The sequence below is a fragment of the Sceloporus occidentalis genome, unplaced genomic scaffold, assembly GCF_023333645.1.
Source record: "Sceloporus occidentalis isolate IW3139 unplaced genomic scaffold, rSceOcc1.0.p SCAF_233, whole genome shotgun sequence".
NCBI lineage: Eukaryota > Metazoa > Chordata > Lepidosauria > Squamata > Phrynosomatidae > Sceloporus > Sceloporus occidentalis.
This window is the reverse complement of record NW_028317213.1, coordinates 1,140,578-1,212,666: the sequence shown is the minus strand read 5'-3', so window position 1 is coordinate 1,212,666 and position 72,089 is coordinate 1,140,578. Positions and strand designations below refer to the sequence as shown.

The 72,089-nt window shown below is 40.9% G+C and overlaps 4 protein-coding genes and 2 pseudogenes across 4 annotated transcripts; 1 reads left to right on the top strand and 5 right to left on the bottom strand.

Moving 5' to 3' along the window:
- The first annotated feature begins 18,525 nt into the window (after positions 1–18,525).
- LOC149276611 (SH3 domain-binding protein 4-B) lies at positions 18,526–25,658 on the top strand. The gene is made up of 4 exons (XM_089503445.1): positions 18,526–18,643; positions 20,323–22,679; positions 24,246–24,434; positions 25,434–25,658. The coding sequence occupies exons 1-4, from the start codon at positions 18,526–18,528 to the stop codon at positions 25,656–25,658; spliced, it is 2,889 nt and encodes a 962-aa protein (XP_089359571.1).
- Positions 25,659–31,103: 5,445 nt separating this feature from the next.
- LOC149276610 (UDP-glucuronosyltransferase 1A1-like) lies at positions 31,104–37,385 on the bottom strand. Its single transcript, XM_089503463.1, has 5 exons — positions 36,540–37,385; positions 33,537–33,668; positions 32,979–33,066; positions 31,774–31,993; positions 31,104–31,407 (listed from the first exon to the last, which is right to left on the bottom strand). The coding sequence occupies exons 1-5, from the start codon at positions 37,383–37,385 to the stop codon at positions 31,104–31,106; spliced, it is 1,590 nt and encodes a 529-aa protein (XP_089359589.1).
- Positions 37,386–44,984: 7,599 nt separating this feature from the next.
- On the bottom strand, positions 44,985–45,851 carry LOC149276609 (UDP-glucuronosyltransferase 1A1-like). The gene has a single exon (XM_089503462.1). It carries the CDS (start codon positions 45,849–45,851, stop codon positions 44,985–44,987), a length of 867 nt encoding a protein of 288 aa, XP_089359588.1.
- Positions 45,852–47,794: 1,943 nt separating this feature from the next.
- On the bottom strand, positions 47,795–48,718 carry LOC149276608 (UDP-glucuronosyltransferase 1A1 pseudogene; annotated as a pseudogene).
- Positions 48,719–52,486: 3,768 nt separating this feature from the next.
- On the bottom strand, positions 52,487–56,197 carry LOC149276607 (UDP-glucuronosyltransferase 1A6-like). The gene is made up of 2 exons (XM_089503461.1): positions 55,346–56,197; positions 52,487–52,543 (listed from the first exon to the last, which is right to left on the bottom strand). Exons 1-2 carry the CDS (start codon positions 56,195–56,197, stop codon positions 52,487–52,489), a joined length of 909 nt encoding a protein of 302 aa, XP_089359587.1.
- Positions 56,198–62,829: 6,632 nt separating this feature from the next.
- Positions 62,830–63,693, bottom strand: LOC149276606 (UDP-glucuronosyltransferase 1A1 pseudogene; annotated as a pseudogene).
- Between the last annotated feature and the right edge of the window lie 8,396 nt (positions 63,694–72,089).

The window sequence follows — 72,089 nt, the reverse complement described above, 5'->3', positions numbered from 1 at the left end:
CTTTAACAATAAATAAATTAATTAATATGGGCTGCTCAGGCTTAAATGCCCGGGCCTATTTTTTGTCCCAGTCCGGGCCTGCATACACTCATGTCTGTGTGTAATACTTGCAAAGTGGTTAATAAAAATGATTGGACCCTCCACCCTGCAAATGCACTTTAATGCATATGAGGCATCAACATAGCTAGGACCTCTCAGGGTTTCGTCTGGAGACCCCGGGTGAGGCGCTGCTTCTCCAGGTCTCCGGGTCACTAAGGGGAAACTCCAGGTCGCAGAACCTCCTACCTGCATCCTACAAGGTAGGAGCTTCAGGTAGAAGGAGCTACAAAGTTCCCAGGTATGAACATCAATACATCCGGATGTAAGGGGTTTTTGTATGAAAATGAGTACAGTTATCCTTTGGAATCCTCTCATCCTAATAATTTTTCACAAGTCCCCTGCTCCAGCACAAGGCTAATGCAAGATTTCAGTTGTTCAATTAGATAATTCTAATTATGCATCTTATATGCATCTAGTTCTCCCCAGTCCAACTCTGAGCAAAAGCTTCGACATAATGCTACCTATGGCTTTATCAACATGTAACACCAGGAGGCTTTCCTATTTCATGCACCACATGGACCGCATTTCTTTCCACAGATCACCTCTTTTTTCCTCATATGGTACTGAAGCACTGGGATGTAGGAGTTCTAAAGACAGATTATAAATTATATGTGTTGGATGTGTGTTTTTATGCTGAGTTTAAACCAGATCTGGTAGTTTAAATGTGCTATTTTTCATAGAAGCAAATGAAAACTATATAAAGCAGATAATTGTTTGTTTTCTACTTGGTTGTCATCTTTGATTTGTTCTATTTTGCAATACACAAGGAAAAAATGTCTGTTATCTGCCATCAAATTATATGCTTCTGTGTTTCCTTGGGGAACAAGAGCCAATGTGTGAGCGTCCTTATCTATGTACAGAGACATTTCTTCAAGCCCAGATCCTTCCCACTATACTTAGTTTTGGAACTTTCCTGGGATGGGAAAATGCGCTGCTTACTAAGTGTTTAAGTCTTTACTTGTTGGGATATTATTTTTACACACAGCTTGAAAAGATCTATAACATGTAAGAAAGGTCTAACTGGAAGGTCAAGGGCTGGTTGAAGTAGAGCTAACACAAAACAAAACCACAACTATATAAACAGAATGATTTGTGGAAAAAAAATCCTTATTTACATGGTTAATAAAATCACAAAGAACAGTTACCAGCTCCACCTGTATATACAATGGCATCTGTGGGCATCTCTCCCTGGGTCTCTCTTGCCTGCTCAGCCAGAACAAAATTGACACCAGCTCGACAGTAATTCTTGAAATTCCAAAGATGTCTTCTGATGCCCTTAGGCTCTTACAAAATATTTTTTTCCTTGATTTAAAATACATTGCGGTATACAGTAATATAAGTTAGCATTGACAAAAACCTGGGTTTTATCTCTTTTTTCCAACAACCCCCTTTACCACTGATTTTTATGGCAATGCTAATGAAGTCTATTCTTCCATGGACTTTCTTTAGTCAGTGTCCATCTGGGTGGCTAAGAGTAATGCCAGGCAAAAAGGAAAACAGCTCAATATTTTAGATTTTTTTTAAATCTAATACTACTAATTAAAAAAGGTTATGGTTTTCCATTTTAGCATTTTCTAATTTCTTTCTTCTCCCCTTTTCTTTATTATGAATTTCTCTCCTAATATGGTATTTTCTGCCTTTGTATTACAAAAGCTTAACCAGTGCTCGGCACAGCGTGTCCATGTCCTGTAGTATTGTACCCGATAATTGAAAAGGTTTTACTAAGTAAACAATGGGCACAATGACCTGTTACTAAGTGTGTGTATGAGCATATTTATCCATAGATCTCTATGTCGATTATCTGCTAATCTATTTATTTGCTCATCGAGAACCACTTTTGTTTCTATTTATGTAACTGCGTCCCCTTTTCTTTGTTTCTTTCGTACACTCTGGGACAGACACCAGAAGTCTATGTGCCCATGTCTGGTGCCAAGGAAGCTGGAAGCCCAAGGTGCCTTCTTCGAGCACCCAGAGCAGTTTCCACGCGGCTTTATTTTCACTTCCCTGGCCCTTTTCTCACCATATAGCACTTTTTTCACTTTACCTCACAATTGCATTTTTGTAAATAGTTTTTACATTTTTTTTTTAAGTACTGTAAAACGTGATGCAGGCCAAACAGATTCACAGATTTCGAACAGTGGAAATGCACCAGTGGAGATGGATCCTGGCTTTCTTGGTGGGAGAGACGGTTGATGCCTTGTGGCTCTCTTCTCTTCCTGAAGGTTACAGTGGTCCTCTTCATTGCGCTATGAGTAGAACCAAGAAGATCCCTCCTTTCAGCTAATGTCTGGGAGGGAAGGAAGAGGAGGCTTGGGGTTCTACTTTCCTTTGCGGCTCTTAAAATTTGAGCAGGAGCACCCTCACACATTCTTCCCAGCACATGCACCTCGGAAAAAAGGAAGGTATAGATACAAATGTGGAAATGTTTTTTCCTGTGTGGTGAGATTAGGAGGAATGTAGTCTTACAATGCAGAAAATAGGCATGCTGTGGGTAACAGATGAGATGTGGATCACGGAAGAAAAGTATTAAAAAGAGGAGAAAATTAAGAGAATATAACAGAAGAAATAGGAAAGGGGAGTTAGGGAGCTGTGGGTATCATAAGGAAAGACTAAAGAAAATAAGGAAGAGGTGCTTATGGAAAAGGGAGAAGAGGATGAAAAGGTAGACTTTATGGTCATCTCATCTCTATAGGCCTAAAATGCAATAAAAAGTGTTTTTGATATATGTAGGAAGCAGGCCTGTGATACGAATCTAAGTAAGGACATTTGATACAGCTAAGAAAGTAAGAAATTAGAGGCCACATTGATGGGGTCAACAGGGTCAGACCAAGGGTAAACCCCCCAAAACATGGATATGACTGAGAATGATTATAAGACCAGAACCAGAAGGGAACATACAGAAGAATATACAGACGGAGATGTATGAGTAAGCAAGATTAAGCATAAGTAGATGGGGAATGCAAAAGAAAGTTAAACTTGCTGTGGAGAAGGTGTGTATGAGAAAAAATCCACCCAGCCAAAACATTTTCACTTTCCATTGTATTCATGCCTGGGTTAGAGAAATAATTCCTGGCCGCTGTCCTATGCTACGCTCCTCCTTTGAACACATACCTAGTGCCTTGCTGTAATTAGCCAAATACGAGGGGAAACCTGTTTATCTATTTGCATGTGTATCTTTCTGGCTATCTCGTATGCTTTCCGGCTAGTAATTTTTTTTACAAATTATCTATCCCTTGAACTTTAGAGAGGGTATTCTGGAGCTACCTTCTGGAACTTATGTATTTTTAAAAAATAAAGTAAAAAATACATATTAAATACTATTAAAATACTTACTAGGTATGTTAATATACATCTATTGCTAATGAGGCTAATTGGAGCATTGGACTGTTCTTGGACAGACTACACAGCCTAATTGGCTCGTTCCTGCCATCGCTATCTATGCATCTAGATGGAGGGTGACCGTGTCTCCTGGAATTGTAGGAACTGTCCCATGCCCTGGGCTATCACGTGGTAGACGAAGACAATCACGAAGATCTTCGTGGTGTGTGTCTTCGTCTTCGCCTACGTTTTACCGCCGCTGTCTTCTCTTCGGCATGTCTTCGGAACGAACACGAAAACGCACTCTTCATGTTCGTTTTCATGTTCGCCCGAAGACGAATGCACAAGTCTAAGTGAAACCTAAGCTCCATCCCCACACAGTCCTACTCAAACCTAAATCTAACAGAAATCAAGATACAGAAGCTTCAACTGGGACGATAATTTGTCCAAATCTGTATGAAGGATATTCCAGTATCCCAATGAGCACCCCGAACAATGTATTTTGTAAGAGACCACAAATCCAGTGCTGGTGCTGACTGGTGGTGGGTTCAGCCAACTCATCTCCGGCAGAGCATTTAGCCAAGGAGGGAGGGGGCAAATGTGTTTAGAGGGGGACACTACAGAAATTTAAAGTGACCTACCAGCTACAGTATCACATGCATTAAAGTGCATATGATGGCTGGAGTGTCCCTTTAACAAACTTTTCTGGAGCGTCAGTCTCCATGTGTGTACAGAACAAAAAAAGGTCTGCCATCCCATTACAGCTGTTATTTCCCATATACGGAGCCTCTTAAAATATCCCCAGATATGTATTGCATTATGTAGAGAAAAATAGAAAAAAAGCTATCTGTAATTTTGCTCTTCTCCTTAATGCTCCCTGTTTCTTAAAACTGTGTTTAAAAGTTTATTGAAATAGTACCGTTACAGACAGAGCCCTGACATTCCTCCAAAGCCCTCCCCTATGTATAACAGTATTATATCACAGCAGTCTGACCACCTATAGCCATACCCACTTGTCATTTCATGCTTATGCATGTGACACAGCGAAGCTTTACATTACATAGTAATAGCCGCGTTGGCCAGTGATGGGCAGAGAGTATTACTGAGTGAGATGTTTTGTGGGATGGGAGTGATTTGTGTGATACGTGTGATAGGTGTGATGAGAGCAATATGTGTGATAGGTGTGATTGGAGAGAGGCATCTGAGCAGTGAAGACAGACAGGATTAAGAGCCCCCGCTTAAATGTTTTCAACAAGAAATTACAGCAAAACGGTATGTTATTTTAACAAAGGAATAAGTTTATCTAAGATGCATCCCATTGTACAGGGGCGTCCAACCTGCGGCCCTCCAGCTACATCTCCCATCCTCCTCAGCCAGCCCCTTAGCTGAAAGAGCATTATGGGAGATGTAGTCCTGCAGCAACTGGAGGGCCGCAGGTTGGACGACCCTGCTATAGTACTACATAATAATAAGAAAGTTGGGGAAAAAACGTCTAAGTGGAACAGCACCTTTAAGGCCACACAATCTCAGACGTGAAAGGAAATAATTAGCAGTTTAGTTTGCATGAATGGCAGTGTGTAGTGCGTCAACAACCCTTAGGCCTGCTCTGTTCATATGAATCTATTTTTGATATGACATGTTGCAAACTACGTACTAATGAATGTGCAACTTCCTTAACATATTAAACATTAAAAAGGGGTTGGCGTAATTGCAACATTTCCCATTATTCAAAGTGTAAATTGGAGGAACACATAACCAGGACCTGAGATCATGAATCATACGTAGTGATACAGCTGCACAGCACACAAATACAGTAATTAACCCTGAGAGGGTCTAGACTCTGTAGCAGCCTTGTGTTCTAGGTTTAGTGCTGCTAAAAAAAAAGAGTGTAGTGTAAGTGTATGAGTAATGGTGCTAGAATGGCTAGTGGTCAAAGCAACGCTTCTCCGGGTCTCAGCGCTCAATCTCTGGGTTGGAGGAGCGGTGTTTAGACACGCCCACTAACGGCCCCATTCCCCTCCCACCTCCATACTAATTTAAGTTGTGTGAAGCTTGGCTCGCCCAAGTACGTGGCTAGCCCCACTCCCTCAAGTGGTTAATCCCACCCCTCATGAAGCCACTCCCCTGAAGAGCGAGAGCTCCAGATACCTGGAGCCTAGAAGTTCCCAGCTATGCTAGTAATGGAAGTTCCAATGAGACAATAACTTTCTAAGTGAGCTGACTCAGACTCCTGCCCTACTGTGAGTGTCTTCTCGGGAAAGTCTACATTTTAGCAGACCAGACCTGCTGTTTCGTCTTCTCCTATGCTCTGTCAGGTGATCTTATGAGTAAGCGTCAGCTGGGGCGTGAAATGCGTTAAGCCTTTCTCACAGTTCATTCTTATGCACTGGCACTAATATAAAGAATGCTTTTCTGCATCTTATTTGCGTGCGTGAGATTTTCATGTTTCTGTGCTTGAGCGACTCAAATCAGCTAAAATATGAGACTCTTCCTGACTAAGGATTCATAGAAACAGAATTTGACGGCAGATAAGAACCAGTTTTCCTGATCATTAGCCTATAATAGTCTACATCTAGACAATGGATTCACCCCACTGCATTCACGCTTCCCTGAGTGGAACAATTTGATTTTCTTTTCTTGGACCCTGAGGTTTTTGCTCCTTTGTTGTCTACTATATTCTGACATGAGGAACAAAAATTGTGATCTGGTGCTCCAAAAGTGGTAGGGCCATCGTGGATATCAGGTCCCCAATCTTTGTCTTCTGAGGCTGCACTTCCATAAGGGGATATGCGGCCTCTTCATTCCCTCCTACATCGAAGTCTAGGGAGGACCAGATCTCCTAGAATCCCCTCAACAGGGGACCTTCTGAAGTCTTTAAGGGGGAGGGGTGGCCAGAAGGCACAAACCCCCACACTGATACCATTACTGAGCCTTCAGGGACCCAGTTTCACTGTAGCTTTCACTTGTCACTTGTGACCCAATGGTGTTTAACTCCGAACAATCCAAGCGAAGGTTCTCAGTGAGCAGTGAAGGTGCCATCTACTGGCCCCAGTGGGACAGTCTATGTCAGACTGGCCCTATTTGAAGAATTTTGACCTGACCCAGGAGGAGGGGGTCTATGCCCCTCTGGGCCCGATCACCCCTGTTAACCGTGTGGGTGGCAACACAATGTCTCACCGCTTTCTACCCAAGCTACCGATAACATTGAGACACTTGGCAAACAATTATTATATATAATAACTATACAATATACGATATGACATGATGTTCAGTAGAATAACGTGGCTGCTGGGGATTGGTGTAATGCCATTGTCTAGAGCCAATACCACAGCATGTAGAGCATTAGACCTGGTCACTGCCTTTGCCTCTATAATTAATACATGTTCAGGGCACATTTACCGGGCGGAGGGTATCTGGGGGCAGAGGTCTCAATCAGTGGACAGTCTCCAGGGGCATCTATCCAGCCTAGTGTTGAGTTAAGCCACAATATTAGATCAGCTTCATTCACACGTTCGCTACTAAGTGTTCGGTTCGTCTAAGAATTAATTAGCGTTCTGCTTCTGAACAATCACACACCGGCGGTGATTATAGAAGGCGAGTCTGTGGCACGATGGCAAAAGTGGGGCAATCGGAAGAGTCCATTATTTACAGAGGTGATTGCATTACTATTTCCTAAGACTTTGCACCAGAATTGTTCTTTCTTTATAATCTTTTGTCCCATTTTACAATGGTGCAGGTACACCCAAAAACTAATGGGGGGGGGGGCACGGTTCTGTGTTTGGGATTAGATGGGATTAGTCCTTCTTCCACCCATTATATTCATCACTTGCATTCCTAGATTATTTATTTGATGTGTATATATTTATGTTTCACTCTAAAACTGATTATGTTGAATAACCATCTTTATCCACGACCAGATTATGTCTTGTTTACATGTACACAGCCATGTATTTACTAATCTATGAACGTAGAAGGCATTGTCACGCTACCAATTGCTCATTTCATCTGAGGCAGAGACGTCTGAGGTCTTCCAGGTTTAGGTAAGGTTACATGTTTTTTTGCTATGTTGGCCCAATACAAGATATAAACTCCAGGTAAAGGCAGCACTTTCTCTTAAATTTCTCTTAAATTCTCTAATTAAGCCCTTTTCTTATCAATTCCTCATTGTTATAAACTATAGTTCCGGGATGACAGCCTCTATATACCGTATTTTATTGGGGGTGTATGTAGTGTCCGATCAGAAGAGTCCAGAAAGGGTTAATAAGGACCTCTTCCCATCAGTGTGAGACTTCCCCTCCTCAGAGCCCACCCCCCGGGGACGGATCCTGACTCCACTCCTCCTCTCAAAGCGGACAGAGCTGTACATTCTGGATTAGTGGAAACAAGTGGAGGTAGCGGGGATGGAGCGGTGCTGACGGGGAGCTCGGAGCATGCTGTTACTGCGAGGTAAGTAGCCATCGTGGCAACCTAGCAAGGTGTCCTCCGTAGAGAGAGTTAAAGAGCTGAGTTTGCCGTGGCTTGGGCGGTGCGGAGTAACTGCAAAGCCCGGCGCGGCAGCGAAGTGGTTAAACCGACAATGTATGGCGCTGCTTAGTATATGTATGGCCATATGTTTCCGAGAGCTGCCTGCGCGGCCGTGGATCGTGGAAATCCTGCGTGGGTTTCGCCTCTGTGGCAGAGACACTTTGTGCTGTGGCTGGCATTTGTGTGTTAGTGGTCAGTGTTGGTGGCATGTGCCCCTTGGTGTGTGTGGGGGGGTTAATGCCCCGATCCCTTTAGCTGCAGTTGAGAAAGTGTTTTGTCTGAGCTGATCTTATGTTGTATGCACAACACTTTGTGTCACGTTAACCCCATGTGTGCTCCTTGCTGTACCCCCCCCATCTGGATGCTGGGCTCTTCCCTCCCTCCTTGTGTCCTCGGGGAGGGTCCGGAAAGCTCATGTCATCGGAATGTTCTTCTGATTCTTCTCTTATTCGGACACCTTGGGGGCAGAATGCTGATCTTACACGGGAATGTAACCCTGTATCTATTAACCCTGCGCGTACCGGCGGACCCCAGCTCATCATAGACAATCACTTTATTGTATCCCATGCAGGGTTTACCTTCTGGAGACTGGCTACAAATTAACATACAATGCCAACTAGTCTGCCTTCTTGATAAAAGGCAAATTGTATTCTCGATGTATCACCCCCCACCCATCATATTGCCAAATATTACCATCCCAAAAAGTTCATGCCTGATGTGTTTGATTATTCCTGCTGGGGTTTTCTACTAAATAATACACTTTAACTTAAACTGCCCCTCCTCAGTAATGTGCTTTTTAATGCACCTTTTTCCTCCCCAGACACTGACAGAATGCATTTATCTACACTTGGCTTCCACTGGCCTTGAGCAGCATGGGGGTGTATTGTATTTGGTGGGATCTGCTAGTTGGAACTTTGTTCCATGATCTCCTTTTTTAATTTGTAGTTCTCTGTTTAATGGCTGTCCGGTTTCTGGCCCCCAGGACACATCCTAACGACCTATCAAATCCACACCATTTTCCTTGGGCTTAGTTGCCTTTGGCTTCTACTTGTAATGGCTTTTGTTAGATTTTCGCGTAATCCACTTTTTCTTTTAATAAGCATGTAATTAGGAAGCTGTACAATTCACTTTTACAAGATAGTAAAAAAAAAAAAAAAAAAAAAAAGCTGTGGTTAAAACTTTTTTTATATTTATTGTGATTGTTTTCAAAGCCTGCCGGGCCCGTCGGTTTCCTATGTAACCTGTGGAGCTGTTTAAATGAGGGGCTATTTCTTTTTTTCCCATGGGTGGGTTTTATTTGCCCCTTTTTGTTACACGGATATATTTGGCCATCTTGTGTTTTGTTTGCCCCCTCGTTAAGTGAAGAAAGGGGGACAGCCGCCTCGTATCCTTAGCAATGTGTCTGTATGGCCCAGGCTCGCCGTACAGGGCTTACTCTTAACCCCAGCCTGCCAGAGAAGCTTAACTGTTTGAATGCTGGTCTTCGGGATATTAGTATGTCACGAAACTTAATTCCACCCAGTAACACATCCCCTTAATACAATAAACCTGCCTTTGGGTTTCATTGCTCCTTCTCTGCACAACCTTCTTAGCAGGCGTCACATATTTACTCATAACCGGACAGGTTTCTATGATGTCTTTGTGTGGTGGGTATAAGATTTGGTATGGAAGCCTGTCGGTTCCATAATTCCTCTAATTCCCTTGAAATCAGATTGCATTGTGTATTGCTCTTGTCTGTATGCAGCTCTCAAAGCCTATAATTTGACGGTCCATTTAATATGAATCTATGATTATAATTTTTTTGTATGTTTATGGTGTTTTGGACGGTGTCATGTATGGTGATGGTTAAGAAACCCGTGACCTGTAGTTTTTCCGTGCCGGGCTTGCGGTACCCTTGTGGGATGCATTTGGTTTACACACATACAGTATAACAGTAGTAATCGAATACACTAGTCATAACACTATGAATGTTTCCGCACCACCTCGCTCTTAATGGGTTTTGTCTCGTTAAGTAAACATCTTTTGCCACGTCTCAGAGGGATACGTGGGAGCTGAAACACCTGCGGGTGTACGCTTGCTGGGTGCAGATGTGCCGAACAGCATGCCGTGTCCCTCCAAGGTGTTCATTTTTACATTTTCTCTTTTGTTAAATCTCTCTACAGCTCTTTTTCCGGTCGGGGGTTTTTATTGAAGCTTCTGTATTAAACATGTTTTCATAAAACTGAAACGTCCGTTGCAAACAAACTAAAAAGTAGATCTTAAAGGAACAGTCTACTAGCCATCCTTGTTTTGGACCAGACTGTTCCTAGTGTTGAAATATTGATGATTCCACGGTGGGGACGCTGAATGTTCAGCACCGTGTTTCTATGTGAGACGATGGATATGGACCTTTCACAGACATGCGGTGGTCTGGGATGGGCAAAGTGTCCGTACAAGGACATCGGTGTCCATTGCACGGTTTTTGATGGTCCATAGAACATCGTTAAATTGTCCACCATAAACAACATTGGTGCGGGCCCTGTGGCCAGCTTTACTCCTCCATCCGCTATCTTGGATGAATTGGTAGCTTGTGATCATGAGCTCTCCCGTGCAGCACTACTCACTGAAACGTGTCAGCGGGCGCTTGTTTCTCGAGGAACCGTTGCTTGGGTCTTGCTCAGGTTGTGACCCGTGAAGCTCCTTTAGATGTTGTAAGGCTTTGCTGTACACAGATATGTTTCTTGACAAATTCTTGATGCTAATGGGTTTTTTTTTTACCCGTCTTGCTAGAAGTATTTGTTTGCCGCCCCCCTAGATGGTGTACAAATACCTGGAGGTTACTCTGTCTTCTATCTGGTCTCCAAGGTTATCCAACTCCCTCACTGCTCTGGCATTTCCTCTCTCCTTGCTGCCCCCATTCCCTCCCTCCCCGGACATCTACGTGCATGTATAAGCAGGACGCGATCAGATAGGAGGCAACGTAATTGTACATGGGGGCAGTGATATATAATATACTTATTTATCAGACCTAGTATGTTTTCCAGAATCCACACGTTCGGGGTTAATATATTAGAGCAATATGTGGGGATAGTTAAGAGCCTGGCCTGCAACATTATGAATTTATATAGAAAGTTAGTTCAAGTGACCGAATTGCATACATGACCGCCAGCCTCGCCTCTATGTATGAATCCAATAATTTGAGGGAACGGTGACAGATTTAATACGTCATAAGTCCTGGCCGATTGGTATCCCGAGGAGGGAAAGGATCGGCGTTCTGCTTTCTCTTTTGATGAAGGGATTAAGGCCAAATTCTCTTCCATCCAGACCTTCCATCCGCTTACTGCTTCCGAAACACATTAACTGTTGCTGTGCCTGCTCAGTGCCCCTTTGCTTCGCTACGCAAGTGAAGCTATTTATTTCATATTGAGTTTCTCCTCATCGCTTCTACAACCGTGTCTGTCTCTTGTCTCGTTTCTGATGTACTTGGCTTTGTAACTGTGCTCTTAGGGGGATTTATGCACTAAAACCAAGAGCTTCAGTAATATGTGAGGTTTAAGAGTGGCATTAAACTTTATATTTTTTTTACTTTAACGTAAGTGTTGCATATATTAAAAGACCAGTTTGTTAACCTGCTGACTGTAACGTTTGCTCCTGCCAGAAGACCAGGCACAAGACTGCGTTGGTAGGTACGGAAACTGGCTTTTTCTTTTTCTTTATAAATCTGTTAATTTATAAAGAATTGTTAAAAAGGAACCAATTTTGCAAACAACATTTTTGGTTTTAATATATAAAAAGGTGAACTTTCTGCACTATGTATTGTGGAGGTCAAAACTGTTGAGCTTCACCTGCATGAAGAACATGTTTCTTTGGTTCAAAGCTGCATACACGGGAGCTCTCTGGACTTGACCCGGAGCCCCTGGGTGAAGCTCTGCTAGGGTCTCTAGGTCAGTTTCTTCTTTCTCTGTTCAGAAGAGGGAGAGCTCCGGGTAGCCTGCTGAGCAGGCACTAATGCACCATCGATCCTAAAAGCGAGGATCTCCTTTGGTGGGGAGCAGACTGAAACTAGGACAGTTAGGATAAATCGAAAGCAACAGCCATTGGGGTTACCTGTTCCATTGGAACGCTAGCGTCCTGGTCTTTCACATATTTATACACTTGGAAAATAAAATGCACATAAAATGAACATGTCATGGGAGCCCCAAAAATGAAGAAACTGACCCTTAGACTCTGGGTAAAGAGGGCCCTCCTCACAATCTTAACCCCCTTCATTACCCTATAAACGTACAGGTACGCCCTCAAAAGATGTGGCAAGATTACCGATGGGACGTGCTAGCCGGAATGCAATAATGCATTACCTTCTGGTAACCGTCATTGATGCCCACCAGAAGGTCGCTGGAGGACAGGATAGACCCAGCAAGTCCATTGAGCCTTGCTTTCTGATCAGTGCAGGGAAGTTCAGAGGAAAGAGAATGAACGTTTCACCCTCTTCCCACAAAGGGAAAAAGTAAAAAAAAAAAAAAAAAAATTGTTTTCAGTGAAATCTAAATAAATAAATAAATAAATAATAATAATGGTGAGCTCTATGATGTCGTTTTAAGGGGATCTCTATCCATTTTGCACTGATAACCGTGCAAAAACAATATCTCCAACATCCCATTGCCCTATCACTACATGTAAAAAATATAACTCCCCATTCTTTACCCCCTAAGCCAGCAGTATTAAAAATACTACATTTTAAGGATCAATGTGTTTAATTAAAATAGCTTTTTATTTTTACATACTAGTGCAATTATTTTGTGGATGTATGATGTGGATTATGTGTGGGTATATCAAACGTTGAAAAGAGGAGTCTCTATTAAATCCATTTATGGTAAAAATGTACAGTAAGTATGGCACTAAAAAGTCTTGGTAACAAAGGGGTTAAGCTCCGCCAAATTCCTTGATGTTTACTTTTTGGGTGGTTGTTTCGGGCGCCCCGGTATTATGGCCGGTGCATTTGGTGCGTGCTCATGTACACAATTCCTTCTCATCTACAGTGCTGAACCCCAAAATAACCCATTACTGCCCTTGGCTAACTAGTCTGCTGGGCTAGCTAACATGCCGGTGCATTGAATGGGCTAGTGGCCCAGACCATCAAATAAAAAGCTAATGTGAACCACAGGTTGATTGACATTCTGTAACTGCCCATTACCCTGATTATAGTAACTGGATCTCGAGATTCTCTGAAAAGATCTATTGAGTAAGGGATATCGCCATGGAGAGCCTGTGTGGGGATCTAATGAGGGAGAGAAAGATAAAACACCAAAAATGTGTTTGTTATTTTGAGTAACCCTGGGCTCCACAGCAACTATTTAACCCTTTCTTGTACAGGCATGAAGCGTAAGCAAAAAGGGGTTCAATCCTTTTATGAGTGATTCGGAGGGGATCTGTCTGGGCATGTTTTGTGTCTCGATGTACTTGGTAACCACACTGTGCAGCCGGCCAGATCCTATGTGCCATCGGATTTGCAGGGGGTCAAGCTTTCTGGGAGGGGGAATGTGAGCGGTTACAGAGACCGCAGCTGCTCCTCTATTAATAGGCCCTGATGAAATGTGACGAGCATCAGGGTCTGACTGTGTGTGCAGGTCATGAGATTATATATATATATATATATATATATATATATATATATATTATATACTGTGTGTGTATATATTGTATGTGTATAATATATATAGGCCAGGTCATGTCTATTACCCCCCCCCCCCACTCAGTCCTTTTCCAAACACCTGCCGTTCCTGATTATGGGATCAGGGCGACTCCACTTGCCACCTGCTTAGGATTTAGGGACTTCCAGGTACACATTAACCCTGGCAGTGCCAGCAAAACTTAGAGCACTGATTTTTTTTATTTTTTTTTAAATAGTTCTGTTCGCTAAGGAAGAAACGCATAAACCAGACATACTAATGTAACGGTTTTGTGTTTACGACTTAAATATGTTTACCTAACATGGGTAACGTTTATATTATGACTATATCTACTGAAAGGTTTTGACCTCTGATAAGATATTTTTGCTTTTTTATTGATGGGAATTATAGTCTTTAGCAAATAGTGAAAGGTTATAATTATCTGATAAAGAGTTATTCGGGAGCCAAGAGGATAGAAGCCAGGGCTGAGTAGCAGCACTTGGAGTGCATTTAGGTTGCAGTTGGAATACAACTCCCATCACTTTCACCCATCCTCAATCCACTCATATAAGGTAATATTATGTATTTTATACAGCGCCATCATACACCATAGTGGTGTACAGCGGGTAATAACGGCTACTAGAGTCAGAGGTGTGGGTCATTGAGGCTTTGGCTAGACCTTATAGATTCTTGTAGTGCGAGGTGTGGTGAGGTTTGCCAGGGGGCTTTTACAAAAAATACTGCATCCTAAAAACTTACATGGTATATTAACAAAGGGCTACAAACTGGAACAACCAGCAGAGTAATTGCACCACTTATATCGCTTATAATGTCTAATCTTTATTGCCCATGCTATAAAGTTAATTAACTTTCTAAACCATCCATTGCAGAATAGGGTTTTATCTTCATTGTTCTGGACGGTGCCCACCCCAAACTACGTAGTTTTAAATGTGATATCTGACAACTGCGCCACATGAGGCATTTTTAAGTTGAGGTTCAAATTTCTGGCAACTAAACAGTTAACACTAGGGGGTGCTTGTTGAGGGTCTTTGTGTTTGAGACAAATGGGGCCAGTTTCTATTATCGGTGAAAATGTGTCCCTGGATACAGAATAGCAATTCTCCCCTAGCCTGCCATGGCAGGAAGTGAGCCTCGGGGTGCGGGGTCACGGCTCCCACTCAGGGTACGAAGGAACGTTCTGCTTTGCGGGGAATGGTGGGTTAACTCTCCAGGTCCCATAAGTAGAGCGGCTCGCAATGGCTCTGCGAGGTGTCATTTCTGCATGGCGTTGATGGGGTTTCCTTGGAGACCCCCCTGGCTGGGAGGAGACTTTAGACTTCACATCCACCCTGTCTACCCATACTAATGAGTATTTATAGCTCGGAGCTATTGTGTGCTTGTAAACCGGAAAGGAGCTGCTCCCGCACGGTTACAAAGGGAACAGCATTGAGTGATGGAGAGCTGGGGGGTGGAAAAACCGAGCAGCCTTGAGAGGTTAGCACTGGGTGTTGGGCCATGGAGCAGCCTGTTGTGTTATAAATACACGCGGCGAGCGCAGGCTATTGCTTGGAAATGCTCCCTTGGTGAATTGTGCCCACGTCACGTGTGTGCACGCAGAGCCTGCAGAAAGATGTCACGCGTGACCTAGTGGTGCTCCATTACAGTGACACCCGATTAGCATACAGAGTAGATCCACACCTGACTCTGCGGCTCTTTCGCCATCACTTGTGTCCCTCCTCCGTATTTCCATATTTTCCCATTCTTGCTTATTCCGGATCCACTTGTCGCACGTAATTGACATTTTTTTTCCCTTTTATTTAGTAGTCCATTGACCTCTCTTGGAAGCCGCTTCTCCAGAATGATCGGGTGTCGCGTTACCGCCTTAGTTTATGTTGCGTCTGGTCTGATTGTACCTTTAAATAAGTCTGTTTAATTATAAATGGTATGATTCATCTATTATAGTAAGGTACCGCTGACACGGGGAAGAATAAAATATATTTAGTTATTTGAGGGTTACTCCTAAATGATATGTCTGTATACTGGGGATGACGATGCTTCTGGGTAGACTTTGTATTGTTCTTGTTTGTGACCAGGTTCTGCTGTTTACTTTTTTGTTCTTGTGTTTTATTTTTTGTGACCCCAGTTCTGAAATTTGCATTTGGTTTGTTTAAACGAACGAGTAGACTTAAATAGAGTTTGTCTACATTATAGTAATGTACTGTGCATTCAGTACGCTGAGCGTCTCGGTTCATGGTTTCCTCGCCGGGTTTTCCATAAGTGCATGGCATGAATTGAGGGGAATTATATTGAAGGAAGGTTTTATAAAATAACCTGAAATGAAACGGTGGTCTCATAAAACAAATCCTTTCTGGGTTGTTTTTTTTTTTTTTTTTTTTTTTTTGACAAATCCATTCACTTTTGGGGTTTATTTACTAAAGTGGATGTGATTTATCTTCTTGAAGGTCCAACCCCAGTGAGCTTCTGTTGAAGGAAGTACTTGGCCAATCCTCGTATGATCATACTTGGGCACTTTCTGGGTTTCACCTGGAGACTTCGGGAGAAGTGCCGCTTATCCACATCTCCGGGTCGCGAGAACATCATTGACATGCCCACTTTAAACAGCGGGCTGTCTGCTGGACTTCCTGGCCAAATTCCTGCGAGGGGGGCGTGTCTCCAGGAGCCGTATAAAATCTGTTAGCCTTGTAATGTTACAAAACTTTACATTTTGGGGTCACGTGGCTTGATGGGGAATCCCTGCATATATAGTGATATCCCCAATGCCAGTGGGCACGGGTGTTTTGGCAGGTTCTACGGGCACGGCAGGAGTCGGAGGACCCACAACCCTCCGTTTCTACGTTTTCAGTCTTCAGACCAAGAATCACATTGCAGGGAGTCTCTAAATTAGCAGTCAGCGTTTTGGCACCGGTTGGATCTCAGGAAGTCCGTCGCGTTCGCACATTCCAATCCCGCTTCTCATTCTGTATTGGGCTGGAGCCGGATTCACTCTATAAAGGCAACACCTTTTTTTATGGGCATGAAGGGGTGTATTCACTAAACATGGGGTTTATAGGGGAGTTGTGGATGTTATCTTGCCAACTTCACTATGCATCCAACCCCAATGAGCCTATCCTGCAAGAATGACTTGGTTGGCCCTGTATCATGCATAGTTAAAGATATAATCCAGCCACCATATGCACTTTATTAATGCATAATAGCGGAGTGTTACTTTTAAATTAACATTCCTTTTTTATGCAAATGCATAATTCCTCTAAATCCCCCTACGCGTTGACAGTCTTTCCCTGCCCCCCCCCCCATTTATTTACATTGCAGGAGACGTGTTTGGCTGAATGTGTTTGAGTTTCGCAGGGTGTAACGAGACCCCCCCCTTACGAGCATGCGCAGAACATGCTCTCATTTTGTTCACTATGGAATCTGGAGAAAGCGGTATATAATATAGCAAAATTTCTTGTTTTTTAAACAAAGTCCAGTCCTGTGTTATGTCATCTTTATGGTCGCCTAATCACATTACTGCCATCCATTATTTAATACAATTCCCAACATGCTCAGCCAGCCAGGAGATATGCTAAAGTAGCTTGAATAACAAAGGTTTACTGGCTGTGGTATAATCGTAATTTACCACACTGTACAATGTGAAGAAAATGTAAGTGACATGTATAGGGAGAATTAAAAAGCTTGAAAGTAATGATATAGCTTTTTTTTTTTAAATTATTAATCTCCCTTACTCCCCGGGATTGTAGAAGGGTTGGGCTATGATGTCTGGGCACTTATGTACTTAAAGATTTTATCACTTTTTCCAGATTTGCGTAAGCATCTGAGAGTCAGATGACAGGCTATGTCTTTAGATTCAAGGAGATTCTAGAATGAATGGCCCGTTCTTCATATTATTTTTTTATTTTTTTTTTACATTTTATTAACTTCGAGTTACTGAATGATCCAAATAACTGTTTGATTCACTCTTTTATTTTTAAGTTTAGAAGCCATTGAGCTATTAGAATTGCAGCCTCCGCAGCCCTAATCCCATTTATATATATATAATATGTATATACCGATTCTTTTTCATTTGTTCTCTCCTTCTCCATGGTGTCACTTTTTCACTATTCCGTGCAAGCCTATAGCATACACCGGTGACTCGTAAGCCTCTGCCAGTCAGTATTAATTTTCTATTGGGCAACAGATGGTGTTTCTTAAGCTGTGTGTATTTAGGTGTTTTCTAATTTCATGCGATTCCCTCCCCAATACTAATCTATCTTGAACACAGGGTCTACCAGCCGCCACATTACATGTTATGCTCGGCTCATCTGTTAGCAGTGCTGATACTCGTAGATTGCTAGTTCCTCTGTCTAGACTACTGGCCTGTGATGCGCCCTCTGCTGTTTTTGCAGGCACATTCATTCTGCTTTGGCATGTTGCATTGTGTGCGTGAATGAGTTAAACAGCTTGCTTTTTCAAGACCCTATAAAGATAACATAAGATCTCTCTAAGTAACATGTTTTTCATGAACGGAGTGAGAGATTCTGCTTTGGGCAATCAATATTCATAGTAAATATGGAGCAAGTTACCCCACGGTACACGATGGCTCTCTATAGCGAGATGGAATGTTACGTTCTTTCCCAGCCCGTGTTCGTGTATACAAGGGGTGCTACAGACATTTTTAATGTGCTGCATGTTAATCGTTATGTGTATCAGTATTTTTCCCCTCTACCCCAGTAATGTAACTTTTCAGCCAACAGGTCAGTCCCTGAACTTTTTAAATACTGGTTTACTTGATATATGGTGTGTGCTGTACTTATGTTTTCCTATCTTTCTGGTCTCTGCAGCTGCTGGGCATCTCTGGAGTGCTGACTATAGAAGTGGATTCCGTTAGCAGAAAGGGCGGTTCGGGGCATGCTTCTCTAAGGCGAGGACTTGAGACTATACAATGGCTGCTCAGAAGATCAGGTCTGCCAATGCCAATGGTCTTCCTCGCTGCAAATCAGAGGGTACCTTAATCGACTTTAGTAGTGGAGTTCCTGATCCCAACTTAAATGATGTCAAAGGTGAGCGTGGTATAACCTAAATTACTTAATAAAGTGCAGATACATTTATAGATCAGGAACAATTACTGAGTGATGAGTTGGAAACCATTCTGTTGATCTCTGTGGTGTGTGCTATGATCATCCTTGGACTGTAGCTCATCTAAGTGGTGGTGATCAATGTGCTTGTTTTGTAAGCATTCAGCACACAGAGATAGCACATGGGTCTAGTGATATGGACATGCTTCCCAAGGGCATTGGTAAATCCACAGAAACCTCCTTTCGTATAGAAGTACAGTTTTGATATGACTCCTGTTTGCCATTTAAGCGTTAACTAGGTATATTCTAGGCATATTTAGGCTTTATGTCCTAAATGGGAGCTGGGAGGAGAGTTGTGGTTTTAATTCCTTCAATTCATTATGCAGGGAATAGAAAATGTGTCTGTAAGAAAGGCTGAGCTGGCCCCACATAGTTAAACTAAACACATAGATAACTCCCATGGGGAAACAAGTACTTTTCTTTGAGCATTAAATACAGCGCTATATACTATAATGTAGGTTGCAATGTGCTTGTTTGCTTTTTATTCCAATAAGCTTCCTTTTATCTGCAGACATTGAGACTGCCATTGTTTACAGCCATGTGATATTTTGGGTGACTTTCATGCTCAAACTCCACATTGAGCTGATTCTTCTAGGCAATGCTAAGGAACTATTTAGCCAACGAAATCTGTTCCTCTATAGACTTTCATTAGCCTGGGTATTTATGGTTGAGCCATTCTGTTTTTTTACCACAGGGGTCTGTGATACCTCGAACATATACAAATTGCTAACATGAAAACCTTATGTTATGTAAAAATCTGAACTGTTTTCAAGTACAATATTTAAAAAACAAAATTCTAATATGATTGTAGTAATACATTTTGGTGGGAATTTCCTTTTTAAATTGGTATAATAACTTAAAAGAAGTTTCAATGGTTTTTACGCGGCCATCCAGGCTATTCCGGGGTTAGCCCTTCATAATGTAAGGCAACGTCAGTGACGTAAAACCTCCTCTTTAGGGAACAAGCTCCTTTGTGTGGCTTTGTGCATCGCCTATGTGGAACTGTACATTGACACTTGATAAACGTTCAGGCTTCGTTGTCACCTTCATGTGTAATTGGCAGCTAAGGTGGTGTCTCAGACTTAGGCTTTTTAGTCTCTGTTTGGCATATACATACTCCTTAGATTACAGTAAACATGTTTGGTTGTCATGAACATAATTTGCTGTTACACAGCAAAAGTATAAATATAATTTATTTTTATTTATATATTTTTGAACATTTCTTTTTTGCAAAAATATCACCTCCTAAAATGGTTCATTATGTAAACCAATAACACATTAAGAAGCAGTACACGAGGTGAAGAACCCTGCTTTTGTGAGTTTACAGTCTATAGTGGATATAATAACTTGATCGATAGTTGGCATAATCAGAGGAGTGCAATAGCCAGTGGGATATAATGCTTTAGATATGACTTATTTTGTTCCTGTTAGGTTGTATTTGTAAGGGTTTCCCTTAGAAACCAATTAATGTTTCTGGAGATTGTTCTAAGTGCAGTACTCTGCACCACAATTGCTCAGGTGTTCTCTCGATATATGTGACCAAATTAATTTGCATCTTCATATTTTCTGTTATTGACTTTTTTTTTTTCCCTCCTACCTTTTAGTTTTATCTCCAAGCTCTCTGCTCATCAACGACCCTGCATCTCTAGAGAATGTAAAAGAGGTTGTGGCAATTAAGGATTATTGTCCCAACAACTTCACTACCTTGAAATTTTCAAAGGGTGAACATCTATATGTGCTGGATACTTCTGGGGGAGACTGGTGGTATGCCCACAACACTACGGAGATGGGTTATATTCCTTCTGCCTATGTTCAGCCCCTCAATTATCGTGACTCCTGCCTCAGTGATAGTGGCATGATAGATGGGTTGTTGGAGAGTGTGGATGAAGGTGTGAAGGAGCTTGACCTTCTTGGAGACTGGAATGATTTTCTTAACCAAAACTCTATCAAGACGCACAACAATAATCCTTTCATGCGACCCTCTGTTTCCAATCCCTTTCTTAATGGACCGCTTAGCTCTTCGCAGAATGTGACTCCAGATACAAAAAGTTCAGTCGATTTACTGCTTTTTGATCCACTTACGACTTCCAATGTCACCTCTACAGAAACCAGTACAGATATACTCCTAGATCTACATCCACATACTGGACACAATCAAAATGTTGGAGAACCCACACCTGCCAGGAGAGAGAACCCATTCTTCCGGAGCAAGCGTTCCTACAGCCTCTCCGAGCTGTCCGTCCTCCAGGCGAAATCTGATAGTCCAGCCACGGGCAGTTTCTTTGCTGGTCTAAAATCACCAGCCCCTGAGCAATTCCAGAGCAGAGAAGACTTTAGAACTGCATGGCTCAATCACCGCAAACTGGCCCGGTCCTGCCATGATCTGGACATGCTGGGCCAGAATCCTGGATGGGGTCAGACACAGCCTGTGGAGACCAGTATTGTCTGCAGGCTGGACAGCTCAGGGGGTGCCGTGCAGCTACCGGACACTAATATAAGTATACTTGTACCTGAAGGTCATGTAGCCGGTACAGAGACACAACAGATTTCCCTTAAAGCCCTGCTGGACCCCCCACTTGAACTAAACAATGACAAATGTACCACTGTCAGTCCTGTTCTGGAAGTAAAGCTGAGCAACATGGAGGTGCAGACCTCACTCACCTTGGAAGTAAAAGTGTCTGTCGAGTTGCACAGCAGTATTGCTTCAATGAGTTCAGTAAAAATAAACTGCTTAAGGAGCGATGCAAAGGAAGGACCCTACACACTGATGCCACAGACCTACATTTATGGGGACACTGTGCAAGTGAAGCTGGACAACCTGGAGCCTGTTATGTATTTAGTAATGGTAGCGCAAGGACAACACATTGTTCCTCCTTCCACTGTGTGGGAGTATATTAGTAAGAAGGTTACTGTGGGACTATATGGCCCTAAACATATGCATCCTTTATTCAAAGCTGTGGTAGCCATATTTGGCCATGACTGCGCCCCCAAAACTCTTTTAGTTAGTGAGGTAGCTCAACAGATCAACTCTGCACCAGTGACTCTGCACCTGTGGGGGAAACAGCAGTTTGTTCTTCCCAGGCCTCAGGATATCAAAATGTGCCTCTTCTCCAACATGACGAACTACAGAGTAGAAGCTGGAGACCAGGGTAAAATGGTTCGTGGATTCCAACTTAAATTGGGTAAGGTCAGCCGGCTCATCTTTCCTATCAGCTGCCAAGATCCTGCACAGCTATCTGACTTTACTTTACGAGTGCAAGTGAGGGATGAGCTAGGCAACATACTGTCCCAGTACTGTGTGCAGACCCCTCAGCCACCTCCAAAAGCTGGTGTTAAGTCCACAGGGCCAAGACGATTTCTAAAGAAAAAGGAGGTTGGTAGGATAGTCCTTTCTCCACTAGCAGTAACATACAAGTACCCTACCTTCCAGGACAGGCCAATATCCAATATGAAATATGGAAAGCTCTTGAAAACTGTTATACGACAAAGCAAGAACCAGTACTTGCTGGAGTACAAGAAAGGGGATGTTGTGGGTATTCTAAGTGAGGAGAAGATCCGGCTGAAAGGACAGCTGTGGACCAAAGAGTGGTACATTGGCTATTATCAGGGTAAAGTGGGCCTAATTCATGCAAAGAATGTGCTTGTTGTAGGAAAAGTAAAGCCAAACTACTTCTCTGGTCCTGAGTTGACAACAAGTTCCCTGATGGAACAGATTCTACGTCCATGTAAATTCTTAACCTATATCTATGCCTCGGTGAGAACCCATCTTATGGAGAACATTGGAAGCTGGCGTGCTTTTGCAGATGCTCTGGGTTATGGGAACCTTCCTCTGTCCTACTTCTGCAGAGTGGAGGTAGAAAGCGAGCCTGAGAGAGTTGCATCTGTGCTAGAGAAGCTAAAAGAGGAGTGCAACAACAATGAAGGCAAAGAAAGGAAATCATTCCAGAAAGAGCTTATTGCGGTAAGATGACTCCATTTTGTGCTTGTAGTGCGGGTTGTTTGGCTGCTTGGTTCGTGGGTACTTGGGTTTTCATGGGGTATGATAGACATGATTGGGAGATGCCAGTGCTATTTTATTGGTGTTGCAAAATGCTTGGATAGTGTATAATATTCTGCTACTGGCACTAGGCATAGAGAAGCCTCGCTAATTTAGGAGGAATCCTGAAACTGACTCTGTCACAGATTATTTTATGATGCATGCAGTGTTGGGTGGCCTGTAGCTTGAGTCTCACATCTTACTTTTCATTTTAAATCATTCCAGTTTCAAGTGAGGAGTACAGAAATGCTTTCTGTATAGGCCCTGTGTTAACAGAGACCACTACTGCAGCGTACATTGCAAGTTAATGATTGACTGTGTACTCTGCTGTGTTGACCTTTTATTTGCTTTCATGTAAATGCTCTACCCGCGTGTCCCTCTGCCTTTTGTCCATCCTGTATTATTAATAATGTTATATCTTCACTTGCTATATTGAACTTCACTTTTTTAAAGTTAGGTCCTCTTCGATTAAGATTTTTATAATACAACAGGGCCAGCATATAATAACGCTGAGCCAGCCATCTGGCTAGAACCTACTCAGGCCCATCAAGATATTAGCAAACGATCTATAACACAGCAATGCAAATATTTAAAGCTTATCTTCTGTATCTGGAGCTAATAGTTCAAATGGATCGGTCAGTTTCGCAAATCATCCACTCTAAAGTTCAATACACTAAATAAACACACGGTTCTGGGCATAGATACACGTAAGCAGTAAATATATTAGAACCCCCCCTTATGGGTACTGTAGGAACTATAACTGCGAGCTCAGGGTTTGTGTGACTCCTATAAAATTACTGCGGTTTTGGAGAAACTGAAAGGTGGTCCATGCAGCCTATGTATGGTTGGGTTACAGATGTAATTAAAAGAAATGGTATTCCCATTATTTCAATAATAGTGTACTTTATAAACTAAAGGCACAAGCTATAGATTAAATACAGTTTAGACCACTCCTTTAATGTCCAGCTGGATGTAGGATATATCCTACAATTCCTGGCTTCTTCACAGGACATCTCATCTGTGGATGCATGAGATGTTTTGTGGCATCTCCCCACCCTGCCAGAGTAGAAGACAACCTCCGTATTTAGTGTAAATGTTGTGTGGAGTTGTTTACTGTGGGGGGAAAAGTTTTTTGGTTTTTTTTGTATTGTACGTCTTGTTTAACAGCTTACCGGGCTTGAAGTATTTATATTTGTGGTTTGGAAATATAGGAGCCAAAACGCATAGCAACTCTCCCAAATGATATGTTGAATTTAATGTAATAGCAGTAAAGGTATCTTTATTTATTGGCAATCGCACATTAATATGATGGTTATATAATTGGTATCCAGATGCCTTCAACCTTTATGTTTAAGAGTGAGGGGATAATATAGCTGCTTCTTGTGTGTGATGTGTCTCTGGATATAAAGCTGACGCTTCCATGTATTTTTATATGTTAATGGAGAATTCTGCTTCTGTGGTCTTAACTTCCATATTTTTCCTCCCTTTTAGGCCCTTCTAAAAATAGACTGCCAGGGGCTAGTGGTGCGTCTCATACAGGACTTTGTCCTGCTAACCACGGCGGTGGAGGTCGCTCAGCGCTGGCGGGAATTGGCTGAAAAACTGTCAAAAGTGTCCAAGCAACAAATGGATGGTTATGAAGCCCCTCACAGAGATAGAAACGGAATGCTGGATAGTGAGGTAAATGGACTTGTCACAAAGTGTAGGCAATAGAGATGAATGATACCTCTGCTGTTATTAGTAACGTAACCCAACCCAAAAGTCATTTCAAAATGGTGCGGAAGGTAGCGTTTTATGCATGTCGTCATTGGCTCATGTGAAAGAAATCCTGGAAAGGAAACTTGCAAAAAGATGTCCAAAAAACATTTGTCTGTGGTGGTGGGTCTGCATCCCAGAAGGCCTAGGGTGCCTAATGTGCACATATATAAATCTATATATTATTATACAGTAACTTGCAGGTGTCAAAGAAAGTGATGTAAAGTATGACTGCTTTCAAAAATAGACATGCTAATAGTTTAATTTTATCATTTAACAAAATCCAAAGTGAGTGAACAGAAGAAAAATCTTAATCAAATCAGTATTTAGTGTTACCTCCCATTGCCTTCAAAACAATGTCAATTCTTATAGGATTTCTTCTAGAAATCAATATTTGCTTGAAAAAGCCTCTATTTGGCACCTTTACTGGTTCTATTCAATTTTAAGACATTGCTTGCTTTTTTTCTATTCTCCCCTCTGAAGAAGTCCCACAACATAATGCATTTCTTTCACGGTACAAGCAAGAATAATCCTGTATGTTTTATACATAACTGGTTGCATTACATGTAATTGTATTTTATTGTGTATTTATGTTCATATAAATTCCTGTTCTACTATGTATATTTTCAAGCTGAAACAATGCAAGTGTGTATATTTTGAGGCCGTACACTAGCTTTGCACAGTTTTATAATGTGGAAAGCTTGTCCTGAAAAAAGCAACCTGTAATTGTGTGGGTAACCTAAATTCAAAAAGAGTGAAGTAACAGCTGAACAAAGACTATAGGTAGACCTATAGTTTTAGATCTATCTAGTGGGTGTACATGGTACCCCATTTCTATACATTTACCTAAGTTTAATACTTATCAACATAATAATAAACTGTGTATAAATGTTTTTCTTTCATCCCAATGTGATTGTTCCGCAGGCCATGTGGAAGCCAGCTTACGACTTTCTCCTGACGTGGAGCTCGCAGATGGGGGACAGTTACCGAGACGTGATCCAAGAGCTACACACGGGCCTAGACAGAATGCGCAATCCAATCACCAAGAGGTGGAAGCATCTGACCGGGACCCTAATCTTTGTGAATTCTCTGGAAATTCTTAGAGCCATAGCCTTCAGCACGCATGAAGAGGATGATTGTGTTATCTGAGCTCAGGACGCAGCTCAGCTTTCTTTAAGTTACAAAATGCATATGGTGGCTTTTTGTTGGCAGGGTAGTTCGGAGCCATCGACTTCAACTTGTCTATGCTAAAGGGTACTGAAAAAGTGGCCTTGCGTAACTAGACATGACTGTGGGTTTATATATAGTATTTCACTACGTAGGCATAAACTGTCGGTGATCAGTATTTCCCCCACCATCATGGGGTGCACCTACATTTGACTGACCGATCCATTGTACAGATACTCCTTTTAATGCCTTTTCAGGTGCCACAAAACTGCTTTGTTATACCAGTCTGATGGTCCCAACTTGGTAACCACAAAAAACATGCATATCTTTTCACTGCCAGCAGGTCCAAGGTGAGATTTGCACATTAGATCTGTAGCGCACGCTGCAAGATCGGTCGTGACGCATGTGGCAGTGGATGACTCCAGACGCCCCCTTGTGGATGATTTTGCTGGCTCTAATTGAATGTATAGTGTAAATAAACCAATTCTTGAGCCAAAGGCATAAAGTGGGAGGCCAAACATTCCTCCTGGCTCCATTTTGCCTTCATATCCTGGACAAGCACAAATTTTAATTTTTCTACCATTATTATTTGTCCTTTGCTCCGGTGAGGAATATCCCTGTCCTTTGTGTAACATTTTTTATGATGTGTTTTTTTATTTATCTTTTTTGACTTGAGTGTGTGTATATATATTACATCATAGAAAGTTTTATAGATTGTATATAAATCCCAAAGCCTTGTGAATGCACGCACAGCATTTTCAGGACAATCTAATGTCACATGTGCCTGTTTAAAGCAATAAATCTGTTTTAGGGCTGGGATTGTCAACACAGAGTTAAGTGTCTAACATGGGACAAGGGTGATACCCTGAATTTGTACGCTTTTTTTCACCATGTAAATATTCCGTTCCCAGGGAAGTGATTGGGAATCGTCTATAGCCTGACATGCTGGCATGAGGCCTGCTTTTGTTTTTTTATCATCTCTGAATTTCTTTACTTTCCACGAGTCCCTGTGGGTTGTTGGTGCCTTATTCATGTGTTAGAGCGACACTCTTGCCTATCCTGTTGGCTGTAGGTGGTCTGGCATGTTGTGCTAACAGTTGGTCTTTTGGCAAACCTTTTATCTATTCCAACTGCCTCTTTAAAGGTATGAGCCATCGGATATCTAGCAGTGATATTTGGGGATGGGTAGAATATGTCTGAAGAGGAGGAGGGTCTCGTCTGTTTCTATACTTTGTTCTTTTTACTTCTGACCAATTTTCTAACTACCTCGCATTCATTCACCATAACAGTCTAATAAAAATCTAAGGTCAACTACCGAAATTGAGTCTGTCTGTTTTTTCACATTTATGTTGCTTTTGTGGCTTAGCAGATGTGTAAAGGTCATACATATGAGTTCCTATCCACCTTTTTGTTTATTTTTGTCCTCTCCCTTTTGGAGGCTTAGAGCCATGTACCCCAAAGAAATGTGTAGGGGCCCTAACGGTACAGGTTTCTGGATACGCATCAGTCGGTAACGTGTATTCTTTAAGGTAATGGCACCTGTACTATTTTATAAAGTTATTCTAGTGTATGAAATATTAATATAACCACATTGATCATGAATACAATGATTGAAACTCGTCATTCTATTCTGTTTATACTCAAGGCAGTAAAGTAAAGGCTTTAACATGTTTTCTAGTAGATATTAATGACAACATTTGTTGTGCGGCGTATTTTTTTCCATAATTTAGTATTAACGTGTTCTTTTATAAATGTATACTGCAGTGGGTCTTTTAATTTCATGCAAGTAATATTTACATACTCACCTTTTTCATGTATTTATAAATGTTGACTATGAATATTTGTCTATTTTTCTGACACGGCCTGTCTGCAAAATGTTACCTTCAGCCTTTCCGGAATTATTATTATTATTTTTTAAATTAATGACATAACTAGGTTACTTTTTTGTATTACCACCTCCTAACCTGTTCTGTAAGTAAATTTACATCCGGTCTATCCATTGCCCAGCGCTACAGAATATGATGGTGCTAATAATAATATAACTTGTTTCCACAAGTAATACCAATCTCGGTTGGTGGCATGTGTGGTTGCCTCGATGTGCATACTAATTTGTGTAATCTGTGAGGCTCTGTTACCATCACGTTGCTTAGTAACATACACATTTTTGTTCTATGCCAGCCTGCAGCTTAGCTTACAATGGTCTCTTCAGGCCGTCTGCCAGATCCACATCAAAAGATCACTGTCCTTGAGGTTTTGTATACTGGATCTAAAGGGCCAAGGGTTTTTTTTTTTTTGTTTTTTTTTCTTGTCGTGTCTCTAGAACATTTTGTGGCATGGATGTTTGCCGGTGAATGTAATCCTGTAATAGTGAGGGGTGCAGACAGACAGACACTGCTGGAGGAGGAAGAGCGATTATAAACAAGGCGATAGAACAATGGGTCCATAACAGTCTGCCTAAATCAAGTTCTGTACGAAGGACCACCTTCTGCTGGCTACAGTGACGCAACGTGGCCGTCTTCTATAAATAACACACAGGCACAGTCTAACTAATAACGTTTGCACTAAATAAAGGGAGACCGGCTGGGCTCCAACCAAAGGAGCTTCGTATAAGCCAAAAATAGCTACAGGTTACTACTTGTTTATATATGAATTTAAAATTTGTATTTCTTGTAAAGGTCTGTTCCTCATTCTAGAACATTTAACCAGGTATCGCAGAGTTCTCCCATGCCATGCAGTACAGTGTAAGTATGTGTGAAATTAATGGTGATAAGCTTGCATCATGACTCGCGACAATCATAAAGCCTTGAACTTATGTGCTTGGCGCAGTACGTCGGTAAAGTAGCTGAAAATTTGATGGCCCAGCTGAACTGTTTAATAAGTAACATAGAAAGTGATTGTAGATAAAAAGCATTTGGCCTATCTAGTCTGCTCAACTTCTAGCCACTTAAAGGTACACTTTAATGCACTAGGTCAGGGGTAAGCAACCTTCGGCTCTCCAGATGTTGTTATCTACATTTCCCTTGATGCTTTGCCAGCATTATGACTTAAGAGCATTATGGGAGATGTAGTCCACAAAGTCAGGAGAGCCAAAGGTTGCCTACCCCTGCACTAGGTGCACTGTTGTTAACAGCACGCAGAACTAGAATACATTGAGGGGCATGCAGCTTTAGCAGCGTGTACAGGCCTGTGCTAACTAAAATACACACTATATGACCAAAAGTGTGTGGGCACCCCTGCTAATTATTGAGTTTAGGTGTTTCGGTCACACTTATTGCTAACGGTTTTATAAAATCAAGCATATAGGCAGCCATCTTCATAGACAAACACTAATGGAGGAATGGGTTGAATGGAAGAGCTCAGTAACTAAATGTGGCACTGTCATACGATGCCACAAGTCCATGAAATTTCTGCCCTGCTAGATCTACCCCAGTCCACTGTGAGTGCTATTATTGTGAAGTGGAAGCATCTTGGAATAACAACTCAGCCATGAAGCATTAGACCGCGCACACTCAGACACACAGAGTGGGCCTCCTGAGTGAAGCGCGTAGCATGTAAAAATCCTGCCTCTGTAGCATTGCTTACTACAGGGTTCCAAACTGCCTCTGAGAGCAACGTCGGCACGAGCACTCTTGTCAGGAGCGTCATGAAATTAGTTTCCATGGCCGAGCATCTGCACACAAGCCGAAGATCGCTAAGCGCAACACTACTAGGCTTTTTAGCAGTGGAAACGTTTTCTGGAGTGATGAATTACGCTTCACTATCTGGAAGTCTGGTGGACTAATTGGGTTTGGTGGGTGTCAGGAGAAAGCTACTTGCTGGAATGCGTGTAGTGTCTATTGTAAAGTTTGCTGGATCAATGGTCTGGCCCCTTAGTCCCAGGAAATGGTAATGCTAACTTCAGCATACAATTTCAGACAACTGTATGCTTCCAGCTTTGTGGCACCACATTGGGGAAGGCAATTTCCTGTTCCTGCATGTCTGTGCCCCTGTGCACAAAGCAAGGTAAAGACATGGTTTGTCAAGTTTAATGTAGAGGAACATGAGTGGCCTGCACAGAGACCTGGCTTAACCCCACTAAACACCTTTAAGTTAAGTTGGAACGAGGGCTGGGCACAAATTGCCACAGACACACTAAAATCTTGTAGAAGTCTTCTCAGAAGAGCGGAGGCTCTTATAGGCATGGGGGGGGGGACTATCATATTAATGTGCATGGTTTTGGAATGGGATATCCAACAAGTTTTTCCTTGCAAATAAATAATTCCCAAATTATGACCAATAATATAATTTCCTTCTAATGGCATAGAAAATCCAGAAGATGCTGAGCTTCACCTAGAGACCCTGGGACAAATCTGCAGAATGGTGAGGTAGGTGCATATGTTCCTGTCTAACTGGATCCAGGGACTTGGTGTACCCACTATCCAAATACATTCTGCTCAGTACCTATTACTTTGAAGGAATCATTACTAGCTCTGCACACAAGGTAGTAGAAAGCTCATTTCTCATCTCTGGACACATCAGGAATATATTACCCAATGCGGGAAGGAACTATATGTTTCTAGTTTCAATTAAACAAATGTTTACAAGAAATAAAGCCCTACTAAGTTCTCTTTGTAGAGCTGTTCCCTTAGCCTAAATTCTGTGAGCTGCTTCTTATCTGGGTGTCTTCAGTCACTATTGTATATGATGTTTTAGGTTATCTACAAAATATGTTGAAATTAATAGCACTATGTGAGGAAAGTTAAATGGAAAGTTAAACTGTGTTGATTACATCGTCAAAGATAAGCCAACATTCAAGAACCAGATATCACTCTAGAACAGGACACCCCTGCTCTAGAACTAATGCATTAAACATTACAATGTATGCTAAATAAAAAAATGTTACAGACTCAAACAGTATATAAGCTATGGACTTATTGTACTATTTAGGTGTGATTTAGGCAACTGTGTAAACAGTATATTTTTCTTTAAGCATTTCCATTCAGACAGAAAATGCAGGTAAACGAAAACCAAAATGTTACATTAGGGCAGCTTTGTGTAACATTATCTTGGTTTTTATTTGTGCAGTTTAGCACTGCAGAGATAGTGTGGAATTCAGCAGCCCCATCCTCTGGCACAAAATCATAAGGTGTAATACTTGATTTTGGAGCAGTAATTGACAGACATTTATTCCAGAGCAAAACTACAGGAACATTCTTCGATACAGCATAATATCTTACATTAGAAATGGCAGATATTACAAGAAGCGTAATGTTCTAGCCCAACAGCTCGCAAATATTGCTCTAAAATGCAATTGTTAAAAGTATAACAATCCTGTAGAATACAATATTTCTCTGTTTGATAATGAAGCATTACCACATTCAGATTTAAAAGAAAGTTATTACAATGCAGAAACAAATCATACAAGTGGGTTGTTTTCCTATGATTGCTTTACTGAGACTTAGACTTTGGTTTTGATTTTGGCATTGGCCTGGAGCTCCGGCCACAACAGCGTCGGAAGACAAAACAGCAACACTTCAGGCTGATGAAGATTGTGGTGAGTATCACAAAAAGGAGTAATCCGATAACATCCAAGGAGTGGTACTGAATGAAGTTCAACTCGTGGGCTGCTGGGCGCAAATGTGGGGCACCTTTGTGTCTCATCACAAACTCTACCCAGTGCACCGCAAGGTCCAGAGGATGGATTGGTCTATCAAGGTGGAGAGCAGACAGACGCTGAATGTTCTCCTTGTAACTAAATGACAAAAATGAACATAATTAAAAGCTCAGCCATCCGCAAATGATTTAGAACAAGAAGTGATTTTTTTTGTAAACTGATCTTACGCAAGATTTACTGAATATACAACAACGGATCAGAATGTATCTACAATAAACTAATATCCTAAATACATATTATCAGGATATTATAGACAGCGCTTAAATTGTATCTGATGTTCAAGAGTACCATAGCTACAGATTGTCAGGATAGGGCCATTGTCATAATTTCACAGCCACACTTGAGATTTCTCTAGTGTTGTTAGCTCTATGCCTTTTCACTGTGTGCTTTGGACAATTCTTTGAAACGTTGAGCATGTGTTATGAATACAGGTTTTGTACTGACCTTGGATTGTTTATGACAGTATTCAGTGCGTTGCTAAGATCCTCTGGAGTCATGTCCAAGACATTGAGCATCAATCCAGCCCCTCGTGATTGAATCCTCACTGCGTTATCCATTTGGTCACCAAACAATGGCAGCATGACCATTGGGACCGCATTGCAGATACCTTCGTAAATCCCATGTGATCCAGCATGGGTAATGAAAGCTCGAGCCTTGGGATGAGCTACATTAAATATATAGAAAACCTTCATATATCTGAAGAACATTGTAAATGCACAAAAAACAGTATTTGCTTTCTTTTGAAATAAGAAAACTACTCAGTGGCAACCATTTTGTGTCAATCCTCATATGTGTAATGCTTAAATGGACATTGCCAACTTTTGCTTTTGAGAGTTGAAGTGGATTGCCCATGTGGCTTGGTGTGAATGAGCGCCAGGATTTGAGGAAATTTCCCATTGCTCACGTGGCGTGCGAGGACCTTGAAGGCATAAAAAAGAAAGCAGAGGTCTACCCCCACCTGAACCAACAAAGGTAGGTTGTGTGTGCAAGTATGTTTGTGTATATACATTAGTTTGTGTAAGTATTTTAGTATCTGTGTATGTTAGTAAGGATGTTAGTATTTGTTGGTATGTAATTTTATGTGTATATAGGTTAGTATATGTGTGTAAGTATTTTAGTGTGTACAGTATGTATGCTACTGTGTGTAAGGATGATGGTCGGTGTAAGTTACTGTATGTATGTTAATATACAGGTATATGTGTAAGTATGTTGTGTGTATGTTAGTATGTTACTGTGTGTGTAAATATGTTTGTACAGTGAAGGAAAAAACATTATCTGATCCCCTGCTGATTTTGTACGTTTGCCCACTGACAAAGAAATGGTCAGTATATAATTTTATGTTTATTTGAACAGTGAAAGACAGAACAACAACAACAAAAAAAATCCAGAATAACACATTTTACATGTTATAAATTGAGTGAAATACTGAACTCAACTGCCTCTAACCCTAGGCTTGTCGCTGCTCATAAAGAGTGCTTATAAGATCATAAGGCATTGAGCATGGAAAGTGCATGGGAGCCCAGGCTTTAAGCTGGAACTGGACCCCAAGACTGCTGACTGTTGACTTACAGTTCTTTAAAATCCTGGTGTAAATGCTTTGCAGTTTGGCCCTCTTGTGTTCTCTGCTATATTAACTGAAAGATACTTACCAAGAAGGTCGTTCTGTGGCAGCCACTTAACAAGATGAGTGTTTTCTGCAAGATTTGAAGGCACCTTGCCTGTGTATCTCCATATAACCTGAGTATAAAGATGCAAGAAATATTTTACCATGGCGGCAATAACCTTATTTTTTGAAGATTGAACCACGAATTTACATGTCATATACAGCTTTATTTTTCTTGACTAATTTAACCATACCATATACCAGTCCAGCTCAGTCTTTCTAGCAGTAGAGTAATATAGTATAGGAAGGTCATGTTTCAAGTTATTGATTCCACCCTATGACTATGCAAGTATTTGAACAAATTATTCTAAACTCACATGTCAAAAGAACAATGTAATTTTGTATTATTAATACAACACTGATCAATATACCCCTAGTTCTTAGAATGTGAGTAGCCAAAAGCAAAATCTCCAGCATAAACACAATGTTTTTTGGCTAAAGATAATGTGAACCTGTAGTTTAACAGCAGCTTGCAGTCAGTCTTACGACCATTTTTTTTTATATTGCCCTTTGTTCCTCACCCTTGTATAATTTAGTTTCGTACCGTTTGTGGGATGGTTCCTAGAGCCTCTGCAATGTCCATTGCCTTCTCAATGGGAATCTCAGACACCATGGATCCCAATGAAAAAACTACAAAGCCATGTTCTCCAGAACTATTCACAAGATTCTCAAATTCCTGTTACAAAAGGAAAGTGACAGGTTGAATTGTCTGGTTATTCAGGAACAAAGGATTAGGGTATATTTTAGTCATGATACGGCATTGTACTTCTATCTTGTATTAGAAACCTGTTATTCATTTGAAAACCCCCGAATATGTAGTCCTGAGCAATATTTAATACAGAGATAGGCTGGTGTGGTTAAAGATTTAGAATGATGGGGATGGAAGAAACTGGATGTTGCTTTTTCAGCATTTACATTGAGGCATTGTAATCAAGTCATTGGTTACCCTTTTGCTAAAGTAACATCCCAGTGAAGTTTCATAATAGGACAAAGCCGCTTGATACACCCTCTCCCCCTATTCTATAAAAGGGGGACGCTCCAGGGCATACCCTCTCCCTCTATTGGAGGAACGAAGGAGAGGCTATGCTTGGAAGCCCTGGTATTTTACAGAAGTTCACAGGGAGGCCAGAATAATGCAGTCCGATTCGCTGAGAACGAGAAGCGTTTCTCAGCAAATCAATCTGTCTGTGGACTTTCTCAAAAGGACGGAGCCACTGGGACAGCCTCTCTCTCTTTTCCAAATGTAAAAAGCCCTCCAATTTTAGTTTGTTGTCTGAAAACAAATGGACCAAGTCCAACCATTTACACTGCAGCTTGGGTTACAGATCTGCCAATTCTATAACAGCGCTGAGCTTTTTACAAAGAAAGAGTAGACGTTCCATATTACTCGAAATAGCCTACACAATGTCTTTTCTACCTTAAGGGCTATATTAGCCATGCAATGCTCAGAGAAATATAAAAAAACCCAAGAGTTTCATCTTAAACTCTACAGGCCTCAGCATATTAAATTTTACAACAGAATAGCTGAAAAAGAAAGGAATCAAGACGTTGCAATGGCCCACCTCAACCTGATTGAGGTCCAGACCTCAACCCAATTGAAATGCAGTGGTGGCACCTCAAGAGGGCTGTGCATAAACAAATGACTGCAAACAATCAATGAAATGAAACCACATTGTAAAGAAGACTGGGTAAAAATTCTTCCACTACGATGTGAGAGACTGATAGTCATACAGAAAACCATTATTTCAAGTTACTGTTAAAAGTAAGTTAAAGCTAAAGGTGGTTGTACAAGCTATTGAATCATAAGGTGTATTTAGTTTTTTCACACATAGCTTCGCCATTTTGGCTTTATTTTTGTTAAATAAATCATGATACGGTGTAATGGTGTCATGTGTTGCTGTTCATTTGAGGTTGTATTTACCTAAATTTAAGACCTGCACAGGAACAGATATGTCCTGACAATAGAATTCAAAGAGGGTGTTCTTTCTTTTTCACACGACTGTACGTATACATTTTTTAATGAAATTGTAAGATCTTGTTAGAATATTTATTAAATTTTTTAATTTTGGTCTATGTTTCTTGGTTGATCTAAACCTTTAATGCAGGGTTTCCATGTGTTATTCAGTTGATCTCTATGTTTCCATGTGGTACTCATTTAAACTATACCCACAATGCAGGTTTTTCATGTGTCACTCGGTTGATCTCTATGTTTCCTTGTGGTTTTCATTTGATCTATACCCCTAGTGCAGGGTTTGCACATGTTATTCAGTTGATCTTGTTTTCCACATGGTTTTTATTTGATCTATATGCATAATCCAGGGTTTGCATGTGTTAGTTGATCTGTGTTTCCATGTGGTTCTTGTTTGATCTATACACGCAATGCAGGGTTTGCATGTGTCTTCAGTTGATCCAAATAAAAATTATTTATCCATATAAAATTTTTTTTTGTTTGTTTCTTTACCCACAAAATGTGTAAAATATACTTTGTGGCAGGGGCGTAACTAGAAACCAGGGGGCCCCCACTTACACATACATGCTCAAAAACACCTACACATACATACTCAGACATCTACACATCCATACTCACACACAAGTAAACATCCATGCTCACACATACACATCCATGCTCACAAATACACACATACACATCCATGCTCATATATATATATAATATGTATGTATGTATGTACATCCCTCCCTCGCCCACCTCACCACTACTCACTACGAGCAGCCTCGGTTTCACTGCAGGATCACATGACCCCGATACATTGCTGTCTCCCCGTGCCTGTTCAAAATAGTTTAGAACTATTTTGAACTGGCATGGGGAGACAGGAACAAGGGGTCGCAGGGGTTGCACCGGGGCCCCTAGAGGCACAGGCTGTTGCGACCCCTGTAGTTATGCCAGTCCTTTATGGCCCTTGTGCTGAAAAGTTTGGAGACCCCTGCTTTACGCCAACACAAAGGCACAGAAAATGTATTTTTTATATTATTCATGCATTTTTATTGTGCACACCAAGCACATTGTAATTGAAACAATACCACAAAGAAAGTATGCAGGATTCCTTATGGTATTCTTTATGTAGGTTAAGAAATTGGTATTAATGAGAAGTAGGGAAGAGAATGTGAATTATATTTTAATGCTACAAATTTCAGTAGGGTATATTGGCAGCTTTGGGGAGCTCTGTATTAAACCAATAACAATATCTGTTATCTACCAAACTCACAGAGTCAATAGGGGCATCTTGAATAAAAGTGTGCAGCAAACTGTAACAAATAACATTAGACAAGGTTTCCTATAGAGCAATAAAAGTAATTATTTTATAAATAATAATAATTTACATAATACATAGACTGTATGATGCAAATGCCATATTTTTGCATAAATACACTTACTCATAACTTTTAAAAGTACTACCTATCAATTATGCATAACTATAATTTACCCCATCATTCACCTTCATCTACTCAGTCATATTATATTCATGAGAAAAGTAATGACTTTAAAACATACCATTTAAAACATGAGCTGAAGCACTTTACGTCATACCTGGTTCAGTGGATTCCGGTTGATACAGTTTATACCGCCTATAAAAACCATGTTTGGCATCACAGGTCTAGGGAATTCAAAGACAAAGTCATACCTCATCAGCCAGATTGAAGCTCGGCTAAATAGTTCTACAGCAGTGATATCCCTCTTTAAAAAGTCAGATGCCAACTGTGCATAAGGGTGGTAGAATATCCGGCTAAATACATAGTCAATTAATCTGACTATAAAGTTTTTCACCTTTTCGCTGAAAGTCATGTGGTCGGTATATGTGGTAAAGAATCTTGGCACGTAGGATGGTGGGCTTGGAGACTGAGTGGCTTCCTGGTCCATTCCAAATGGAGTTCCGCGCATGAAGTACACAGAAGGAATAGCCAGGTGTTCAGCAACTATTTCACCGCATGGGAAGACAGGGTCATTCAACGCAGCATCAAAGCCGTTTTGTTCTAAATTCTTGATAAGGCTGGCATTTTTCAGAAAATATTCACAGGAAGACAGAACCAAATTTGTGTAATTTGTTATCCTTTTATGCAGAGTCGCAATTCTTTGTGGTAAAGTCATCTTTTTAAAAACGTCGTTAGTTCCTTCTTTAAGATGGTTGTCTATAAATTCTTTGGTGTAAGGTACAGAGAACGTTCTCACAGTATAGTTGTCTAAATTCCTAAGGAGGAAGTTGGTTTCAGGGATGACCAAAACAATCTGGTGACCTCTGAGGGTCAGTTTGTCCACCAAACTTTTCATACTAAGCCAGTGACTTCCATCTTGTGGAAACACAAGAAGCCTCCCACCATAAGCTAGACTTAAAGGCCCTAAAAGAAAGAGAATTCTAACAGGAACGAGAGAAATCATTTCAGCTACAGCTGCCCAGTAAGTACGTCTCGGGAACTTTTCTTTTGAATCCTTTGGCCCATTGCATTATACGTAATTGAAAGGGCACATTTGTACAAATAAAGGCAGTCCAGAGTTCATTGGTTACATTTATTTAAAAATGATAGCACAACGACCTTTGCCTTTCAAACAAACACTAAGGGGTCAACATAGTTTCCCTGATTGTGACAAACCATTGTGAGAACAGTAGAAAATACACCACTAAAGAGAATGTCAGACGTCATTTTATATATAAAAATTCATGTAAGCAAGCGAATACCAATTAAAATAATGGATGAAAAGAGTATTACTGCTGCTTTAAGCCTTAACACATTTTTAAACAGAGGATGGAGCCTATTGTATTAACGAAGAAATATAGCGGAAATTGGAGAATTGTTCTAAAAGGTGGAAAATGTGTAAAGCTTGCTCATTGTGCTAATCATGACGCATAGTGTAGTGGAAATAAAACTGTGTAACATTGACAATTTTGCTTAATTTGCCTGTGATTCTGGAAGAGATTCACATGCGGTCATCAGCATATATCAGTCTATAACACCTTAAGGTCCTTTTTCACTACAGGACAGCAGTAATTTTCATGGTTTTTTACTATGTTTCTCTTACCCGCAACGTCCCTCTTACTCAGATAATGTACCCACACAAATGATAAGTTGGGTTTTTTCAGCACGAGTAGGACTTTCTTTTGAAACCTTATTCAGAAATGTACAACGTACGTATTTATAAAAAAAAAAATGCCCAAAATATAATGATTAAATTACACACTATATGCACTAAATGCCCAGGATTTTTACATAATTTGTCCATTATAGAGCAAATCTTACAATTTAAGTAGTGGTCACAGATATTAAAACCACCCCATAAAAGTATACATTACTGAAAAGAAGACACCCCAGTATATTATTACTAGTGCCATTTTGACACCTTTCAGGCAGCCATTTTATCTCTAATCTCTTCCAAACTTTGTGATAACTTTATTTTTTTGTGTGTTTTTCACACAAACATTGCATTTTAATTTTCATTTGTTTCCCAGAAAATAAGCGACTGCAGGAAAAAATAAACTATTTTATGTTCAGTAGTATCCCCACAAGTTAGTTAAGCTGCCCCAATCGAAATTTTCCTCATATTTGTTTTCCAAAAATAGTCAATTAAGCATTTTTATTTTTTTTTGGGGGGGAGGAGCATTGTAGGTTTTTTTTGTAATTTTTATATATATATGATAGGATTTTTGTTACTTTTAATGTGTATATATTTTTTTTTTAATATATATATATATTTTTTTATTTTAATTAGATTTATCTTGCTATGTTTATACTACCTGCTATTAGAGAGCACTGAACTATCCACTTTGGGGTCTTTTATGACCACATGGATCTCTATTAGCACAGGGGAGTCCCTTTCATGTAACTAGTGACATCACCTGTTAGGGTTCCCCAGCACAGCAATCAGGGGGTTCATCAATAGGGTTACCCTGTAGTATTCCTCTCTAAAACAATCAGAGGAATCCTATGGGGAGCCGGATCTCTGTGCGCATGCCTATGTTCACCTGTATCTTATTGCTGCAGAATATCTGCATGCGGAATATGCAATTAGTCTGTGATATATTCTGGGAGGATACATGATACGTGTCTCTATAGACCCAGTGAGTCCCTGCCACATAAATGAAATTCCCTGCCGACATCAGCTTAAATAAAAACATATGAAGGTGTAGTAATCAAACTTCAACCATACGGATAAACACGAAAAGAAAAATTAAAGAAATATAAAATGATATCAGAAATGGGTGCTTTTATATGTAGTAAACATATAACTGCCCATAATAGTCTTCAAAGCAATAAGGTAATCTTCCTTATGTGGAGGATAGTAGAAACCATATGGGTCAATATGTATGTAGTAAAAACGGTTTATTACACATAAAAAAAACCTTTACTTTTAAAACATACAGCAGCCAGCTTCCATGTTTTATGATCCAGGCAGGAAAATAGACCAAAATAAGTCTGGAAAATAAAATTCCAAAATAAAAATATTAAAATAACCAAAACCTGTAAACATGCTTCGCCATATCAGGGCTTCCTCCTGGTGAAAATGTTACCAGAAGGAAATGCCTGAATTTCTATCTAGTAACTTAAATTTAAATCCCTGTAGGATGTAACAGCTCTGTTGGCCCTAGCTGTCGAGAAGAGACAACACTGTCATATGACAGCCTGATCTCCCACTCCTGGGCTGAGATTTAACCCTGCAGGTACCAAATCCCCAAGGAATTGTGGATATGTCATTGGTTCTCAAGGACCACTTTTTCATGATGGATCCCCTACGCCATCGGCCATTAAGAGGTTTAAGGGCATTCAAGTGGCATATTTAAATTGACCTAGCAATGTGTGCTAAGTAGGCTTAGGTTACGTGAAACAAAAAGGCGGAAACACATATATAAAGTTTTGCATGGATGTCTCCTAGATGCAGCATTCCCAGTGTAATTTACATGTTTTAATCCATCATTCACTGCATTTCACAACTTGGTTAGTTAGTGTCATTGTACAGTGCTGCCTTTTCTAACTTGACCTTGGACACTAAGGAGCAGTAGTATTAGTTATGCTATTTTTGTGTCAATATATGGCATGTTTCATGTGTCTTTTAAAATGGCTATTATAGCCCCTCAATTAAAACCCAAATTATCAAGGATTTTAGAGGAGAAAAAAACTAACAGTAGTTAGTTTCAATATTGAAAAAAAACTGTAAAAATTAACATTTATAACAGTTATACAGAACAGGAGGTTCCACTTTGGAAATACTATTAAGGGCGACATACACCTGGCAACGTAGAAATACTGCTAATTCACTCAATACAAAATGCTGAAGATAAAAAAAACAAAAACAAAGAAACAATTACCTTAACTAACCAAGTTGACACTAGAATCCCTCCTAAACTCTATAATAGCTCTCAAAATGTGAACATAAGGAGATAAAGGAGGACGAGTACCAACTCAAGAAGTGGAATTGTCTCCAAAGCCGCTATCCAATTAATTCTTTGTCTAAGTGGAACAGCACCTTTAGTGGGTCACAGCTCATTTTATGTTCCAGTCACATCCTCAAGCAAGACATGATTGTGTGGACAGGGTAATAGGTAACGTAATGATGAGTAAATACTCCAACTAAAAGGAATCTTGCAAAAGTCCAGCAAATAATCGCCTAATGTATTGCCTAATTTTGTATTTATCAAGCATTTTGAAAGGCTAAACAATGGCTCAAGGTTCCAGTCAGTTGGAGTCTTACCATTTGTCGGAGCAGAGCATTTTAAGAAAATGATAATACTGTAAAATAAAAAAAATGTGATGTGATATACAACCACCAGGAGGAGCCATAACTCTCTGTATTTGTTGCAAAATAGTAAAACATACAGAAAATGTAATAGATACACTTATATGTATGTAATTCAGTGGTGTAACTGTATTAACTATACAACAAAGCATAATATTATTGAAAATATTTAGTATAAATGATTCCACATCTAAGCACTATTCATTAATACAATTACCGGTATATTGATATTAATTAATCGAGCATATAAACTGCCTACATGTTTTGCTGTTTTCTTAAGATACATTTTTACAGTGTAAGTCTGTTATAAGTGCCATGGGCTCTCATCTGAACTATTTTTTGTTTTATGTCCAACATTTCCACCTACCTTTTCTGTGATTCCATTTTTTTGTAAATATGCAAGTAATAGTACATTTTATTTAATAAACATTATATTGATGTTTTGTGTTTAAAAATGAAGCTAGCTAAAATAAAATGAGAACAAATATCCTGTAAGCCCTATATACCTTTACCCAGCTGCTTTTCAATTTACTTGTGGCTTCCCTCGTCCCATTAAAGTGGTGCCACCTGTATCATGGACAGCCTGGAGGTGTCCCTGTCTCTGCAGTGTCCTGAGCAGCTGGAAGGGGGCAGTAAAATATCTCTCTCTCTAAAGATTGGTGTCCTTGGTTCCTCTATATGGTACTGTCAGCACTTGGTGGGTTCAGTTTAACACTCACTCCAACACCACACACACACACACACACTCCCTAAACTAAGACACACACACATGCTAACATCATACACATACAATATAATAATACCATATGCTGACACACATTCACATTAACACCATATACTAACACACACATGCTCACATATGCTAACAGCATATAGTAACACAAGTGGAAGCCATACAATAACACACACTCTAATAAAAGAAACTCACACCATCGGCAACATACAAACACACTGTAAAACCATACACTAACACATATCCACACAATATTTAAAATCATACACTTACACACACACACACATATATATATACTGCATATACATATATACGCACACAGTCTCACTCCCCTTCTCTCTCCCTCTCACAACTATATATCTGCCTCTTTCAGTTCTCCCTGCTTCACTGCACACTTTTCATCTTGAAGCTCGCACTCTATGTGGGACCAGGACAGAAGGGAGCACAGCGCCGGGAATTGGGCTGAAGTAGAAAGCATTGGAAGTAAAGGGCTTAAGAACACTTGAGCTTCCCCATGCTGGGCTGCCCACCACAACATGGTTTAAGTCCGTTTTAGCCTATGCCTAGGGAGAAAAGGTAGATGTTGGGGTACTTTCTAAGTAGGGGCTACTTAGGAAGTACCCCAACATCTACCTTTTCTTTTGTGGATGCTTCTAATAGCAATTGTTTTGTACTTAATAATAATTAACATTCATAATTATGTAGGCATATAAGTAACATTTTGGTTTTATCAGAATACTGTATTCCATACACCACAGGCTGAGAAACTCACATTTAATATATAAATTAAAAGAGAATTAATTAAGAAAGTTAAGACTGTTCTGTATGGCAGAGAGTCCAAGATCACCTAATTAATACTTCACCAAAAGTTAACTGTTCAAACAGCAGGCATTTTTGCCTAATAATAACCCCAGTTACCTATTGCACAGCTTTGCTGGGAGTGGTTTGTGAAGCTTAGGCAGTGTCTCTATTTGATCTTGCCTTGCAAAAAAAAGTTGACCGGATACATGCCGTGTTCAATACACTACATTATTATTTATTGATTAATAAAGTGCCACAAACCACTGCATATTATTCCATATAAATAAACCTATGTAGTGATGTTTACATATAAAAATATAATATAAAAAATGTATAGTAAAGGTGATACATGCAAGCTGTTTGGAGGTATAGCCAAACTTTTTGGGGACAAAGATGGCACAAGTGTGGCTTGCCAGGAGATGGAACGCACTGCTGCTTTTAAAGCATTTTTTTTTTGTATTTTATGTAACCCTGCTCGTTCTTTACAGTGAACCAGCTCTCACATCAGATATACAGTATATTGCATTTGTTTTTTTTCTCTTTCTGAACATGAAGGGACATTGTTTCTATTTCCACTCCTTCTATCTCTTAACAACTAGCACAGGTTTATGCCGAATTTATGACAAGCTGTTTGGGGGCAAAGTAGGCACAGGAAAGCTGTGGCACAGGCAAGCTATTTAAATCAAAGATGGCGCATGCAAACTGTTTGGGGGGCAAATATGGCACAGGCAAGCTATTTGAGGGCACACACTTTGGTATTACCAGCATTTATGTTTAAACTTGCCTTAAAATATGATATGATCTTCATCTAAGTTACAATAATGAACAAACTCAATCTGTTTTAACTACCGGTAGTATCATGAATACATCGAATACATAATTCAACTATTCACAGTGCAGGTTGGAAAAAGTATGTGAACACCAAGGATAGTCAGAAGTAGCAAACCTTAAGTCCAATCAATGAAACGGGATTGGAGGTGTAATTTAGAGCTACCCTCAATCAAGAATCTCATAGAGTTTGCATATTTATCAGTCCACAGCAAGACAGATTATTTTTTAAATGGAGTCTATTTAGTACTGTGTCTACTCTCCATAGAACTGGGAACCCAGCATTGATGACTCCAAGGGCACAATGCTCAAGAAGGTAAACAAGACTACCAGAGTAATAGCTACAGGCTTGAAGGAGTTACTGGAACTGGTTAACATCTCTGTTTATGAATCTACCATATGCAACATGTTTAAGAGGCATAGAGTCCATGGCTAGACACGATGGAGGAAGCTGCTGCTCTCCAAATTAACATTGCTATTTGTCTGAAGTTTGCCAAAGAGCACCTCGACCATCCACAGCGGTACAGGGAAAATGTTTTGTGGACCGATGAAACTAAGGTTGAATTGTTTGGGAAGCACAACGTATAATGCAAAAAGGGCACAGCATAACCACATGAAAACACCATCCCTATAGTGAAGTATGGTTGAGGAGCATCATAATTTAGGGTTGCTTCACTGCCTCAGGGCTTGGGCAGCTTTCCAACATTGAGGGGACAATTAATTCCCAAGTTTACCAAGGTTGCATACAGGATAATGTCAGGGTGCCTGTTCACCAAATGAAGCTGAAGTAGAAGTTGTGTAGTGCAGCATCTAACATCTAAGTTAATCTACTGTTCAATAAAGACATGAAAGATTATCATTGTGTGTCATGGGCTTAAGTGCATTGTAGTTGCCTATAGGTATGACTTAAATATAGATCAGATCATATTTTATGATCAATTAATGCAGAAAACCAGGTAATTCCAAAGGGTTCACTTACTTTTTCTTGCCACTGTATTTGCACAGACAAGGTGTTTAGGGACAAAGATGGCCAATACAAGCTGTTTGGAGAAATAGATGGCACAGGCAAGCTGTTTGGGGGATTAACAAGATGGGGACAAAGATGACACACACTGGCTATTTGGGGACCAAGATGGCATACATTAAAAATAAATAGCTCTAAAATGCACTCCTTATCTGCTGCACTCACCTCTTCAGGTTCCGGTATGAGCGCACATTTGTCATCTAGTGTCTCATGAGAGTGAGTGCTGGTTTACAGTGAGTTTAGTGCATGCGCAGTGGCAATATAATGGCTGGAATATTCAAGGGAAACATAAAAAACAACATTGAAGCCGTGCTGATTGCAGCAGAGACTGCTGATTGCAGCTAATTGGGATTGGAAGTTTACAATAACCTTTCTATATAACCTATATAAAATCCAGCTGCATTTTTCTTATAACATATTACACATTTTAAACTTTTACTTGAACAGCGTGATTGGCGACTGAGCGACTTTGTTAAATAGGGGAAATATGTATAAACGGGTAGTGGTGCATCTAACAGTGTGATGGGACTTGTTAATGACGTTTGAGCACCCCTGGTCATGTGGTTGATATCTTATGGTACATAAAGTGTCAGCATTGAAAGGGTTAAATGCCCTCAGTAAGGTTTATTTTTGCTTGACTGCGCTTGTGCAGTGTAATTAATGCCTCCTCTAGGGTGTCTACATTTAGTATAGTAGTCAGGTCTAGTGGAGGTTAGATGAAATATTTGATGGTTTGAAATGCTTGTACACACTGAGCTTCTCAATGAATTCCTTTTAAGCAGAATTTTCACAGAATCTTTTTGGTTTCAGTGTAGTATTTTCCAGTCTTAAAAATTACCTCTAGGATGTCATTGTGTTTAATACTTTACCCATCATTGCTTACCCGCGGCACTGGCTGCTTTTCAGCACAGCTATCTCCTCCTATAAAGATCATTTTTGGCATCACAGGTTCTGCAGAGTGCAGAACAAAATCATATTTAAACATCCACAGTTCTGCTTGGCTGAAGATTTCCAGCATATTCACATCTTTGTGCAGGAAACGTGAGGCCAGGCTTGTGTATTCGGCATTAATTTGCTGGCAAGCAATATGTTCCAATACCTGAACCAGAAAACACTTTATACGCGGTACTAAATCTGTCTGATCACAGTCAGGGTTAAAGTGTTGAGTTCTTGGGCAGCAAGTGGCCTTGTTGTCCCAATCACAGGCAATTCCCGGCAGGACATAAATAGCTGGGACAGAGAGATTTTTTGCAAGGATTGGACCACACGGAAACCAGGGATCCATAACCGCAACATTAAACGACATGTTGTGCAGGTATTGAAGAAGGGCTGTGTCTGCCATTAGATGTTGACAAGTATTACTAAGGACTGATGCAGTATATTTCAAATGCCTATATACTGTACTAATACCACAGAGCAAATTGTTCACCAGCGGTTCTTCTTTCTTGATGTCCATGTCTGTAATTAGTCCAGATGTAACTAGAGGTGCCGAGTACATTTTCACAATTAAATTCTCAGAAGAGACCAGATTGAAAGAGCTTCTTGGTATCACTACCACTATCTCATTTCCTTTTAACTTCAATTTGTCCACCATTGGAAGCATGTCTAACCACACATCCGCATTCTGAGGAATAACCAGCACCTTTCCACTTTCAGATACAATTGGGACCTCCAGTACAATACAAATCCAAAGAATTATTCGGGAAGAAGCCATTCGTAAAATCACCGGCATTCAATGCAGAATAATCAACGTTCTCTTGTTATACAGCTCAAACCTTCTTATTTCAAGCCTACCAAAGACTGATGTTTGGTAGCTACTTAACTGAACTGCTCCACTAACAAAGTATTTATCACAGTGACTCAGACATTGGTAACACTCCATATCAGCATAAACACATGTACCATTGTTATACAAAGATATGTTTTAAGTGTATCATGACAAATGCAATAATAATACATAGCTTTTCAAAGGGCAGGGTATTCTAGAACTAGGGCTAAAGGTAGGTTTGAAACATTCTGGAGACAAAAATCCACAATGTTATCATTGTCCATAACCCAATTTACTACCAACCTGCCAATATGACTTTAACTCTAGTTAATATTATAAATGATAACACAGATACACCTTTTCACTTCATATTTCACTATGGAAAATTAACCCAATCGGAGAAAAAAACAGTGTTCCCAATATTACAGTATTTAATATATACAATAGACTGTCAGAGTCAGTGCGGTCTTCCCTCCTTCTGACCCTAGCGTGAAGTCATCAGAAAAGGACACAAGTGTCTCGCTCAGGGCTGGCAATAGGTGTTCAGGTAACCCATGGAAACCTAACATTGCAGGTATAGATCAACTGAAAATCATACAAATTCAGTATGGAAGGTATAGATAAAAAATACATGGAAACCCTAAATTGCAGGCATAGATTATAGGTCACATACCTCAAACAGCTTGTCAGTGCACCCACAGATTGTCTGTGCTATCCTTGCCACAGACAAGCTTGTCGATGCCTGCAAACAGCCTGTCCCATCTTTGCCACAAAACTCGTCAGTCCCCCAAACAGTCTGTCTGTGCCATATCTGCCCCAAAACAGCTTTCCTGTGTCATCTATGTCCCCAAACAGCATGGCTGTCCCATCATTGCCCCAAACATACTGCCTGTGCAATCTTTGTCCCAAACAGCCTACCTGTACCATCTTTTTCCCCAAGCAGATTTTCTCTTTCCTACCAAACAGCTTGTCAATGCCCCAAACAGTCCCCTTTAACAGCTTGCCTGTGCCATCTTTGCCCCCAAACAGCATGTATGTGCCATCTTTGCCACCAAACATCTTGCCATTCCCCTTAAACAGCTTATCTGTGTCATTTTTATGTCCCAAACAGCTTGTCTTTGCCATCTTTGCTCCCAGATTAAACACGCAATCTTTGACACCAAACATCTTGTCAGTGTCCCCAAACAGCCTGCCTATTCAATTTTTGCCCTCCAAAGCTATCATCCAGGCTAACACACAAATGCCTACACAAGTACACATACATATTCATGTATGGCCAGGCCTTTGTGGAAAATTTTGGAGTATCAAGAATGCAGTGGGGTCATGTTACGTAAAAGCAAGACTGCTCACACAGTGTGCAACTGTCAGAGAGGTAAGCTCCGGGCCCTTGATGTGCACTGAGAGCAGATTTAAAGAGGGTGGACCCGGTTCCCCTGTGTTAAAGGTGGCCCTTGACAGAATCTTAGATAAAAATCTAAAAGTTAGCTATTTTATGTCAGCCTTCTCCCTTAATGGTCAGATGTGGTTTTAAAAATAATGGCATGTTTCAATACTACTGCTCATTTGTTTCAATATTAAATGTATCCCTAATCCTTTTGTTCCAAATAAAAAAGTACAATAAACAACAAATGTTATGTCACAAGTAATTCAGCTTTGTTTGGGTTGAAATTATATTGTTTTAAACCTAAAATTCTAGTGAAACTAAAATAAGGTAGCTCCGTGAAGAGTTCCATCCACTGTCCTTAGAAAACTCACATAAATACAATTACAAATCACAGATTTTGCAGCTTGGTCTTTCTTACAACATGTATAGGGATACCATTGACCCTTCATAATGCATAAGTAATGAGGTAAGATCTCAACTCACCTTACAAAATGTATATAATATCTGATTATTGTAATATTATTTAAAGTTTGCAGCAATAAAGAAGAATACCAATCTTAGAAAATACAAACATTTCCACCTGGGTCAGAGGCTTTCTCAGGACACAGTTGATTCCTCCTATAAACACCATGTTGGGCATCACTGGTTTCGGAAACTCTAGGACAAAATCTTGTCGCATTAGCCAAATGGCTCCATGGCTAAGGATTTCTTCCACAGTCACGTCCCTTTGAAGAAACCCTGAGGCAAGATCTTTATAAGGGGAATACACTACATCACAAAGTGCATGCATGGATAGTTCAAGTATAAAATTTTTCAATCGTTCAATGAAAGTCATGTGGTCAGTGGAGCCTGAAAACATCCGCGGGACATAAGATATTGGTAATGGACACTGGGAAGCCTTTGTATCTAAGTTGCAAGGGATTCCACGCAGAAAGAAGATGGAAGGCAAAGAGAGGTGCTCCGCAAGTATCTGGCCACATGGTAACATAGGGTCTGTAAAAAGAGCATCAAAGGAACTCTCCTCCAGATACTTTATTAACTGGCTGTTGTTCAACATATGGATGCAAGTATCCATCATCAGTGCTGCTCCTTCTTTTAGCTTTTGGCGGATCTTTTGAAATTTCTGAAGTAAGGGCCTGGGAGTGAAAACCTCCATGGCAAAGGAAGTAAAGTGATTTTTCAACTCTGCTTCTGAATAGGATACAGGGTACATCTTCATCTCGAAGTTTTGAGATTTCCCCAGATGGATACTGATCTCTGGTGCTACTACAACCACCTCATGCCCACGCTGACTCAATAAATCCACAACAGGACGCATACTCAGCCAGTGGCTTCCATCAAATGGCACCACCAGAAGCTTACCACCCTCAACCAAGCTTAATGGACTGTATGGAATTAGAAGCAAAGAGGCTGCAGTAACAAAGACAGGGATACACCAGGCAGCCATGGTGTCTGTTTAAAGTACTAGGCTTATCAGCTAAATTATTTCACATTTGTACTATAGCTTGTTACACAGTAACAAGCCTTACTACGTCACTGACCAATAGGTTAAACATTAGGCAATTGCTAGCAAATCTGTCTAAATGTTCTTTGAAAAGCATTTTATACCAACAAACTTCCATGCATTTGACTGGATATTTGGTTCAGCTAAAGCAAAGCTCGTTAATACTATTAACATGCTGGTACCTCACCCTTGTTGCAATATTGGAATTCCTAATCTCCCTTCAGACTTGTGCTTTCACAGGTGTTGGTCCAAAGATTCATTCATTCGCATTTGGTGAACATGCTCCCATATAGTCACTTCTAGTCAGAAGTGTTCCAGATGTTATCCCAGATTTTCGAACATCCAGTGAGAAGCAACCCTTGAGCGGCATTATTGAACAAATCAATTCAAACGTTATTAAGACAAGCAACAAGCTGGTTAGGCAGATGTGTCTAACTACCTGGCTATATATAGCCGAGGTCTGGAGATCATGACCCCCTGATATGTTGCACATTCATAGGAAAACGGATTTTATCTTTTAGGTGGGCCAATTTATAGCACAAATTGAAGTCATCCTGAAAGCCTACCCGAAAGCTGGGTGTCTTTGCTTTTTTGGGAGTGGGGGTGCTAATTTGAGCTAGTGGGGATTAAAGATTAGAGGGATTTTGAGGAGATGCAGCTTGAAGGATTCAGATGGAATTGCTGGAGGAATGATAAATACCAGGTGTACTGACCACACAAGTTAGATTAATGTTTTGTCAAACATTATACCCTTCACTTCCCTTTCTTCCTAAATGGTATTTTTTTTTTGGGGGGGGGTACCTGAGACATATTTATTGCCTTACAGCATTTCAGGGGGGAGGGTATCCTGCCTCCTGACAGCTATAAACACTACATCACTAGTGGCATATGGTTAACCACTGGGGAGTCGGATACACTTTACATAGCCTCACTCCTTTTTACATTATGTGAGCCTGATGGGATGCATCTAGGAGCTCTATCTTTGTATTGGAAGAAAGGGTTTTTGTACTCCTTATCCTTCAAACTCTCCCCACTAGTACATTCTTGGATTCTGACTAAATATTTTGCACACTGTGAATTGTACAATGTTCAATTTTTTGTTTTTGCTTTTTTTCTTTGTTTTATTTTACTTTATACCTTTACTTTTATTTTATAAATCTTTAATGCAAGAAAAAAACTGGAGCGCAAGCATATTTCAGGAGCATTTGTTTCATCGTGCTGGCTAAAAAGGTAAGCGATAGAGATCATTCACCTCTTATAACACCAGAACACCTGACCTTTTTATCTTGCATGCTTTCCTGTGCATAGTTCATGAAAATAGGTCATGAGAGAGAGGCTCAATCCTTCCTTATCAATGACTTATCATTTGGTCAATATATAATTGGCAGCAGATCATTCATTGCCTTTTTTACAGTGTTTATGAAAACCTGGTTAGCAGCTTATAACCCAGAAATTGAACTTCTAAGTAGGATATTGCATAGTACTGCCAATCCATTTCCTGACCTGAAGCTCTGTCCCTTATTGTAAACCCACCCTTATAATGGTTGGCTAATTCAATTAGAAACTCTAAAGGAGAACTCCCACCATTTTTTCTTACTAATATTAGATTAAAACATGTTTTGTGCTATACAAATCATTTCTATATGTTCTTGCTCTGTTATCTTAGCATAATCTAAACCAAAACACCCGATGTCTAAAGGCACTGGAGAAAAATGAAATAAAACTAGATTTTGTTTTACGAATATACATTGCTGTATACAGCACTTTACTTTATGCCCAAGGAGATTTTTTTTCATGTGACATTCACTCTTTACAATAGGGCATAACATAACATCATGCGGATCCTGAGAACGGGATGCTATAGATTGTAAGATTTGAGCAGGGTCCAACCCACATTCTGTTGCTGTTGTGTTATATACGGTATACTGTTTGTACACAGCTGAAGAATATGATGGCACTATATAAAACAATAAATATTAATAATAATTGTATTTGAGTATTTAGTATACACCAAAAGTGAGTGTTATATATATATATATATATATATATATATATATCTTATTTTAAAAACACAGTTATATAGGTTTATCTGTTGTACTGAAATGTAAAATGTAGACCCGTGAAATGTGAGCAATCGTAGTGAGACTAAATGTTTCAACTTGCACTAGCTTCTATTACACTCTGTTTATCGAGTGTGTAAATGACTTCTTACTTTGATATATTTGAAAAACCTCTAATGGGTTAATAACTACATAGAAAGTATTTGTTCACTGGTAAAGCATATCTTTATCCTCTGAATGGTGATTTTTCTTTTGGGGGGGGGGTGACCTTTGTATGCAGAAGACTAGGTAACCAGTTCTTTGTGTTCTTCTCATCAGCAATGTCCCAGGGGAAAGGTTAGTCTTAAAGTTAATTATTCAACACAAGATACTGACTAGTCTCAAATCCAGCCATGTACTAGCTTTGAAGTCAATGCAACCGTATAAAGGTACACTCCAGTCACCAAATGCACTATATGCTGCAGACAGGGGTCTGTTGAAACCACTGTGCACTTGTGCGGAAAGTGCTCTCATTAATTACCTAAAGGAGACCAGCAACAACTACAGAGCTATAGTTACTACGTGTCACGTTGTGCTTGGTGTCCTGCTGCTGAGACTTGCTACCGGCAAGCAGGCAGCTGCGACACTCAGTAAGGGGTGGGGGCAAGCTAGGCACTGGACTTAAAAACCCGGAACTGCTATGCAGAGAAACCCTATTGTCGTCCTGCTATCTTTGATTGCTGTATCGGTTTATGATGTTTTAATTATGATTTCCAGCTTGTCTGACTATGCTCTGCCTTCCTAATCTGCGTACCATGCCTTGCTATCCTGACCTTGGCTTCGTCTGAGTGTACTGAACCCAGCTCTGGCTGCAGGGCTGGGTGCAGGGCAGAGTGTGGGGGCAGGGTGTGAGTGTGGGGGCAGGGCTGGGTGCAGGGCAGAGTTGGAGACTGGGTGCAGGGGCAAAGTGCTGGGACACGGTGCAAAGTGCTGGGTGCAAAGTGCTTGGTGCAAAGTGCTGGGTGCAGGGTGCAAAGTGCAGGGTGCAAAGTGCAGGGTGCAAAGTGCTGGGTGCAAAGTGCTGGGTGCAGGGTGCAAAGTGCTGGGTGAAAAGTGCCAGGGCTGGGTGCAAAGTGCTTGGTGCAAAGTGCTGGGTGCAAAGTGCTGGGTGCAGGGTGCAAAGTGCAGGGTGCAAGGTGCAAAGTGCAGGGTGCAAAGTGCTGGGTGCAGGGTGCAAAGTGAGTGGTTTTGGTATTAAAACTAGTTTGATAAATATTGTGTTTGGGTTCTCGTAACAAAATAAGAATGTTAATGTAAATTTTAAGTTGTTTTTTTAACATCCAGTTCATTAAATTTTAAATAAACGAAAAGTTTGCATATTGTTTTTTTTATCCGATTAATCGAAAAAATAATCGGCCAACTAATCGATTATTAAAATAATCGTTAGTTGCAGCCCTACTTAACAGAATTGTAGGCTCTTGGGCAAAGCAATGCACTGGAGCCTCTACCCACCCCCAAAAAATACATGCTTGGAGTAAAAGTTAATAAACAGAAATATGCATATATGGAGAGCAGGGCATAAGCCAGCTGCTTTGAGTCGACTGGGCAGGCATAGTCAACTGGCAGAGAAGTAGGACCGGTCCTACCATGGGTCCAGCTGTGCCTATTAGACTCAGGCGCCACTTAGCAGTGGGCAGCATTGGTTGAGGAGTGCTAAGACAGGAGCACCCTGCAACATGAAAACATAAAGATCAACCAAATAACATGTGCAAACCATGCATTATGGGTATAGATCAAATGTGAAACAGAGATCAACTGAATATCACATGGAAACTATGCATTGTGGGTATAGATCAAATGAGAACCACACGGTAACAGAGATCAACTGATGTGCGTGTGTCAACTTTGTCAAGGGCGGATCCAGAGGCTGACCTCGGGAGGGGCACTCATTCTAACACATACCCAGACACTCGCACTAATGCACGCACCCAGAAATTCAGCACTAACACACACATACACTTGACAATATTATACACACCCAGAGACTCACACAAACAAACATATATTCAAACTAAAACAATCAGTCACACACATGGTACTAACATACCCAAATACACATGTTCACACACTAACATACCCAGATATACATGCTAACATACCCAGACACCCTTTCTAAGTCAGACAGGCATACATTAATATACAAGCATACACTAACATACATAGGGAGACACTAACATGCATACCCAGACAGACAATCACAAGCACGGTTCAGCCGATAGCCCTGTCCATGACCCCAGTGAACCGAATAACAGATGCAAGAGGGTGTCAGTAGTAACGAAGGGAAATAATGTTTATTTGCATATTGTATTAGGAAGGGGGAATATGGGCAACATTTTTAACATGTAGATGACAGGGTTTTTTTTTTTATACAGGCTTAATGTTAGTCTTACTATCATTACAGGATATAGTGGTGTCTGCATAATGAAAGTCACACAGAATATTTATAATCCTGTGTTGTACTACAAAACAATAAAAAACTTTGATTTAAAAAAAAAATAATAATATTTATAATCCACAGTCCAAATGTTGTCAGGTTCACACAGAAAACATATTCAAGGCAGAATGTAGTGTGTAGGGGAATACCATCACCATCTAGTGGCCAGGAACTAGAACAAACTTCATTATCTTCCAGAGAAAGGAAAACAATGGGTTAAATTCATGATTATTCATTAACCATTCATTTTTCATTGAATTAATATTCATTAATCAATCATTAACAATTGTACTACATGTTTCACCTTTCTTGGATGATTGAACAATGAATGATGCACTAGAACTGTATTATTATTAATAGAAAGAGATAAATACAAATACATATAAACAAAAAAAATTATATGTGTAGATATGAGCTGACCACTTACTATTAGTATATGTTGTAATTGGGGACACAAGGAGCAAGCTCAAAAATACAGTAACCTCAACCATATTAGAACACAAATATAAAAAAGGGGGTATGAGCTGCTCACTTCACCACTATTATGATAAAACCTAGGTAATCAGAGAAGAACATAAGCAACAAGAATAATTATAAAAAAATATATAGATCTTACATTTACGTATTAAAATATGCTCCTATTTCTCAAGATAAAAAGTCCTCATACAAAAATACCAGCAGAGCCGGCCTTAGGTGTTCTGGTGCCCTGTGCGGACTACTCCTCTGGCGCCCCCCCATCCCAAAAAAAGAAAGGAATAAAAACTTGTAACAAAACCCCAATCACTATATACTACGCCAAACATTGATGTGGTCTGGCTTAGTAGTAGGGATGCACCGAAACGAATTCTGGACTGAAACCGAAAGTGCAGCATTTACCTGGCCAAAACCGAATATGACCCCCCCAACACCATAAAAAATCTAACACTTTTATTTAAAGTAAGTAACACACCAAAATAGGAGAAAACAATTAAATAATATTATATAATAAAATAGTTACCGGCACTCCAGGGACTTTCCAAATAACCACACAAACAACTTTGGTTTTCAAGTCTATATATATATATGATTAACAGCAATCACATTCCTATCATGCCCAGGCATACCCAGATTCCAGGATTTACTCGCAGACTTGGCATGATAGGAGTATGATTGCCCTATCTACCCCTTCTCACTCTCTTCTGCCGTATCTACGAGAATGGGAGTGGGAGAGAGTGAGTGTATGAGAGAGTGTGAGTGAATGTGGACCTACGAATTTCAGATGAAAATTCTGTAAATTTGAAATTTGTACAAATCTGAGAGCACAAGTCTAAAAACAACACATTTGTCCTAATTTTGCTCATTAGTTTTTCCATAGGATAGGTGCCACTGTTATCCTGTGAATAAATTCTGATACCAGTTAATGCATATGGCGGATATAGCATAATGATGGCAGCAGTGTGGTTTAGCTATGATGTTGTTCAGACCAATATTGTAGCCATGAGAAATATATATGGGGTATTGTTATAAGATGAAGGTGATGCAAAATGGCAATGTATACCTTTATTCAACATTCAGTCCTACTCCAATAGATCTTTAGAGACCACTTAAATGTAACACTTCAAAATCCAAATCAGAAAACATTGCGATCAAAACCTGATTATAATATCATGACATCAATACATTTTGTATATTTTGTATTTAACAATATATATCATGTTAATATATCCATGCAGAGGTATATATTTACCCAAGAATAAATTCTACACATTTTAAAAGTTTCTGGACCAATGACAATTATTAACTAAAAAACTCTGGAAAGCTCTCACATTGCAAAGTCAAGTGTGTTGTCAATGCAGAATTCTCATCCCAGCAGCTACATAACTCCCTTTATCCCAGTTTTGCCAGAGGAATGCACTTTTAATATCTATTTCTGATCAATTATATACGGTAATTATCAACAGCCTGACAAATATACTACATTATATATTATTTCAGTACTTTCGTAGATAAAATAAGGTTCACTCTGTAAAAGTAACCTCACAAATAAGTACTTCCTACCTTTGTCAAAGACTTCTTCAGACCACAGTTAATTCCTCCTATGAACACCATATTGGGCATTATAGGTCTTGGAAACTCAAAGACAAAGTCATATCGCAAGAGTAAGACTGATGATTTGCTTTGGAGCTGCAGGACGGTTACTTTCTTCTTGAGAAACTCAGAAGCCAAGCGTTCCCATGGTAAAAACAATTGTCCACAATAATATGGCTCTGTTAACCTGACCAAGAGGTTCTTCACACGCTGCATAAAAGTCATGTTGTCTGAATTTTGGGAGAACAATCTAGGTACAAAAGATAAAGGGCTTGGACACTGTGCACTGATATAGTCATAGGAACAGGGAAGGCCCCTGAAAAAACTCACAGAGGGTATTCCCAGATGTTCTGCTACCACCAGCCCACATATTGAAATTGAGTCTGTGAGCACAGCATCAAAATTGCCATTCTGAAGATTCTGAATGAGTTCGTTGTTCTGTAATAAACTCTCACAAATCACATAGAGCATTTTGAATAACTCTATCATGCTGTTGAACATGGAAACAGTGACCCCCGGGAAAGGGGGTTTGATGAAGTGATCACCTCCAAATTTATCCATGCGTGCTTTTATTTCTTGGTTGTTGAATGGGGTCTGAAAAAACTTCACCGTATAAAGTTTAGAAGCAGTCATGGTTAAACTGCTTTCTGACATCACAACCACAACCTGATGCCCATTCTCTGCCACCTTCTCCACTACAGGTTTCATGCTCAGCCAGTGAGAGCCATCCATAGGGACCACTAGGAGCTTTCCTCCTTGAGCCAAGTTAAGAGATCCTAGGATGAGCAGACAAAACGCAGTTCCACACACAGAGAACTCCATCTTGCACAACAAAGCAGGTGCAGAATTTTCTAAATCACATTATATATCTGATCCAGATCATGTGACATTTTATGAACCTGGTATTGTTGGTACATTTTAATTGTTGACCATTTATATAGTTCAAATGTTCTCAGACTTAAAACTAGAGAAAATAATATTTAATCTACCCGTATCTTATATTAACAGACATTGGCTATGACCTACAATTTATCCTAAAGTCACGCTATCATCATCAAGTCAGTCAGCAGATAAGAGTTTGAAGGTATATACTGTAGTACTAAATGAGTGTAGCAGAGGTATGAGGGTGTTAGAGCAGGGCCACAGAGCATTTTTGAGGCACTCCTGTTTCGATCCAGGATCTATACAACAGAATAAGTAAGACAGACCGCTAAGCAGTATCAGAAGAGATCTATGTACAAGACCATGTAGATAAATGGTTTTCATTTGGTGATAAGCACATATATTTACAATATATCACCGCCCCAAATGTGAGGTTCACAAATTCATGTGGTAGTAATTTTCCATGTTCTTACAATATAAGATCTCTATTTTTTGCAATCCAGAAGAGGATTAGAAATCTTTCATGAACAGAAGATGATGGGCATTCCATGTACAGAGTGATGAGTTACATATTGAATGATCAAGGCACAGTGGACAGTAGACTACACCAAAAACTTTGAGGCATGGGAATCGTAAGACAATCACTAAAATGAAGGGAAAGCCATAGTTATAAGATAAAGAAATCTACATTTTTGTTTTTGAGGAACTGTGGTGGCTTACCCAAAGATTATTTAAAATTTAAGGTTGGATCACTGAAAATTATGTATCCACATCGCTATATCACCTTCTTCTATACCTACAAAATCTTTTGTGAACAAAACCAGAGCCGGCCAAAGTTAGTAACAACTCTTTTTAGATTATGAAAAAGAAAATCTTGGAATTTTGGCAACCTTAGAGTATCAAAGGCTGCAGATAACTGCAGAAAAGTTGGGCTTATTTGCAAAGTAAAAAAGAAAATAATGTATACAAATATTTTTATTTAATATTTAATATACATTTTAAAACAAAATTCACCTGAGATTCAGCAACGCTGCAATAAAAACATATGAAGTGGCAGGGTGGCCATCTACAGTACATGTATGGTGACCATATGTGTAAATTATGGAGGGTTTTTCATTCCGATGAAAAGCATGATTGATTCTATTGATTGCGGCCGGTGACATACCAAGCACATCATGATGTTTCTGGATGACCAATGAAGCACGTAGTACGTGATAAGTAAAAATGGGTCGCACAATGCCAAGAAGCAGTCAGCCTACAGCAGACTCCATGCACGTCTGTGGATGTGATCTCTGCTACAGCCAATCATTGCTTGTATAACTTGTAAGGGATGCTGTTGTCCCTGTCTCTCTACTTCGCAGTGATTGTGAGCTGGAGAGAAACATTAAAAAAACACTAGGAAACAGTGATTACGTGGGACCTATTTTTTTGTATGTTACTTTTAATGTATGTTGTTTACTTAGTGTGGTGGGGGTTATTTGGTGAGGGTTTAGCTTGATAGATTTAGGGAAAGGTAGGAGTTAAAAAATGCCGTAAAAAAATAGAAAACTTAAATTAAGTAAATATGACATAACAATGCAGTGTTGTTTTAAAACCAGGGCAAGTTAACACATATATGTTTGGTGTTTTTTCACATTTATGCTAGCTGTGGATAATTTATATTCCTGTGAAAATGTGTTCTGGGAAGTGTAAGACCACTAAAATGAAAACCATAGTTGCAAGATAAAGAACACTAAATCATGCAAAATTGTGAATAAATGTTTTTTCATAGAAAAGAATATGGTTAAAAAAAGACCTACTTGTCCCGAAAAAACAAAATATATTTGTTTGGGTACACTAAATGAGAAAGAGGGCGATAACAGTTAAAGAAAGACAGAACAAAAACATGAAAATTACTATAGTTCTATAGCCTAAAAAAAACCCAGTTGTCTGCCATTCCAGACAATCCTTTAATGTGATACTCCAGGCTCTCCAGTATGTGTTTTTGTGTAATAGTGCAATTTAAGTGGGTTTTTAAAGAATACATTTATCTTAATATTTTTCTTAAATTATTACAGAGGATTGCATACTAATTTGCCTCAATATCACGCCTCCAACAACCTTTCACAACATTTTGCTGACAAAATCTGTAAGCAAAGGACAGTTTAATTTGTAACTGTTCTGGTTTAACATCCCTAAAAGAAAAAAATATATATTTTTGGCGTATTTACCAATTTGGCAACAGCATTAGTGTATCAAAGGCTGCAGAGTGACATGCAAAAAATATTGTTTAGTTAGCAAGAAAAAACCCAGAAAGCCTCCAATTTAGATAACATCTGCAAACTGCAACAAAACCTCCTCTTATACCACCTCACTCCATTCTGTCAGTTTTCTGTTGCATACCTAAAAACTATTGTTATCATCTGTGTTTATATTACAGTATTGACTCGATTATAAGACGACCCCCCAAAATCTGAATCTTAATTTAGGAAAAAAAGAAAAAGGCCCTATTTACTCCGCTACTGCATACTGAACTCCTGAACTCCATCTTTGGGCACCCTGGGGGATTACAGTGGTCTGTATGGACCCAGTTCCTGACACCTCCATACATAACCTCTCCAGATTCCTCAAATGTCAAGGTTGATGCTGGTGGACTCTCCTTTTCAGTTCACTCCACAGGTTTTCTATGGGATTCAAGTCAGTGGACTGGGATGGCCATGGCAGAACATTAATTTTGTGGTCAGTAAACCATTTTTGTGTTGATTTTGATGTATGTTTTGGATCATGGCCCTGCTTGAAGATCCAACTACTGCCCATTTTAAGCTTTCTAGCTTCAGGCAATCAGGTGTTCAATTAAAATCTGTTGATATTTGTTAGAGTCCATGATGCCATGTATCCTAACAAAATGTGCAGGAGCTCTGGCAGAAAAACAGCCCCAAAACACCACCATATTTAGCCGTGGGCATGAGCTCAACTCACTAACAAGGTAAGGTTGCTGAAGGATTTCAAATGTCAAAAGTCATACACCATGGCACAGCAACAAGCCACAGAGTAGTTATACTGCATCAGCAAGGTCTCTCCCAGGCAAAAAATAAAAAAGGTAGAAAGGTGCAATGTTGAGGACCATAGCCACAGTGCAGCAGATGAAAGACACATCATGCTAAATTCCAGCAGTGCCTTCATCTCAGAATTGGTAGAAAACAGTGGGAGGTCTAGTCAGAAGTGGTCTTCATGGAAGACTCACAGCCAAAAAGCCATACGTCCGACATGGAAACAAGGCCAGGCAACTCAAGTATTCATGAAAACACAGGAACGTGAGTGCAGAAAAATGGCAGTAGGTGCTCTGGACTGATGAGACAAAATTTGCAGAAGGCAGTTTGTTTGCCAAGGGGCTGGGGAGTGGTACAAGTGTTTATAGGTAACAGTGAAGCATGGTGGAGAACTGCACTGAAAAGGGAGCATAAAGCACATGAAATGCAGAGTCTTGGGGGGGGATCAAATAACACAGCGGATAGATTGTTTATCATATAGAAACTACACTCACAATGGTATATACAGATCCAATTCATTATACAAACATGTTAATCAAAATTATATAAATGAAAGAAGTTGATCCAAATAATCAGCTGAGAAAATGTAGACTGAACATGATTATCAAAAAAGTATAAACATGATTATGAACAATACATGAGTATTAATCCAAGTAGTGAAGAATGTGAATATCATTAGAACATAATCGTAAAGCATTAAAAGATGACTGTAGCATGATTGGAAAATGATGAATAATTATGATGAGTAAATGTTCCCCCAATATGGTAATTAAGCCAATCCATATGCAATATAAGGTGTATATCCCCCAATCAGATTTGTGAACAACCCTCAATATTTGTTTTTAACCCAGCATCTTTTGTTTTATTTTTGAGCACTAGCCTTACTCAATATATTTTACTGATTATGGCCCCCACACAGCCCTGATCTCAACATCATCGAGTCAGTCTGGGATTACATGAGAAGAAGAAACTGATGCTGCCTAGAAACTGTATTAAGCTGTCTAGTTCCTTAAAAACCTGTGTACACGTGTACCTGCAAGAATTGGTGATGTTTTGAAGGCTATTGATTTGATTTAGATTTTTCCTCTGTTTACTTACTTTTGCGTTTTGTAAAACTAGATACCCATTTTTTGTTAAACTTGAGCCCATGGTACGGTGGACACAATGACAACTCTTACATATAATTCTTAAATATAAAAATCTCTTTGTAAACAACATTTGGGGTTTTACCTGTTTTACCAAGCAACCCTGAGTGAGAGCATAAAGAATTTTCACCTTCGCTGCAGCTCTAAAGAAACTGAAATACAATTGTCTATGACTAAATATGGCAGGGGCGTCCAACATGCGGCCCGCGGGCCAAATGCGGCCCGCGAGACCTCGAGGTGCGGCCCGCGTAAGATCGGCAACCAGGGCAACCGATCTTACATGAGCCGCACCTCAAGCCCTGCTACTTACTTGTGGGAGGGTCTTCTGGACAGCACGGAGGAAGCGGAGTTCACGTGACTTCCTACTTCCTCTGTGCTTTAGCAGAGAAGGCAGAGGGAGGCCGCGCCCCCTGCTGAAGTCTGTGAGCGGCATCGAGGGAGCTGCAGTACAGGTAAGGGGGTGGGGAGGGTGTTTGAATGAGTGTGTGTGATTGAGGGAATGAATCTGTGAATTAATGATTATATGAATAAATGAGTGTGTGTGTGTGTGTGTGTGTGTGTGTGTGTGTGTGTGTGTGTGATAGCATGGATGTGTAAGTGCTGGAACCTAGGCATGATGGGACTGTGATTGCTGTTAGCAATCACACTCCTATCATGCCAAGTCAGCCAGTACATGCTGAAACCTGGCCAGCTGCCCCCCTTGTGTAGTGATAATGCCAGCAGTATGGGGTCTGCACTTACAGCCACCCTGTACCAGCATGTACTGGCTGACTTGGCATGATAGGAGTGTGATTGCTAACAGCAATCAGAGTCCCATCATGCCTAGGTTCCAGCATTTACTGGATGGATGTGTAAGTGCTGGAACCTAGGCATGATGGGACTGTGACTACTGTTATCAATCACACTCCTATCATGCCAAGTCAGCCAGTACATGCTGAAACCTAGCTAGCTGCCCCCCTTGTGTAGTGATGCTGCCAGCAGTATGGGGTCTGCACATCACTTACAGCCACCCTGTACCAGCATGTACTGGCTGACTTGGCATGATAGGAGTGTGATTGCTAACAGCAATCACAGCGAGCACAGTCCCATCATGCCTAGGTACCAGCATTTACTGGTTGCCTAGGCTAACAGCAATCACACTCCTATCATGCCAAGTCATATTGCTAATTTTGTCCAATTGCGTGTTACCTTTTATTAAACATGTGAGTTTTTATTATTATTTTTAAAGGTGGGGGTCATTTTCGGTTTTGGCTAAGTGAACCCTGAATGTTTTGGTCCAGAATTTTCATTTTAGTTCATCCCTAGAATAAATCTAGGGAATCCTGAATTTGTAGTCGCAAAACTTTCAAGGCCCAGAAATCAGTGAGAGGAAGAGTAAAGGTTTTGTGTCATTTTACTTTATTTTAATCTGCATATTTTATTAAAGGCCATATTTTTTGTCACAGTGAAAAATGAGTGCGGCCCTCCCACGTATACAATTCTGATGAAGTGGCCCACTGCAGAAAAAACTTGGACACCCCTGAAATATGGGTTGCGACAAATATATTTTAGTCTTACTTGAAGTCTGACTCTGATTCTTGTTTATGGTCATTGCAAAGCTTAAACGGAATGGAACTTGCCTTTGTTTCAAAATGATATTAGAGATTGCTTTCAACTCTCCCTTACAAAGATCCCAACCTCATTTAGCTTCTGATGCTGTAAGAGCTTGGTTGGTCCTGTATAATGAAATCAATGAATAGTCATCAGTCTCCTTATCTGTTAAATTGTGTAGGGCCAGTTTAGTTGTTGAATAACATGCCAGCTTTGACCCTTTACAATGAACAGTGAAGTCAGGTAGCTGTGCTGCAAACTCCCATGCCAACTGTTTAGTAAATTAATCCTATTTATGTTATATGTAATAAATATGGTTTCCAGCAAAAGCCCTACTGAAAAAATATAACATTTTGAGTGGATAAAATGTGAACAGGGATGTAAGGGTCCAGCAAAGACATAGAGAAAATGCTGAAACTACTTGTGCCCTACCAGGGGGTTATATGTTGTTCTCTGGATATCCTAGTTATTCCTCCCCCATCAAGTTATTATTACTTATTGTTTCGTATATCATAAATCATATTGTTTCATATTCTGTAGCACTGTACAATGGTTATCTTTCTCCTATTGTTAAGTTGCTGTTTGTTGTTGATTGATTCGGGCATCCTTTGTATGGGCTGAAGTGCAAAAAGTAGAGAACTTCAAGGCAGGAAATTGATCACATAATGCTTGCTCTACCACAAGCAATGACGCTGATTTACAAACAAGAAGCACATGTTATAGGTAGTTTAAATCCATGAACCAAGCTATACAAAATGCTGTCACATAGACATATACCCTTAAAATAGTTCTGTGGCCATTGACAGGTTTATCCTACCTTTTTCAGTGAGTTATTCAGAGCACAATTGATTCCTCCAAGGAACACCATGTTGGGCATAATAGGCTTTGGGTACTCAAAGACAAAGTCATATCTCAGCAGCCACACTGAAGTTCTGCTGACAAGCTCCAGAACTGTTACCTCTCTGTTCAGAAATTCTGAAGCCAGGCGGTTCCATGGCAAGTATGTAACCTCACAATAGTAGAACTCTGATAGTCTGACCAGTACGTTCTTAAAACGTTCCATGAAGGTCATCTTGTCCGTATACTGGGTGAATATTCTGGGCACATAAGACAGTGGGCTGGAGCACTGTGCACTGATATAGTCATAGGAACATGGCATTCCTCTTAAAAAAGACACAGAGGGTATATCCAGATATTCTGCTACTATTGTGCCACAAAGTGAAAATGGATCAGTGAGAACAGCATCATATTTCTCCTCTCGGAGACTCTGAACAAGTTCCTTGTTGTGTAATAAACTTTCACAAATTTTGTGGAATACTTGTAATATATCCAGCATGCTGTTAAACATTGCAATGGTGACCCCTGGGAAAGAAGGTTTAATGAAGTGACTACTTCCATACTTCTGTACATGCCCTTCCAGTTCCTGGTTGTTGTAAGGAATAGGGAAGGTCTTCACAGTGTAAAACATAGAATTACCCATCGATAAACTGCTTTCTGGCATTAGAACTACGACTTCATGTCCATTTTTTGTCAGCCTCTCCGTCACAGGTTTCATGCTCAGCCAATGGCTACCATCCATAGGGACCACTAAGAGTTTTCCACCCTCGACCAGGGTCAAAGCTCCGAGCAGGAGTAGCCACGTTGCAGATTTAGGATAATAGACCAGCTCCATCTCTGACAATAAATCTGATGCAGAATATCCCAAATCACGTTTTATATGTTACCCAAAACATCTGTGATGTCACACTTGTAACCTCATTTAACCTGGTTATGCCATTCAGTGTTTGTAGTTTAATCTCTTATCAAGAGTCCATGCACTCATATGAAAACCAAAGTACAAATAATGAGATTGATTTCTACCATCACATTCTGAATGAGTGAACCTTTAGGCGGATGGACTCACATCTGTTGATATGTAACTTCCCTCCAAGGTTCAACAGGTTGGCTCTTGCAAATCAGGTTTCTCACCATTTTAAGCTCTGCCAAAAAAGTTCTGACGATGATTCTGGTATAGTTTCTGTTTTTATGTCTTGTGTTCTCATGAAAAACTCACTAATTTGTTCAATATAACTTAACTTTACCTATAAGGGTATCATCTTTACTAAATGTGATCTTTTTTTTTACAAAGATTAAGGTCATGAACTGTAAATCAATTTTATTGAAATTGTGTTGGGAGGGCATACAAAGGAGAGAGGAGATATGTACTGTACAGTGTAATATTGTAGGAACTACTCATAATTAGTATTTCTGTTACATTACATATTTGAAATAATAAGGGTGCATATGAAAATCAGAGATGTGTCCAGGAATCCAACATGAACCTTTGTAAAATTAATTAATATCGTACAGCGATAGTCAAAGAGGGAGATTCATTAACATGGTAACAAATCAGCTCTAAACGGCAAACTGGCATTACATGGAAAAAACAGCGCAGTGGGATCATTTTGTTTTTATTGATGCTCCGAGGTCAATGTGAAGAAAGTGAAAAATTAGTGCAAAAAAAGTGTCCACAAGATCCCTCACTCTTCTTTCTTCAGGGCCACACTCCCCAAAGGGAAAGGGCTGCTGGAAACATCATTTGAGGGAGGGGTCCACCCATAAGGGCTATGATGCCTTCCTCCCCAGAACAAAAGAGATGTTGGGGGAATCAGGTTCCACTGTGGCCATTTTTAGTGATTCAAAAAGTCAAAAATATTTTCATACGAGAAAAAAAACATCCGTAAAGTGAAAAATTTAACTATACATGTGAAAAAAATACAACACTTAAATAGTGCTCCATACTGAGCCCCAGGATTTTAGGCTGGTGCGACATAAAAATTTTGTGCACTGGATACCTAGCCTAAAATGCTGGGGCTAGTGACATATAAAAATAAAAAGTGAGTGGAACGGGTCAGAGGTATTTGGTGTGCTTACCAGCAATTAAAAAAAAAGTTGCGTATTATCCCCAACTTTAAACCCACAGTGCATGCGTCCAGACTCAGACTATAGTATGGGGGCTCCAAGCGACCTCAGGGATTCAATATATATATATTTAAGAGCAGGGGCGTAACTAGAAGCCTCAGGGCCCCGGTGCGAGAATCTGTTAAGGGCCCCCCTAGCCCAATCTACCCTCCTCTCACACCATCTACCCCCACCCTTCTCAGGCTACATTTTTGGTTTTATTTCCTTTTATTTGCCAACCTGCCCCCCCCAGTTATGCACATCTGCCCCAGGCTGTCCCCATTCAGGAGGCAGAGTGCCCCTGATATGCCTTTTAACCCCCTATATGCCCCTCTGCCTCCAGAAATGCCTTATACCCCTATACGCCACTCTGGCATATAGGGGGTTAAAAGGCATTTATGGAGACAGAGTGGCATAAAGGGGGTTAAAAGGCATATCATGGGGCACTCTGCCTCCTGAATGGGGACAGGGATGACACTGGGGAGCTGAATGGGGACAGGGGTGACACTGGGAGGGGCTCATTGGGGACAGAGATTACATGGGGGGCTGAAAGGGGACAGAGGTGGCACTAGGGAGCTGAACTTCTGAACACATACAGGCACAGAGATTTTTTTTTTTGTTTAATCATTTAAAAATAATAATTTAAAAAAGCATTATGTTGTTTGTCCCCCACGAACACACTTACACACACACACACATACTGATTGTTTTTGTTTTTAAAAAATACAAAAAATATTATAGTTTGTTCAAACAATAAATTAGTTTACTGACCTTCTACTTCTTCCACTTTGGGGCTTTTTCATCTTGTCCTCCGTCCTCTGGTAGCTGCACACTGTTCTCTCTGCTGACAGGATGTCACTGACATGCCATCCGGTGCTCCAGCAGTCTGAATGCGAGGGGGCGGAGCTTTCACCCCTCACGCTGCTCTCAGTCTCATGATCACTAGGCGGCCATCAGATTGCTGGAAATGTAACTCTAAACGGCCGATGCGTACTGATGCCGCCGGCCAGAGCTACTTTAATCCTTTATTTATTTATTTATTTATTTAATATGCCGGATAGGCTTGCCATATTAAAAATAAATAAATAAATAAAGTATTAGAGTAGCTCCAGCCAGCGGCATCAGCCGTTTAGATTATATTTCCAGCAATCTGATGGCTTCATAGTGATGGGAGCAGCGTGAGGGGTGAAAGGTCCGTGCGAGGGGGCGGAGCTTTCACCCCTCACGCTGCTCCCATCACTAGGCGGCCATCACACACGGCCGCTGGGTGCTGATGCGGCCGCCTGGCGCTACTTTAATACTTTTTTTTTTTTTTAAATCTCAGTTTATTAAGCACCAATAAAAAACAGACAGTGTGGTATACATGTACAAGCATGACACAATGCAAACAATACAAGTTGTGTAAAGAGTACATAGCACAGTGTACAAAGGTGTCACAAATAGACGGTCAGCAGTGGAGAGATGGCATCGGGACAATCACACGGAAAGTCCATATATCAAAGCAATAACCATAGTATACAACATTGCCATGCCATAAACTGAGATAAAACAGAGGCACATGAGGCCCGTACAACGAGCGAAAACAAAATAAAGAAAAGAAAACCAAAGGCGAGGATTGCGGAATCAGTCCGGAGGAGTACTGTCAGAAAACCTGTAAGGAGAATACACTCATATACACCGTGGAGGGACCACAGGGCAGGGGGCACCGCAACCATCGTGGGCATCAGCAGGCCGGCTACACCGTCCCGGAAGAACTAGTCAGCAGGGCGGGAAAGGTAGAGGAGGTTATGAGGGACTGCCATGGAAGCCATTTCAGCTCATGTTTATAATCTAAACCCTTGGAGAACATAACTAGCCCCTCCATCTGGTGGATGAAACCAACCCTTTCCAGCCAGGCAGAAACGGGCGGGGTTTCATCCTTCCTCCAAAACCGGGGTATAACCACCTTGGCAGCATTAAGCAGTTGCATGGTAAGAGAGCGTTTATAGGAGCCAACAGGGGCATCATGAATATGGAGGAGGACACTGGCTGGGTCGAAGGAGAAATCAGGGGGCTCTATATGGCGTATCACACGGAGAACGATGGACCAATACGGCTTGACCAATGAGCAGTCCCACCAAATATGTCGAAAGGTACCCCTGTCCAAGCCACACCTCCAGCACAAGGGAGATACGTGAGCCGCGAAAAGATGGATTGCGACGGGGACCCTATACCAGCGCGTAAGAAGTTTATAGCTCACCCTCCCAGATAGCCAAAAAAATAGGGCCTCGTAGAGGTACGAGTATCTATATACAGTTTGTATATGGTAGAGAGTAGATGGGAAGGCAAGGTCGCACTGACGCAAAGCGACTCAAAAGGAGTAAGGGGCCTAGCTAACAAAGGAAGCGGGGAAAGGGACAAAATAAAATGCTTAACCTGATGATAAAGAAATCTATGGCCAAAGGTAGGTGCAGTGCCCGACAGCACACGTTCCAAGGGGAGTATCCTGCCACCACCCAAGAACTTGGAGGCCCGGAGGATCTTTTCCCCCTGCGATATGAAGGGGCGAAGCACCGCCCCTCCACCAGGCAAGGGGAACTCAGGATTATGAGAAATCGGGGTCATAGGGTCAGGAGGGCCCAGCAGAGTATAAGTGGCCTGCAAGCGTTTAAGGACCCCAAGCGTCGGCGCGACTGTGGGGTGTGCCCGAAACAGCGGGACCGCAAATTTAGAAGGCAGCCATGGTATCGCCGAAATATGATGGGAGAACAGAGCAGCCTCCATCATAAGCCATGAGCCCCCCCTACCGTGCTACCACTCCACCACCCTCCGTAAGTGGGAGGCGATCCAATAACCCTCCACATCAGGTAGACCCATTCCCCCAGCCAACTTGGGTCTGGTCAGGTGATGAAACGCCAATCTAGGAGCACCCGAAGACCAAATATATCTGGCGAAGATCCTGCGGCAACACTTAAAGAAACTACGAGGCACAAAAATAGGGAGGGCTTGGATGAGATACAGAAGGCGCGGCAAAACATTCATTTTAATGACTCCCATTCTACCAAACCATGATACATGAGTGTATGACCACCGAAGTAAGTCAGCGGAGATACTAGAAAGGAGGGGAAGATAGTTCCGAGAGAAGAGGTCCGAGGGGTCGGCCGTGATTTGGATACCCAGGTAAGTAAGGGAGCCGTCAACCCAGCGAAAAGGGTGGTCACGGGAGAGCCGAGTGCGGTGGGCAGAGTCAACATAAAGACCCAAAACCTCAGATTTTTGGATGTTAATTTTATAGTTGGCGAGGGAGTGGAAGGTGTCCAATTCTGCAACAATGTGTGGAATAGAAACCAAAGGGTCAGTAATCGTGCACATCATGTCATCGGCGTATATGGCTAACTTATGGACCTCGTCCCCCACCCGTATGCCCTTGACCAGTGGGTTAGCCCGAAGCGCATTAGCCAGGGGCTCTAACATCATGATGAACAACAACGGGGATAGGGGGCATCCCTGCCGGGTACCATTGGACAGGGGAATCCTCTCCGATAAAGTCCCATTGACCCGTATATAGGCCGAGGAATCAGTGTACATAGCCCTCACCATCTGCACAAACCCCGGACCGAGCCCCACAGCGGAGAGAAGGCGAAAAAGAAAGGGCCAAGAGACCCTGTCAAACGGCTTCTCCGCGTCCATGGACACCAGCAGCAAGGGGAGTCGGCGATGATGAGACCAGGCGAGAAGATTGACAATTTTAATCACGTTATCCCTGGCCTCCCTCCCAGGAACGAAACCGACCTGGTCCCCATGAATAAGGGACGGAACAAAAGGCTGCAACCGAGTCGCCAGAATCTTCAGGTCAGTGTTTATGAGGGAGATGGGTCTGTAACTGCCGCACAATTCGGCGTCCTTACCGGGTTTAGGAAGGACCGTCACATGGGCAGCATTAGTGTGGGGATCCAGTGGGCCGCCTCTCGCTAGCGCGGAGAAGAGAGAAACCATATGAGGGCCCAGAACCGGGAAAAACTTCCGGTAATATACAGGCATAAAGCCATCCGGGCCAGGGCATTTACCCGTAGGGAGGGACTTAAACGCCGCCGAAATCATCGAGGGTAATGGGTGCGTCCAGAGCAAGCCTATCGGCCCGGGACAGCCGACGACGGAGGTGTTTAGCCAGATAAGAATCAATAAGCGCCTCATGAGCATTACTGGGCCCCGAAGGCGAAGGGAGGTTGTATAATTTGCTATAAAAGTCATGAAAGCAGTGAGCAATTTTCGTAGACTCGTAATGAAGGGATCCAGATGAATCCCGAATTTTATGTATGTGAGAGGCCGAGCGTTTAGTCCGCAAAGCACGCGCCAAAAGCTTACCCGGCTTGTCCCCAAGTTCAAAAAACTTGCTTCGGGTAAGAAGGAAATTCCCACAAACCCGAGTGTTGTGGTCGTGGCCTGTTTTATGCCAAATTATGCTAATAAATACACAATTTAGACAAAACACATCTCAATAAATTTGATTCAGGAATACAGTTAAATTATGTAAAGACGAATACCAACAGATGTTATGATATACTTTATTAATACCTCTAGCGGTAAAAACAATATATCGAAAAAGGTTACCATAACAAAGTTACAGACAGTCAACAATTATATTCTAATAACATTGTAATAACATATGTACTTAACTTCAGAGAGTATCAGCATATCAAATGACTCCTTTGGTGTTCAGTTTCCAAAATGGCTCTAGATACCAGGATCATATAGAAGACTTTAAAGGATTCTTTCAGTAGTTGTTTTCTAATTCTTAGTTACAATACTAGGCACTAAACTAGTCCTAGCTTCTTGGCACTTAACTAGCCCAAGATGAAAGAGCAGCTTTCTATTTCATACTTTTTCTCTGGCAAACTTTCACAGCTCCCTTAGCTTCTGCCATGCTGCTTCCTTCCTGTCCTTCCAGTCTCCTCTGCTCCTCCCCCTTCTTCCTGGAGTTCCTGATATCCCATTGTTCCTGGCATAGCCCACATGGCTTTTCATGTAGGTAGACATTATCTATGGTCTTAGATAAACAATAGATGTACACATCACTCACTCTCTAGTGCTACCTGGTGGTAGAGGTAAGGCACTTCTTAAACAATAGAACTAATTGGTATTGTGATGTATGCCACAGTTAGGGGAGTGGTTTATCCAAAGGGAGATACAGATATTGCGTCTGTGACGTGAATCACTAATAATGGACGATGCAATCCATGTCCACAACACCGAGTGTCGAGCAAATCGGACAGCCGGGATCGCAAGGCCCTGAGCTGATCCATCAATTCGGGGGCCATGGTGGATTTATGGCGCAATTCGAGTTCAGCAGTTTGACGCGACAAAGCGACCATGGACGCCTGGCTAGCACGTTTCAGCCTGGCACCCAGCTGGATGAAGCGACCCCTTATGGGCCTCCCAAAGCACATGGACCGGAGTGTCATCCACAGTATTTTCGCAAAAAAACTGAGTCAAGTGGCCAGTGAAGTCTGCGACATACTGAATACTTTCTTTTTTTAAGTTTAATATGGCAAGCCGATTCGGCTTGCCATATTAAATGAAAAAAAAAAAAAGAATTAAAGTAGCGGCCGCATCGGCACACAGTGGCCGTTTAGATTAGATTTCGGCAATTGTCTTCCACGAATCTGCGAATTTCCCGGTGGGCCAGTCCGGCCCTGCTTGGGCTCCCCTGAGTGGCAGAACTCCAAGGCCCGATCGCAGTCGCGACCCCGGTAGTTCCGCCACTGTTTAAGGGATAGAGGACCACGCTTTCCTTCTCTCACTGACCAAAAGGCCAAGAAGCGAGGATCAATGTTCTCACCACAAGACATCCATCATTGTAGAAGCATTTCTGGGAACTTCGGTCTCTGTCTACCCAGAGCCTTCCCTTGTAGGCTGCAATCAGGACTAACCGCTGACGTCAAGGGACACCTCCCGCTTAAGGGGAAAATGGCCGAGGAGTGGGGCGTATCCGGACCCTGCTCCCGCGACCGAGAGGATTCAGGTGTCAACCCAGAGAACCAGAACTTCTCCTGGAGTCTCCGGGAGAGTTCCCAGGTATGTAAATCAGCGTGATGCAGCGTGATAGTGCCTTAACTAGCTGATCCTGAGAGTCACTGTGAGCCCTTAGAAAGTCATCACAAAGATTTTATTGTAGCAACTCATTAATGGTGGCAACAAAATCTTTATTAAAATGATTATTATGATTTGGACTACAAGAGCTCAACTCTAGCCAGTTAATCCAGATGCCTCTGTAGGCACTTATGTAAGAGCAACACATGGGTCACGCTGGAAGGAAAGGGTAACAAACGCATTGACAGACAAATGGTTGGGGTCATCACTCTGGAGAAACACAAGTGGGCCTGGATACAATAAGTTCATACACACAACTGACATGCAAACTCTACATGTGCAACCAACCTGGCTGCCAGGGCCACTTTCTAATTTTTTTTTCAAAATGATTTGCAAGGGAACCAAAGCCATATATTACTTTGCAAGTTACCCCAAAACGTATACTAAATGCCTCATTCACTAAAAGGGCTAAAGCTTCTTTAACTAACCCCTCATTTTACCCTGAGCTTGGCTACCCCCCCCCTGCAGAAAGCGACCACAACTCCAGCAAATGACCATTAAAGCGCCAGTCCTTACCTTCCCGCCTCGCCTGACACATATTTAGCCCATATGGCCACGTGATGCACATTGCTCTGATGACGTCAGCTGGTCCTGACAGGAGCGAGCGTCTATTGAACGTTCAAACAATGACGAAAGTTTTTGTAACAGTGTGGACTACATTTCCCGACATGCCCCGCGGATTCATGCCGTCCACAACAAACATGGCGGCTGCCGGGTAACAGATGAACGGATTGGAAATACTTTTTCTCTACCCGTGTCAGGTGCCTGCAGGTGAATTCATTCTCAAAAGGGTAATTGGAATACGGGCTGTGAAAAGGGGGATGTAGGCAGGCTACCAGCCGAGGCCCCTTAGCATGGCAACTGGCCTGTCAGCGGAATAGGAAATAGGAAATGGAATGTGCTTTTTTGTTTTTCTGTGCCCGGTTCGAGGTTTCCTCTGTAAATATGTTTTTGCGGAATTAATCTTTAATTATTTGTCGCTAAATGTGCAGATTTTCA

Bases quoted from the DNA above. Each gene is read 5' to 3' on its own strand.
- LOC149276610 (XM_089503463.1), bottom strand. From the start codon at position 37,385: ATGATTTCTCTCGTTCCTGTTAGAATTCTCTTTCTTTTAGGGCCTTTA. The intron at 33,067-33,536 runs GTACGAAACTAA...CTTTATACTCAG, and splicing joins TAGGAACCATCCCACAAACG to GTTATATGGAGATACACAGG. The intron at 31,994-32,978 runs GTAAGTATCTTT...TATTTAATGTAG, and splicing joins GCCACAGAACGACCTTCTTG to CTCATCCCAAGGCTCGAGCT.
- LOC149276607 (XM_089503461.1), bottom strand. From the start codon at position 56,197: ATGGAGTTCTCTGTGTGTGGAACTGCGTTTTGTCTGCTCATCCTAGGA. The intron at 52,544-55,345 runs GTAGGAAGTACT...TTCATGTTGCAG, and splicing joins TGAAGAAGTCTTTGACAAAG to GGTGCTCCTGTCTTAGCACT.
- LOC149276611 (XM_089503445.1), top strand. From the start codon at position 18,526: ATGGCTGCTCAGAAGATCAGGTCTGCCAATGCCAATGGTCTTCCTCGC. The intron at 18,644-20,322 runs GTGAGCGTGGTA...CCTACCTTTTAG, and splicing joins CAACTTAAATGATGTCAAAG to TTTTATCTCCAAGCTCTCTG. The intron at 22,680-24,245 runs GTAAGATGACTC...CCTCCCTTTTAG, and splicing joins TCCAGAAAGAGCTTATTGCG to GCCCTTCTAAAAATAGACTG.
- LOC149276609 (XM_089503462.1), bottom strand. From the start codon at position 45,851: ATGCCGGTGATTTTACGAATGGCTTCTTCCCGAATAATTCTTTGGATT.